General features: G+C 38.3%; 5 protein-coding genes across 16 annotated transcripts in view; 2 read left to right on the top strand and 3 right to left on the bottom strand.

The window, feature by feature from the left end:
- The window catches only part of arhgef6 (Rac/Cdc42 guanine nucleotide exchange factor (GEF) 6), a 38,898-nt gene extending 27,243 nt beyond the window's left edge, over positions 1 to 11,655 (top strand). The window contains exons 13-22 of one of the 2 annotated variants that reach the window (XM_017474317.3): positions 3,375 to 3,461; positions 3,606 to 3,687; positions 3,803 to 3,918; positions 4,028 to 4,213; positions 4,736 to 4,756; positions 7,271 to 7,364; positions 7,530 to 7,616; positions 7,700 to 7,799; positions 8,103 to 8,157; positions 8,247 to 11,655. In XM_017474317.3, coding sequence (XP_017329806.1) covers positions 3,375 to 3,461; positions 3,606 to 3,687; positions 3,803 to 3,918; positions 4,028 to 4,213; positions 4,736 to 4,756; positions 7,271 to 7,364; positions 7,530 to 7,616; positions 7,700 to 7,799; positions 8,103 to 8,157; positions 8,247 to 8,369 — 951 coding nt within the window. In that variant the 3' untranslated portion in view covers positions 8,370 to 11,655. The remainder of the gene's footprint in view (positions 1 to 3,374; positions 3,462 to 3,605; positions 3,688 to 3,802; positions 3,919 to 4,027; positions 4,214 to 4,735; positions 4,757 to 7,270; positions 7,365 to 7,529; positions 7,617 to 7,699; positions 7,800 to 8,102; positions 8,158 to 8,246) is intronic. The other variant, XM_017474318.3, reaches the window with a different exon arrangement.
- Positions 11,656 to 12,846: 1,191 nt separating this feature from the next.
- Positions 12,847 to 15,794, bottom strand: cd40lg (CD40 ligand). Its single transcript, XM_017473417.3, has 5 exons — positions 15,510 to 15,794; positions 14,353 to 14,487; positions 14,214 to 14,235; positions 14,037 to 14,114; positions 12,847 to 13,944 (listed from the first exon to the last, which is right to left on the bottom strand). Exons 1-5 carry the CDS (start codon positions 15,696 to 15,698, stop codon positions 13,580 to 13,582), a joined length of 789 nt encoding a protein of 262 aa, XP_017328906.1. The 5' UTR covers positions 15,699 to 15,794; the 3' UTR covers positions 12,847 to 13,579.
- A 6,101-nt stretch (positions 15,795 to 21,895) lies between these two features.
- Positions 21,896 to 24,830, bottom strand: vgll1 (vestigial like family member 1). 2 transcript variants are annotated; one of them, XM_017473328.3, is made up of 4 exons: positions 24,597 to 24,830; positions 23,986 to 24,177; positions 23,483 to 23,818; positions 21,896 to 22,891 (listed from the first exon to the last, which is right to left on the bottom strand). In XM_017473328.3, exons 2-4 carry the CDS (start codon positions 24,173 to 24,175, stop codon positions 22,851 to 22,853), a joined length of 567 nt encoding a protein of 188 aa, XP_017328817.1. In that variant the 5' UTR covers positions 24,176 to 24,177; positions 24,597 to 24,830; the 3' UTR covers positions 21,896 to 22,850. The 2 variants fall into 2 exon arrangements, with proteins under 2 accessions (XP_017328817.1, XP_017328816.1); XM_017473327.3 differs by having other exon boundaries at positions 23,483 to 23,875; positions 24,597 to 24,826.
- Positions 24,831 to 29,221: 4,391 nt separating this feature from the next.
- adgrg4a (adhesion G protein-coupled receptor G4a) lies at positions 29,222 to 42,451 on the bottom strand. The gene is made up of 26 exons (XM_053682361.1): positions 42,343 to 42,451; positions 42,128 to 42,235; positions 41,148 to 41,777; positions 40,759 to 40,856; positions 40,577 to 40,635; positions 40,247 to 40,280; positions 40,116 to 40,147; positions 39,862 to 40,013; positions 39,718 to 39,756; positions 37,929 to 38,014; positions 37,753 to 37,820; positions 37,291 to 37,439; positions 36,124 to 36,250; positions 35,246 to 35,355; positions 33,692 to 33,896; positions 33,293 to 33,458; positions 33,044 to 33,190; positions 32,522 to 32,641; positions 32,340 to 32,385; positions 32,132 to 32,235; positions 31,906 to 32,027; positions 31,553 to 31,821; positions 30,292 to 30,388; positions 29,922 to 30,199; positions 29,461 to 29,562; positions 29,222 to 29,340 (listed from the first exon to the last, which is right to left on the bottom strand). The coding sequence occupies exons 2-26, from the start codon at positions 42,201 to 42,203 to the stop codon at positions 29,222 to 29,224; spliced, it is 3,435 nt and encodes a 1,144-aa protein (XP_053538336.1). The 5' UTR covers positions 42,204 to 42,235; positions 42,343 to 42,451.
- Positions 42,452 to 50,210: 7,759 nt separating this feature from the next.
- Positions 50,211 to 71,125, top strand: part of map7d3 (MAP7 domain containing 3) — a 41,653-nt gene continuing 20,738 nt past the window's right edge. For 4 of the 10 annotated variants that reach the window (XM_017474714.3, XM_017474713.3, XM_017474711.3 and 1 more), the window contains exons 1-9: positions 50,212 to 50,329; positions 62,906 to 63,004; positions 64,858 to 64,938; positions 65,106 to 65,269; positions 65,937 to 66,045; positions 66,951 to 67,046; positions 67,704 to 67,808; positions 68,749 to 68,844; positions 69,968 to 70,063. In XM_017474714.3, the coding sequence (XP_017330203.1) occupies positions 50,236 to 50,329; positions 62,906 to 63,004; positions 64,858 to 64,938; positions 65,106 to 65,269; positions 65,937 to 66,045; positions 66,951 to 67,046; positions 67,704 to 67,808; positions 68,749 to 68,844; positions 69,968 to 70,063 (940 nt within the window). In that variant the 5' untranslated portion in view covers positions 50,212 to 50,235. Of the gene's footprint in view, positions 50,330 to 62,905; positions 63,005 to 64,857; positions 64,939 to 65,105; positions 65,270 to 65,936; positions 66,046 to 66,950; positions 67,047 to 67,703; positions 67,809 to 68,748; positions 68,845 to 69,967; positions 70,064 to 71,125 lie in introns of all 10 variants that reach the window. The other 6 variants (XM_017474717.3, XM_017474715.3, XM_017474710.3 and 3 more) reach the window with 5 other exon arrangements.

Here is a 71,125-nt window from a genome sequence, read left to right as displayed (position 1 = left end):
GGTCATCAGAGGGCCCTCTGAAGGTGTTGAGGTGTCAAAAATCACAAAGATACATGTTACCTCTGTCAAAGTTTGCACGTTGTTGTGATGCCACATTCAAATGTCAAGCTACTGTGTCAACAAATTCCCACACTGAATAATTTGCTTCATACTTGGAGAACAAGCAGTTTTAAAATAAAGATAAACGTACAAAAATGAGCCATGATCCTTGTGTACTTCCAGTCCATACCAAAAGTATGTTCGAACGGCAAGGCCAATTCTTTTGTTCTTGCTATACACTGAAGTCATTTGGTTTGAGATTAAAGATGAATATAAGACAGTAGATCAGAATTTCAACTTTAATTTCCTGGTATTTACATATATATGTGTTTAACGACCAACAACACCTTTAATTTGAACCCACCCAGTTTCAAGTGATCAAAATTATTAGAACATATTTTTGGCTGACGGGTGTTTCTAGTTGCTCAGGTGTGCCCTGTTAGATTATAGCTATGGATGTCTACTTTTGGTTTGAGGCCTGGGTTTTGCCTGTGAAGACTGTATTTTTTTGTTAAAAAGGATATACCAACATAAAGACCAGAGAGCTGTCTGTGGGAGAAAAACAAGCAATTTTTATGCTAAGCAAAGAGGGAAAATCTATCAGGGCCATTGCACAAGCACATTCCACCATTTTGAGCTGATTGGTCAACAGTGGAGGTTGTGCCATTTCTTTGTGCTTGCATGGCTGCTTCTGGAACAGGCTCACTTAATCTTTATTGATGATTTAACTTGTGCTGGTAGCAGCAGAGTGAAATCAGAGAAACATTCTGTACAGAGAAATGCATCCAATCTAATTGTGAGGAACTTCATCATGCCGCAAGACAATGACCCCAAAAACAATAACAACGTTTTAGACTGGACAAGTCAATCGCCAGACCTTAACCCAACTGAGCATGCATTTCATCTCCTGAAGAGGAGACTGAAGGGAGAACACCCCCCCCAAAAAAAACAAAAAAACAAAAACGAGCAACTGAAAAAAGCTGCAGTAAAAGTAGAGAAAGCATTGCAAAAGAAAAATGCGATATGCAACCAAGTAGTTGAAATTACTTTGACTATCTGTTCAAATGGACGCACGGTGGCTTAGTGGTTAGCACGTTCGCCTCACACCTCCAGGGTTATGGGTTCGATGGCCGCTGTGACCCTGTGTGTACGAAGTTTGCATGTTCTCCCCCAGAGGAAACCGCGGGGGTTTCCTCTGGTGCTCCGGCTTCCTCCCCAAGTCCAAAGACGTGCATGGTAGGCTGATTGGCATGTCCAAAGTATCTGTAGTGTATGAATGTGAATGTGATTGTGCCCTGCGATGGATTGGCACCCTGTCCAGGATGTACCCCGCCTTGCGCCCGATGCTCGCTGGGATAGGCTCCAGGTTTCCCCGTGACCCTGAAGAAAGGATAAAGCGGTATAGAAGATGGATGGATGGATCTTTTCCAATACTTTCACTCACCTAAAAATTGGGTGGTCTGCCATCAAAGGTGTTCTACGAAATATAGATGTAAATGTAGATGTAAATATCAGGAACTGAAAGCTGAAATCATCTCATCTTCGTCTTATCTCAAACCAAAGTGTCTATATAAAAGTGTATAGCAAAAACAAAAGAATTGGCCTTGCCATTCCAGTAGTCTCTTAGAGACTGTATCTACTGTATATTTCACAACCTGCTCTCAGACTAATGATGAAGAATGTAAGCAGTAAGCAGAGAATTCAGCAGTCACTTCAAAAACAGCGAACTGCAGGTACAGTCATCTCTGTTCTTAAACCCCATGCAAGACTCCTCTGCTAAAAAAAAATTAGTTGTGCGTCTAAATGCATTAAGACAAATCAGAACTCTTTTGGAACTATATACTCAGAGAAAACAACCTTTTGGCAGTAATTCAGCTCATTATGTTTGGAGAAAGAACAGTTTCACATCTGTTTCCAAGAATACCATACCCACAGTGAAGTACAGAGGTTGGAGCAACATGTCATGGGGCTGCTTTTCTGTAAATGGTACTGGGACATTACACATCGTTGAAGTCAACATGAATGGAGTGATGTACTCCGGCATAGAGAGGGGAATTTAATCTCATCTGCTAAGAAATCTGGGGAAAAGATGGACTTTTCAACAAGACAGACCGTTAATCTAATCATACAGCCAAAATAACTCAAGAAGGCCATGCATGATGAAGCCAATCTCCTGATTTGAATCCCCATAAAATGTAGGGAAGGTTTCAAAGTTGCCTGTCTATCAGAGGGACCCTCATATCCTTAGGGAATTGAAGAAGTTTTGGCTAGAAGCATGAGCCAAATGTGAACCACAATGCTGCAATAAAGCTAATTACTTCTTATGATAGACTTCTCAAAGCTGCAATTTGCCAACAACATATTTGCAATCTATATATCTATGAAGAAACTTATTTAAAACGTTTATTTCTATCCAATCAGTTATAAACAGCGAGATGCATTTGTTTGCTGTATATTTTTATTCTGTATCTCAAATACTTAAGGATACGACAGATACGATCAATTTCTGGAAGGGAAAACAGACTGAGTGATAAACATTATGAAGTTACCTTAATTAAAAAAATTAGTGGTGATACTGATGATGAATAGATTTGTTTGGTATTTTGTGAGAGCTATTTCAACATTTCTCATTACCTTGAAAAGCACGAATAGACTATTCCCCAGCAGAAGATTATTCACGGTCAGTGGAGTTTTATGTGTTTTATAGGCACAAGATAGGCCACACACCTGATAAACACACCACTGCTCAACAGAAGATAAAACCTTCATCTGCAGCAACAAATAAAGGCTTATCAATTTGAAATGCATAACAGAGTTCACTTCTATTTGCCACCTACGTTTATTGGAATGGAAAAAAAAACTTTTAGGGGTGACCGTTCTTATATAAAATCTCTGTGTTATTTCGATGGTGATATGATTAGCATAAATGAAAAAAAAAAAAACCAACACTCTATATAAAGCATGGAAACTCAAGCTCAACATCTACAATAGGTTAAGATTGTATCATGCAGAGGCTGTAAAAAAAAAAAAAAAAAAGGAGGAGGAAGATGCACTTTCTTTCTGAAATTTTATTGAAATGTAATCCCTCACTCTTGTCTTTGCTTAGCTGAAATAGGTCTTGGTTTGCTAAACGTGAGGTATGATGTTTATTAATCACACGCACACTAAGCGCCAACTCCATCTATCATTTTAAATCCATGTCTAGACACAGTAGCTATTTTTGATTAAATAGAGGGCATCACTTCCCTATGTTGGGATTTCTTATTCACATTATGTATCAATGTTAATTAGCATTATTTATTTATTTATGAATGTACATGTGTTTGTTTTTCCAGGACAAAGAGGAGCGCTACTTCATGCTGTTTCCTAATGTGCTAATTATGTTGTCTGCCAGCCCACGAATGAGTGGCTTTATCTATCAGGTACATTTACTAACTCCAGCATAAACTGTAAACATCTACTCATTTTGAAGGTCGGATAATACGCAACTCTAATTTTGATGAAGATCAGCTATTTATAATCAACCTGCTCTTGTTTGTTTTAAATATAGTAATTTCTTTTATCAGGGACGGCTGCAGCTTTCAGGATGCACAGTGACCAAACATTTGGATGATGCGGAGACCAGTCATTATGCGTTTGAGATTGGAGGTTTGTTTCAGCCCATCAGAATGGGTTTGTTTTGTTATTGTTGTTTTGTGTTCTATAACAGTATGAAAGGATGCTTTGAGTTTGCGGTAACGGATCATGCTTGGTCGTTTTGCAGGAGGTATGGTCGAGCGCATGACAGTTTTCTGCAATAGTTCCCAGGAGCTGCAGGAATGGTTAGAGCACCTGCATGCTTTTACCAAAGGTGGAAGTCCTGTTGGAACCATCCTGAAGGTATGAACCTTCAGGCACGCTCTGCCACATTTGCAATAAACAGAGGCAGCACTGTTTGTGTTTTTTGGGTGACTGTTATGTTGAAGCTTGTGTTGCTTCTATCTTGCAGAATGTAGAAGGCAAGCCCATGAGTATCGTGGGTACACCGTCTCATCTGAGCCACATGCAGGGCTTTGGCACATCCACGGGCACCAGGTGCCCTCTGGAGCCACCTAAAATTACCAAGCCGTGGTCTCTGAGCTGCCTGAGACCTGCTCCCCCACTTAAACCATCTGCCGCCCTGGGCTACAAAGAGGTGAGAGGTTTTATATAAATCCACCTTTGGTGGTGGTTGGAAAACAGTGAGTCAGAAGAATAGTGGTTGAGTGGGTGCGTAATGTACGTCTGTGACACAGCTGAGTGGTCCTGAGAGGAAGCATGTTCAGCCCCCTACCCAAGCAGTTATAGATCTGAGTGTCAAGAGCTCTTAACTCTCTAATATCAATGTCTTGTGGAGACTGCAGCCAAACAACCACTACCCTACCCCTACCATACTTTTTACCACAGGTTCCATGTGTGGTCTGCTGCACCAAAAACATAAAGCTGAGCAGGCCACATTTCTCAAAGCTATTTGACACTTGTTGAAGCCGGCGTAGTTTTGCAAGACCTGGTACAGTACTTGACAGATCCCGAAGCCTGGCCTTTCTGTTTTAGAGAAATGCACACACACAGAATGTGTATAGAAATGTTCACCCCTCACTGTTCTCTTCATCTTGTTCTTTTGGACTCTTCCATTTTTTTCTCATACTCTTTCTCTCTTCATTTCCTGCTTCTTTAGAGGATGTCTTATATCATGAAGGTAAGAGTAGACCAGTTAATTTGTGTGTCTTGTGTGCCTGGCTAGCTCTGGTGTTGCAGCACAATGTAGTCATGCTTTATTGTTTTGTTTTTTCTTATTCTCTGTCTCTTTCTCTCTCTCGTTCCTATAAACCACTCATTTCCTGTTTGTTCATTTGTCCTCCCGCATCCTTTGACTGATCAGTGTCCTGTGTGCAACATATTGTAGAGTGCTATTTCTTTACGCATTCTTCAAAATAATCATGTTTTTGTTTCCAGCCCCTTTTGCCTAGAAGGAACAAACAGGAAACTGTGTGTTTTCTTAGATTCATACAAAACAAATTAGATAACAGATAAGAGATGATTAATCAAAATGGGTATTCCGAGTGATGTGGCTCCCTGAAAGTGAAAACACGCAGAATTACACATTCTCTAGTGTATTGTTTAATGAGAGCGCTGAGTCTCTGCTTGCTTTAACTTTAGTTGTAATTTTGCCATTTGCTTATCTTTGTTGAGGTAATATTGAATAATTAAAGTGCTGCTCAGTGCTTTTAAAATTGACTTCATTTTTCACTTTGAACAAAGACGGGTACAAGCCATGCTTCCATCCAGTTGAATGATCTATTATCACACAATCTTCGTTCGAAACCATGTGATGTCCATAAAAACACACTAGTGAGTTGGACTTGCATCAAAAATTTACTTGTATTGCATTACATTGGCAATTAATAACAATTTATCGAGCATGTCTGTGACATTTTTAAAGAAAAGCACGTTGGTGGAAACATCGCTGTCAACCAGTTTGTTTTGAGTTGTAAAAAAAAACTAACTGCCCTTGCTTGTAGAGTGGCCTGCATATTCAGCACTGTTTGTCACCTGTAATGCTTTAAAAACCTGGTTCCAGGTTCCCAACTGGTGAGACAGAAAAGCATTCATCCTGTCTGAATCCCACCAATGCCAGAGCCATCTGTGTCAGGAAGTTCAAGAGAGCAAAATTGGCCGTGCTCTTTGTATGGGAGAGCTGGTATACTCTCCAGTATATCCATTTTCAGCGACACTAGCCAATCATGGACATCTATGAGCTAATCAGTGTAGAAAGTGTGGATCGCGCTTTTCCATAAATATGTTACATTGCCCCATGAGGAGCAATTCAAAAGATGCTGCTTTCATGTGTCTTGGAGGAAGCACGAAATAGCCTTCACCCTGCCTAGTTGGGAGAACCTGTTTCCTTTACCCCAATTTAACCATCTGTTTGAAAGGACACTGCTTTTTGGGTATTCATTAAATTTTTTTTTAGCAAAATATATGTGGATACCTGGCCAATCACACCCATATGTGCTTGTTGAACATCCCATTGTTGATTTAGTCCCTTTTTGCAGTTATGATATCCCCTCCACTCTTCAGGGAAGGCTTTCTGCTAGATTTTGGAACATGGCTGTGGGGATTTGTCCATTCAGTGACAAGAGCATTAGTAAGGTCAGGCACGGAATTGGGCGCCCGGTGCACAATCAGCGTTCCGGTTCATCCCATAGGTGTGATGATCAGTGGGGTTAAGGTCAGGGCTCTGTGAAGGCCACTCAGGACCCACATTTGGGAGTGATGGTCAGGTGTCCACATACTTTTGGCTATATTGTGTAGATATTGGCAAATATTTTTCAATTATTATACCAATCATTATGGTTATTTATTGCAAACTTGATGTCCTGATTGATGTTTCTCAGAAAGAGAATCCAGTGCGATGCTTGATTCTGATTGGTCAACTGAGGAAGGCATTCTTTTTATCATAGTATGCCTGTCGTAGCATTGTGCCAAAATTTGTCCTTACTCAACGTAGCTTGTTAACATTTACCAACAAAAGTTCCAGTTACTCTACTTCACTCTGCCCCTCACTCTACTATAAAAAATACATAATACATACCATACAAAATACATAGATTCCATTTATAGTAATTTTTTAAATACTAAACTGGCCACTGTAACTATAAGCTACAAGTCCTACCATTAGCTAGCTAAGTGGTGACATCTTTCGTTTATTCATTCCTTCATCCCCGCCCCCCCTCTTCAGTAACCAATTTATTCTGGTTAGTGGTTGAGGTGGATTCATGTTTTTATGTTTGCTGTTTATTGCATGACTACTTCTTACATATTACTAATGCAATACTATATAAGCCAGTCTACTACACTCTCATACAAGTGTCTACATGGTTATGTAGTTCCATGTAGAAGTCAGAAACTTGCAACAGTAGTTTAATATGTTTAAAACAATAGTGTCAAATTGATGATGAGGATAAGTAGTCGTGTAATAAGCATAATAAAGTTGAGACAAAAAAATTGTACATTTTACAGGTGTCCCATCTATCAATTTAACAATTAAATTAAATTTAAAACATTAGCAAAGCAAAATCATTGGTTAAGTCTACACAATCTTATTGTTTTTAATAGCAACTTGAAGCCCCCCCCAATTAAACATTTCATGTAAATCATATGCTGTTAATTTGTGTTCTTTTGCTTCCTCATGGCCACCTTGTCTCTCCAGGATTCCAGCAAAAGCCCTAAGCCCATCAAGAAGTTCCTGAACAAGAGAAAGACAGAGAGAAAAGCCTCAGATGATGAAAATTTGCTCAGAAAAAGTAGGTTCAGTGGGATGCTGGTGAATAAAGCTTTAGTTAATAAAGAAACAAAAATGAGGTTGGGGAGAAAGAGTCTCTCTTTGTGGTATTGATTAGGCCATCAGTTTCTATTGTAGCCCTGAACGTTTAAGTCTCAGATATGGGTTGTGGTGCTGAAATTAACAGGTACCGTAGCTTTGGAAGAAGATGCCCAAATTCTGAAAGTGATTGAAGCTTATTGCACTGGAGCCAGCCTACACCAGACCACAACAGGTATTTTCTTTGCTGTGATGTTAGCATTTCTGGAAATGGTTCAGATTCTACCACTTTCACACACTGTGCTCATGCCTCCACAGCTGTACGTAAGGACGGTGTCCCTCCAATTCTGCTACCAGAGGAGGAGAAGATCATTGTTGAAGAGATGAAGAGCAACGGCCAAACAATCACTGAGGAGAAGTATGTTAAACTGGAATAAATGGAGGCATTGTGCTAAAATGATCTTTATCATCCTGTCAGCCATGTGGGTTACCATCATTTAAAGTTATTAAATAAGCAAAACAGGGTGGTGTGTTGTTTCACTCCTCTGTTCTATTCTATATAATCATGTGTTTTTATTGTGTTTTCAGTAGATTTGTTTAATTGGAAAATGGTTTTATCGAAGCAATGTGTAGGCGAGACAGAATGCAGTCATGAATCAGTTGAGGGTTAAAGGGCTCAAGGGCTCAACAGTGGACTTACTGTTCGTTCTTTCTCCTCCAGAAGCCTTGTTGATGCTGTTTACGCATTAAAAGACGAAGTCCATGAGTTGAAGAAGGTAACATTTCATTACTGCTCATCCATTATGTTTCTTGGCTCTTAATGCGGCTTCTGTGAGGTCTGAAGAGGCGTGTGTTTTGACTTCAGGAGAACAGATGGATGAAGCAGTGTCTGGAAGAGGAGCAGAAATCCCGCAAAGAGCTTGAGCGTTTGGTCAGGAAGCTGGCTAAACAGAAGAACGACTATACGTGGGAAGACGGAGGCCACTAAGTAACATTTCTAAATGTTCTCCCCTTCCACATGTATGAGAGTGTGTGTGTGTGTGTGTGTGTGTATGAAAGAGAGTGGGTGGATGAGTTGCTAGTTTTGGGTTTACACCAAATGTTGCAGTGAGAAAGTCTTCCTGCCTTGTAAACTTTTTTTTTTTTTTTCTTTCTTTTCTTTTTTTTTTTTTTTTCTTTTTTTTTTTTTTTAGAATAACTTTCTTTGTGGATGTCTTGCTATGAGATCATTTGTGCTTGACTGTTGTCTGTACTGGGTTTCAGAAAAGGTTCATGCAGAGTGTGTTTACTTCCTGCAAACAGGGCAAAAAATGGTGTTAGACTTTAGCAGCGCGACAACGTAGTTGTGAAAGTCTGCATCTGTGACTTTAGCCATATGGCTCACAAAACCAGATTTTATCTCCCTGTCCACCCTCTAACATTAAGCGTAGGACTATATAAGTGATGCAGTACAATATAAGAAGTGTAATAACTATACATCAGATGTGCAAATGTAGCCATTATTTCCATGCATTTGGAAAAAGGAAAAGATTCAGTGTTCAGACTTGATGGGGAAAATAAGATTCAATCTTCAACCAGAAAACGTGTGTGTGTGTGTGTGTGTGTGTGTGTGTGTGTGTGTGTGTGTGTGTGTGTGTGTGTGTGTGTGTGTGTGTGTGTGTGTGTGTGTGTGTGTGTGTGTGTGTGTGCGCGTGCTGATGAAGCCTCCATTCAACAAGCATGAAAGTGAGCTCAAAGGCCATATGTCTTTATATGTGAAACTACCTTCATGGTACACTGGCAGACAGTTTCAATAGTGGACTTCTTTGTGTGTTTTTATTTCTAATTCTCTATGTTCATCTGATTGATAAAGGAAGCATTCATGCTTGATATTAGGAATGTGAATTATGGAATATGTTGCACATGAATGACATGAGATGCTCCGGTTGTCCTCTCGAAATGATTAGTCTGTTTGCTTGTTGTTGTTTTTTTATTATTATGATGATGTAGCTTTTTGAATAGTTTGAAAAGGAGCTGGTGTGTTATTACTGGCCATCAAAAATATTTCCTTAAACTATATCTGTTACAATCTACAATATATGTGTGTACAGTATTTCTATAGCATTCTTTACACAAGATCTTTTTTTGTTTGTTTCTGTTTGTTTGTTTGTTTGTTTGTTTTTTTGTTGTTTTTTTGGGTCGTTCTTGCTCAAAGCTGTTCATAGCAAAAGATGCAGCTATTCCTAGAAATACAATACGATTTCAATACTATTACGGTATAATTTATTACATATGTATATCATATATACTTTAAAACAGTATATAATAGCTAGTATAGCCAAAAATAACCATGTAAGCTTTCCTATTTAGAAATAATACAATAATTGATGATTACCTCCCTATTCTGAGGTCGTTTAAAATATATTTATTTTTGAATGCAGTAGTCCTGTATTGAAAACATGGTATTTGGGCGTCTCTAAGCACTCCTATAACCTTACACCTCATTTAACCATCTGGTCTTACACAAAGATTGTAGGAATTTTTATTAGTAAGGACGATTTCATTGTATTCCGTATGAATTAAGTTGTATGAAAAGCTTGTTACTGTTAATCTCACCGCCCCTGACCCTAACCTTAATTGCTTGTAGCTTTTTTTTTTCTTCTTAATTATTATTTTTTTGTGCGTGTTTGAATTCTTGCCACTGCAGTCCTGACACCATGCTGGATTTGCTAAGAAATTAGCAGTATATTCATAGCCGCAATAATTTTTTATAAGTATGCGCTCTTTATTAAAGGCAGTTGCACTGCATGATTATTATATTAGGGCACCATGAATGTGAATTTGTAGATGGATAACCAAATTTAGGCATAAGGTCATAAGAAAAACGAACCGTTTATAGCTGTGATCTCTGATAATAATCATTTTTGTAACATGTTTAAATGCTAAACCGGTACACCCTGTTGGATGCATATTATATGCTCTGCTGCATTGCCTGATCTTTCTTGTACGGTTATAACACGAACAGATTGGTGACAATTAAAAGGGAAAAAAAAAACAGCAGTGTATTAATTAATAAGGTGTTGGTTCTTCAGCTTCGCTGCCCAATGGTACAGATTTAATAAGTTTCTGGACCTGTACTGGAAAGATGAGCACCATTCTTCCAGAACATATTCCCTCCATCAGTGATTTGATGATGGTGGCAGAGAGCACTGTGAAAACACACGACTCCAGAATTGCACAATGGACTTTGAATTCATTTGAAGTCATACTTCCCTCTAATGGCAAACCACGATCCCTTGCATCAGAGCCGTGGTTTTTTTTTCCCTTTCATTTGTCATACGTCTGTGCCATTACCTTGAAAACGAAACTATTTGATTATTTGATTAAAATTAGACCCTATGGGCAATATTATCATAATAAATAGGTGTATATTTAAGCATAACGAAGTGGTGACACGGTACGTGTAGATGTTAAAAAGCCATAAAAACAGGAATAGATGTGTTTGCGCAGTCCTGCAAAAAAAAAAAAGCAACCTAGTATTCAATGCAATAAGACTGAAGACTGGTTTACTGTTAACTGTTATGCATTGAGGAGCCTCAATTTGCACTGAGGTATGTTCTCCAACTGGTTGACAGGATTTACTCCTACAACCTATATGATCCTGTTTCTATAGTGCTGTGATGATGTAAAAAAAAAAAAAAAAAAACCTTTTTTATTATTTTATTCTTCCAGAGAGAGAGAGAGTTACTGGTACTACTCAGTAATTTGTCTAAGCTGTGCTCGTCATTGTGTGTGTTTTGCATAGCTGTAAGTATTATTTAAAAATTTCCATAGTTGCAATTAATATTATTGATTATAACAATTTAAATACCCGTCCAGCTGTTGAGATTTATGTTATTGCTGATGTGCGTATTATCCATAATTGATGTGCTGCTTCATACTTTGAAGGACTGATTGTTCTGAGTGGTGGTCTGTTTGTTTCCATTTTCCTGGTACTAGACTATCACATGATATTTGTTATACTTAATATTGTATGCTGTCTCTGATGTCATGATTGGGGCTGGGATTGGATAAAACTGCCTGAAATCTGTATCACTTGCAGGAGATTTTCCTTGGATGTTCATCTACAGTAGTCACTTATTTTTCTTTAAGCACAACCATGTGGATTTCTATGCAAATATCATTGTAACATATATATTTTTTCTTTCTTTTTTGTGCTTCTGTTCCCTTTTTCCCCCCTTTTTTGCCTTCATTTTTAAAGGAACTGTTTTAATAAAAACATCAGATAAATAACATTTCCAGTCCTTTTGTAACTGTTTAAGAACTTCGGATCCTTGGAAATGAACTGGAAAGTTCATGTCACTCATTTAACATTCCAGTTTACATAAGTATAACCTTTAACTCCGTTCATGCAGATTTTGACTAAAAGGAAAAGGTAAAATGAACAGAGAACGTGTGAGAGAATGGAATGAGTGTGGCTGATTGAATTCTTCCTGTAACAGTAGAAAAACGTGTCCCGGAGCTTGTTGTACATTGTGTCACTCACTCTTTCCATGGTGGGAAATGAAGTGCAGTAAAATACACAGTATTAGTTGCTTCTTTGTGGTATTCTGCTCATGTGCCGATTGGAAACTTGCATAATTATAAGAGTTTGGTGGGTGTTTGGCAGCCGGTGATATTAGAGTTCTAAATATATATATATATATATATATTATAATATAATATAATATTTCTCAAATACATCATGTCAGCTTCTCCATTTTAGAATGGATGAGACACTGATTTATTTCACTTCTTAATCTGTGGAAAGCTTTTTCAAACATTGAAGTGAAACAGGCATCGGTGGAGAAATTGTCTTTAAATGATAAGGTCAGATCAGTGCTCGTGCTCTCTGGAAAGTATAGGGGGAGGGGGAGCCTAGCATTTCTGTGGTTACACAGAAAAAAAGAGAGTAAAAAAAAAAAGTCGTTGTCATGTCTAATGCTTCGAAATTTAGATTTTATGTAGGTAGGCATTAGGCATGATTGCTGATCAAACACTAGTAGGGACTGTTTGGACTCAAATATATATATATATATATATATATATATATATATATATATATATATATAATATAATATAATATAATATAATTATATGCGTTCTTCTCACATATTTCTCACATATTACCATAACATTTTTTAAAAAGCCTATTTGGCTTTGAATAAATATATATATATATATATATATATATATATATATATATATATATATATATATATATATATATATATATATATATATATATATATATATATATATATATATATATATAAAATGTGTGTGTATGTATATACGTGTGTGTGTGTATGTGTATATATATATATGTGTGTATATATATATATATATATATATATAATATGCGTTCTTCTCACACATTTCTCACATTTTACCATAATATTTTTTTTTTTAAAGCCTGCAAATCAGAATAGAAACAAAATTATGCATTTGATTTAGAAAATTGTATTTTAATACAAAAATATAAATACATATTTGGACAGAAGGAACTTCCATTTAAAAATCCTACTTGCCATCTGTGGTTTATTAAGTTTTAATGTGACACCGCTCATTTTAGAAATACATTGTAATCTTTTCTGCCATATAACAAGACCATATACCAATTTAGATTGAAACACAGGTTTTTTCTGGCCTAACCAGAATGGTTTCTATTATATGTAGTGTCACGTTCTGACCAAGAACAGCTTAATCGTGATGATTTCAAATGACACAGAAGGTATTAAATAAGAGTAGTCTTTCAGGCTGGATTTCCCCTTTCATAAATATAGGTATGACAGCAGATAACAGAGAACATCAATAAATTATTTTGGTAGTAATACATTGAGAATATTCAACAAAGGTTACGTTTACAACACTTCTTTGAACCACACGTTTATAATTTCTGACAAATTACACATTTGATAATGTGGCACACATTATCCTTTTTTCCTGTGAATCCAGTTAATGTTCCACTTCCTTATAATGGTGTGTCAGAGTTTCCTCTTAAATTTAAGGAACAAGCTCTTCTTTTTAGTTGAAGTTCCAGCCTTCTTTTTCGAATAGTTTCAAATACTCAAATTTCATATGGTTATCCATGTACATCTGTAAAAATGGAGTCAGTTATAGCTCATATCCATTTTGTTTTGTGCTAGTAGATCCTCTTAGTTTTCAGTTAGTCTGCACTCAGTCTTGTAGCCTGAACAATCCAAACGTGGTAGAGTCAGAGTGCACCAAGTGCCTGTCGGTTACATTAAGAAACAGCGTCTGATCCTTCTCAAGTCTGAACACCCCTGTCTGCGAGGAAGTGCACAAATCAGGTATCGCACTGTTCCGAGGCAAGCTGCAGTAGGACTCGAGCAGTTTGCTATTTTTGGTCCATATGGTTTGCTTGAGTGGTGCTTTTTCATGCGCTTTGGAAAAGGTGACTTGAGATTGGATCAAATAATATCCAGGGTAGCGAATTGTCAGGACTCCTGATGTACTGAGGCTGATCTTTTCCTTCACAGAGAAGTTTAGGTCCCACAACAGGGTATTGGACTGGTCCCTCACTGAGGAAAAAGCCATAACGGGATAGATTAAAAAAAAAAAAAAAAAATTTTACATCACAAGGACAGGATCTAAAATGAGTGAATATCCTTACCTTCAGTTTGTGAATTTGAACCTAGCACCATCCTTGCTTGAGGTATAGTGGAGGATCCTGTTTCAGTCAACAAAGCCACTATAAGAAGGGAACAAGGTAATGGTCAGCTCAGACCCATCTAAAACAAGATGTTCACATGTTTCTGCATTCTGAAGCAAGACATAAAAATGTACCAACCTCTTCCTTCAGTTTGAGAGACCTAGAAAAGGGATCGAAACATAGATATTATTGAGAGTGAGCCCCATTATTGCGAAAGAAAAATACTGTAAAGGTTTAACAATGTCCTAACTGAAGGTCCAAAAAGAATCTTGCATACCTTTTTTATGACAGTCTTGTAGTTCTCAACGATCTTGCTGCAGTACTGTAGGTCTTCAGAGTTTAGGTTGTTTTCAGCACACTGCTGTAGTTGTTTTAGTGTGCTTATCTCGTTATCGTTGAGTCTGTCCTGCAGCTGCCATTAACACAGGAAAAGCCTCTTGTGAACATGCATGTATGCATTCAGTATTCACTCAAAACCACACTTCTCACAACCTATTGTTGCATATAAAAACGTGTATGTGAAAATAATTATTCGTATCGGTGTTTTGAATTGAGGCGTTTCGATTTTGTTCGCTATGGTGAGTTAAATGTGGAAAAAGTTGTTGATTTTTCAAAGTTTAATTATGACTATTATCCCTACCATGATTTGTGATCATTATATCCTTTGTGCACTTACGGAAAAACATACAAATTTGATCTAATTCAAAAATGAAATGAAAATTTCCAATCATATAAATGTATCTTATTCATAGCCGAATCAGAATATGGGGAGGGCGTACTTTATGATGTCTTCTCAGAATTCATATTCTAGTAAATGCGTGAGTTATCAAAAATCTTTCATCACTTAAGCAGCAGAGAAAGCTTTTTTTTTCCTAGAAATTCAAGATGTCTATAGTTTGAGACATTTCATAACAATGTCTTAATGATTAGATCATTGTTAAGGGGTTTGTTCCTTTGAAGTCGATCACGCTTGTTTGCTCATCAAACCACATGACTCAAGAAACCATGAAACAATATTTTTTTTTCTATGACAATTTCACATAAAATATGTTCTTTAACAGTGTATAACCTGTATGATGAATACCCCATACTGATAAATATATATAACGTGAATCAAAATTGAATCTAAAATGTATCATCGTTGTTGGCTTTCCTCTATGACACAATGGTGGGGAAAAAAAAGGCTTATTGAATTTTATTTTATCAGCATATCCTTATAAAACTTCTCTATATATCTCCAAGAAGTCAAACAACATCACAAAGAAATAGAATTTAAATATTTAAATTGAAAAGCATTGTAATATGAAGTATTTAAGGAAAAAATATATATATAACATATCTAAGACTGTACTCGAAAACACACGTTTTTTTCAGACTAGCAGACATTTTCCTGTGTGATATAAACCCATAATCATTAAGTTTATGAATGCATACCCTGTTGATTGCATGGAACAGGTAGAGAAACCCTCCAAACGTCTGTATCATTAGCAGCAGCAGCAGCACCGACAAGAACTTGACTAATGGTGTGTTTGATGGGAGCGCTGGTCCTCCTCTGTGGCCTTGCCTTGGAGGTACCGGTGGAGGATTGAAGCTGCTGTGAAAGGTGTTTATCATAGTAGACATATTTGCAGGCAGCAGGATCCGCGATGTGAACACCAGATCCACCCATACAGGTCTGAAGAATGTCCTCCACCAACACAACACTTCATCTGAATGCAACTTCCTGGAAGCTCTGAACTTGTCTGATAGGCAAGCAGACTGTGTGAATGTGTGTGTGTGTATTTTCAGACACAGATCCCCTTTTTTGTTAATCAAACTTTGGTTTGTGGAAGTGGGTTGTTTTTTTATGTGTTTGTTTTGTTTTTTGTTTAGTTTAGTTTTTTTTCTTTTCTTTTTTTTTCCTGCCCATCAATTTTTACAATGACAGCATTTACTGTGAAGATTTTTAGCAACTTCATGTATCCCTTAACTCCCTCTCAACCGAAACAACAAAAATATATGGGATTGTATATTTACCATGGAGATTGGACAAAATAGAATCAACCAAAACAAAAATAATTCTTTATGTATCGTTACCCTAGTATTGCTGAAAATATACTGCAATGACATGCGGCTGAAAGCCTGACACAGACAGCTACTCTCAGGAAGCCAGGCCTCATACGAACACGTGGACTGCTCTGGTGATACTCTGCATATACACTCTAAATGGATATTTTTAAAAAGGCCCATGGCTATATATATATATATATATATATATATATATATATATATATATATATATATATATATATATATATATATATATATATATATATGTCAACAAGTGCCGAATCAGTAATGGCCCAGAATGTTCCGTTCACACAAAATTCGTTCATCAAAATCCTCACTTGATTTCCACCACCTGGAAAACTGTGTGTTTCTGCAGCTGAATTCGCAAACGCTTTCATACTTTCATGTTTCTTCTTGGTCCACATCTCCATGCTGAATATTTTAGCTCGTTTATATTCTTAGGTTTGTACGTGTGGACTTCAGAGCACAGGTTTTCAATAGGGTTTAAATAGAGAGACTGAGATGGTCATTGCAACACTGCAACAAAAAAAAGTCATCTTAGCGAATGAAAATATCTTGAATATATATTGCAAATGTATCTAGTATTACGCATTACAAGATAACAATAAACCAAATAAAGATCATTAAACCTATTTCTAGACATTATGTTGTCATTTCAAGCTTGTAGTTTTCTTATTCTACTGGCAGATAGAAATAAATGCTTGAAATGAGCAAAATTATCTGCCAATAAAACAAAACTATTTGAGTACAAATGGCTTAAAATTGGTTGAATAATTTCAAATTACATTTGGTTTCCTGTGATGTTAATAAGAAGAAGATAAGAATACTAGATACTAAATACTAGAGCTGTCTTTTTGTTCAGTGAACACACTTAATTTTGACTTCTTTCAACATATCTGTGTTGATTTGGAAGTATGTATGACTCGTCATCTTGGTGAAAGCTCTATTTATGGGCAAGTCTAAAGCATTTGGCATCCAGGTTTTGTGCAGAAATAACCTGGTATTTAATAGAATTCACGATGCTATTAATATTCACACAAGCCCCTAAACCACCAAATCATCAACGTTCCACCTCCATATTTGCAGTAGTTGTCAGCGGTTATGTTTTTCCTTCTCATCTGACCACAAAACGTAATGCCAGTTATAGCGCTAATGATGCTAGGTGAAGTTCATGTGCTGTATTTTCTGAGACGTTCTGAAGAAGGGCTTCTTGCAAACAGCTTCTTGGTGTTTAACAGCTGATTTCAAAACTTGACAACTAAGACTCAACTACACACAATTCTAAAACTGTGGTCTTTGAACTCTTTCTGAAATTTCCTGCTGTTTCAGACACGTGAAACTTTCAGTTATGGCCCTAATTCTGGTGAATGGTATTTTTCATTGCTTATGTATTTTATATATACAAGCCCAATTTCAAAAAAGTTGGAATGCTGTATAAAATGTCAAAATTATTTACATTTCACACAGAGTCCCAACTTTTTTGGAAGTGGGGTTGTATATACAGTACCTAATGGGTGCTGATCGACATTCATTTGTCACTTTTCTGTTGAAAGTTCTTTGGGTTTTCCTATAGTAATGGAAGATAAAGGAATTTTACATGTGGGTAACCTTCTATTTATACCCCAAAGAAACAGGGCATGAATGCAACAATATAGTTCCTTGGGATGTAGAGCTAATGAAAAATAATATGCTTTTCATCCATTTGTGACCTTTTGTTAAAAAATATTTCATATGGGTATCACAAAATTGGTATATTTTTTTGAGAAAATACTAATTAGAAAAAAAAATTACTAACTATTTCTAATGCGATTTTTTTTTTTTGTCCTTTAGTTTGAATGGAAAGGTTGTGTAATATTTATTTCATGCAATCATTTTTGCTGATTTTATGAAGTCACCAATAATAGATGAGGGTAACTACAAAACCAAGATAATCTAGGTGGTATATATAGATCCAGTTTTAGTTGAACACACCATAAGGATGAAGTGGAGATAATATTTTCAGTCTTATCTTGGAAGATCTCATTTAGGCTAATCAAGAGAAATAACATAAAATTTTTTTTTTTTTTTCTTCAAAATGTAATTAAGAATTTTTGTCTTTTAAGTGTCAAAAATGTTTCCACCATTTTTCTGATCACTGATAAGACAGTACACATGGTCTTTCACTAGATGGCAATGTTGTGACAAATAATATAATTAAATAACTAAGATTTGGCAGAAAGATCATACCAGAACTTCTTGTAGTCTCCTCCCTAATATTCGACAACTCCTACAAGAGATTTTAGTGGTGGCCTGGACTCCAGCCCAAGTTCTTGTCCTTTTTAGAGTTCCAGAGTCACATGATTTAGCTGAGGGATTGGTCTGTGCTCAGAATGTGTTACAGAACACTTCAGTCACCATTCTTGTACTGTATACACATAGGTGGAAAGTATCAAACTACATCTACTCTTGTTACAGTGGTTGAGTACATGGTTCACAGTAGCAGCACTTTTTGAGCATATTTTCACACTTAGTCCGTTTCAGTGTTCCAAGTGCTCTAGGATTGATGGCTCAGCGAAATTTTGTGTATATGTGGGCAAACAAATGAACTCAGACCTCTCTAAAGTGACCTGTTTGTGGGTCATTTTGTGGTCCACTTGATTTGTGCATTGTGAAAACAAAGTGGTCTCAGTCCACTTCACATTTTGCTTTATAGATAAAGAACTTAAGGGTTACTGTACATATGCAACTCCAGTTAGTCACCTAACAGAAAAATAACTCAAATGGCTTTGTCAGATAAATTAATACAGCCACTGTAGCACTAGCAATTATGCTATAGACCTTAAGTTGTTAGGCAGCAGTAATAATAGTATTGTGTCAGTGACATGAGTATTAGTATATAGTATGTGTGTAATGTATGTAGTGTATGCAGGTACTTTGTCTACCCCAACCACTCACATCAGCCAGTACTACAGTCAGTAGCTCTTTGACCTGAAGTTGATTTTGATGGTTTAGTAACAAAAATGCTTCTGGTGTTTCACTTCAGATCTGTTTTGCCAGCTCTGATTTTCAGCCAAATGACAGCACCATGTAAAGCAACCATTTTGACTTACACTATTCATCCATCTATCTTCTACTGCTTACTCCTTCTTCAGGGTCACAGGGGAACCTGGAGCCAATCCCAGGGAGCATCGGGCACAAGGCGGGGTACACCCTGGACAGGGTGCCAGTCCATCACAGGGCACAATCACATACACACTCACACACCCATTCATATACAGTTCATACAATCAAACCCCGGACCTTGGAGGTGTGAGGCGAACTTTAACAGGGACAGAGTATGGTTCATTTAAACAGTATATGAAAATACCCTAAATCATAGTACTTAGTACTTAGTACTTACTTACATAGTACTACTTTTACTTTGAATGAAAAAAGTGTTAACTTTGCTACATTTTTTAAATGATCACTATTAATGAGTATAATAATAATCGTCATCATTATCATGCATTTGACCCTGGAAGACTGTAAGCAAATTCAGATACAGTATATGTCAATTTTAAATAAATAAACAAAGCCGTTTCCTGCCAAAAAGCATCTGCAGTAGCAATGTCTGAGACAATGGAGACAGATGAACGTCCATGGGCCAATTTATCAGGTTCTTTCAGTTTTAAGGCTTCAAAAACATCTGATACAAATTATGCAAGCCAAAACCTGTGAAGATATCAGCATTTCACAGCTCAACACCCAACCTGCAGAAACATGTACAGGTATGCTATTAGCTAGTTGAGTGAGTTAGACTAGCTAGCTAGACCTTTTGATGTTTTACAGAATTAAAGCTCTTTATTAAACTTAAGATGTCCCATTGATGTTTAGAAGTGATTACTGCTGGCTCAAATTTAGCCTATTACCCAAAAACACTTCAAATTCAACGTAGAAGCAAATACTCACATCTACCTCTGAACCCAGTTGGAGATAGAAAAAAGACACCAGCCGTGAGTGAGAAGAAGCAAGGGTCCAGATTTATTGGTTCCGTTCCACCACACGAGATCCACACCGATGAGAATTCTCAGAAGTGATCTGACACCCTGAGCTTAAGCGCCAGTATTTATACTGTATTTACTCAGTAGATAACCAATATGTTTCAAAAAGACTATGAAATCAATACCAATAGGGTTAAAAAAGAGCTCATCTACATTACTATTATGTTCTTAAAAAGGGCTTTTCAATTTACAAAGACAAAAAAATTTAGAGTGACCTTGGGGGGGGGGTGTTGGGGTAGCTTGACTCAGCTACCCTTATAAATGGCTCCTCATGGTTTTCTCTTAAAATTAAGGCCTTCCTTGCGAGACAAGAATCTTCACCATCTGAATTATGAGTAAGTTACATTTCTCTGTATTTCTGGTTTATAATTTTTTTTCATTTTTGCTCTATATCTCTATTTTATATATAGTTATACTGCTTGAAAACGGTTTACTGTACTTCCTACTTCATAATATCATTATATTACCCTTCTACTGTCCTACATATCCTACTATTCTGTATTTTATAAAGAGTTTTCTATTATTATAAGATATTACCCTTATGATATCTTAATACTCCTTTTTATTATTCTTATAAAGTTATAATGTTATGTGTGTGTGTGTGTGTGTGTATTATGTCTACATGCCCGCCCTTGACTGTGCGAGAGTGTGTGTGTGTGTGTGTGTGTGTGTGTTAGCACTCCTCAGCTCTTATACTTCTTTTTGACTCTTTGACTAATAAACCATAGTGTAGTACTCTTAAAGATCTTTAAAGTGCAAATCCAATTTGTCAATATCCGCCTAATACCGCTTCTGTGTCTTGGTGCCCATCGTCATTCCTTCTTCTCCCCTTTACTGGATCTGGATCTGGACACTCATTATCAGCTTGCACATCTCACTGCTGATATCATGGTGCTACTTAACTTTCTTCACAGCACCCCCTCTGGAAATGGAACTGCGGGGTCCCCCCCCCTCCGATACAGAATCTACCCCGTGAACGTGTGTATTGACGCCTCTACACAGCCAGAACCCCCCTCCAGCTTTCAGTCTGAGGAAGATGTCATCTTCTCTGATCTGGGCCCCGACCATTCTTCCCTCTTCTCACCTGTCAGTCCGCCCCACTCTCAGTGGTCCTCTCACTTCACCTTCGCTGACTATCCCATGTCCCCAGGACGCACCCCATTTTCTCCCCCCCACCGCTCTCCTCAAGATTACGCACCCACCAGTCCTGTGAATTATCAATAAAATTACATACTACTCATACTAAGTCTCCCTCATGTTTATTTCATGTCATTTTTATCCACAACATTACCTGTTGTGTTAAATATATCTTAAGTGCTACAACAGCTTTTAAGATAGCATGTAAGGAGTATCTTAGATAGCTAACTATGCTAGAAACATGTATGATTAAACATGAGCTAGCTAATGAACATAGAAAGCTACTGAAACCCTGGCGACATTTGACATTTGAAGTCCAAAAATCTATTCCTTATATATGGAACATTTTCTGATTAGTCAACTGTAGACAACATATAAAAACAAGGTAGTTGCAAAAATGTACTTACTCAAGTAGTTTTTCACCAGATGACTTATGTACTCATAGTTACTCATAGTAATTTTCTTGATCACTTCTTTTACACAAGTGAATTATTACTATAGTCACAGTTCTTCTACTCTGTCAATGAGTTTTATGCATTTTCCACCACTTTGTACACGTATATCATTTTATTTTAACGGGATAAAATATTCATGGTCAATACATTGTTGTGTTTATTTGCAAAATTTACAGTGGATCACAAAAAATTCTCAGCAAACATTGTACTTGTTAACTGTAATTTTGACAGAAACCATATACTTATACTCTATACACTTTTAGCCCTAAACCATATATATATTTTATTCCACATACTATTATTTTACACATTATACAGCAGTTGGGCTCCAACTAAATTCATATATGTATACTTTTTACAGTTCATTTTCACCTAGGCTCACAAAGAAGCAAAAAGAAGTTCAGGCAGCTCACACAAGTGAAATGAATCCTTTCAGACGAATATCTCGGGATTCCCCTTTGCAGAACGAAACTTGTTCAATTTTCTTTCATCTTTTCCACTATGTCAATATGATTTACATCACATTAAAAGAGTTGGTTAATTAAGGGGACAACTATAAACATACATCCAGAATGTGAATAAAAAATGTACTTTTTTATTTGTTTGTTTGTTGTTGTTGTTTATAACAGACATCAATTTCCCATATGGTCATTATTTATTTCTAAATTAATTTTGGTGTCTTTCATTCTAGACATGTTTATTTGTTTATTAACACATGGATTAACATGATCTGTGTCCATATGTTGATATTACGCTTGCCAAGAATAAGTAATCGAAAGGCTATTCAAATAAATATCTGGGTATGACCTGGCTTTCACAAACTGTCTGAAAGTCACTTGAAATGCTCTGTCTACAAGCAGAGGAACCACCAACCCCCAGGTAGCTTAAGGGAAGTTCTTTTCAAACTCACTGTGCTGGGCTACGTGATGAGCTGGTTCTTGAACAGGTTTGTCTGCATGTAGTCAGGTACAGTGGCTTCTGAGTAAAACATTTCACAGCTCTGAACAAGTGAAACAGAGATAAGACTTCCGTGTTCTTGAGAATCAGGTTTTTGTCTCATAGGTAAAGATGTCTGAAACTGCAACAGTACTTCTCTAATACCAATATAAATCCTTCTTCTCCATCATTGGTACACCTAAAAAAAAACACGAAACAGGACAAATTACAGACATGAAGCGGTCATTTCAATGCTCAATACAAATCCTTTGTTCTGGTGTTCAAGTAAATCTTTATTATATGGTTTAAAAATAGGTGTTAGTACATTTTGCCCTCTCTGGCATTCTTATTCCTTACACTGTTGCTTCTGTCTTGCTCCTAAGGGATCCAAGTCTATATCTGGATTTCTGTAAAGCTCCTTTGTGATCATCTCTGTTGTTAAACATGCTCTACATTAATAATTCAGTTGAATTATTGTCATAAAATGGGTTTATAGCTCAGTTCCATTCAGTCAGTGGATTTGACTATAGGCAATTGTTCTCGCAAAATGATTAATAATGCAAAAATATGCAGATTTAGGCGTATTATCCTACTAAATCTTGAGGGAAAACCGAGTTCCTATATAAAATATTAACATGCATGATTAGAACTAATTAATAAGGACAGTGGAATTTACTATAAGTACTGTCAAAAATCAGGCCTACTGAAGCTGGAAACATTATAACTATGATAAATGTATTTTTACCGTGAATAGTACAAAACCCAAAAACCTATGTATAAATTCCATTACCAGAGTCAAGGCTGTGATCTGGAGTCATCTGATCTCCAAATCCTGGGTGCCGGGTCCAGCCTGGTATGAGCTCCTGTTTGGAGGAGGATACCATAACGGAGCCCAGTTCTGGCCGGTCACTGTGAAGCAGGTTTAATAGGGAATTATACTGATGATCTGCCACCATCAAACCCTCAGCAGACACAGCAGAGGGATACACCATGGGAGGCAACACCAGACTTGTGCCCTGCCGTGGACCACCGTGCCAAGCGCTGGAGCTATCAGGAGTGTTAAGTGGCAGACGGGGGTTTGTCAGCAGCTCTTCATGGCTGCCAAGCTCAATTTGTCCTGAAGAAGCTGTGGGTTCAAAGCACATATGCGATGACATGTCCCAGTTACATGTACTTGGCTGTTCTGCAACACATCCAAAGAGAAATACTTCACTGTATGCATGTCAGTATGTATCCACTATCATCTTGTGTTTATAAGGTATTAAGATATTTAAAGATAAATGTATGTGTTACCAGATTTGACCGATTTGCGGGGTTTCTTGTTTTTAGTGATGTCTCTCTTTGGTTTGTTGATATTTTCTAAGGCACGTGAGAAATGTGCATCCACCATGCTATTAATATCTCCCTGGAAGTAGGTGAGGAGTAGACTTCCTGATTGCTCCTCTGTTTTCCCAACCACTGGACTCCCTGGTTGGTGCGCCATTACTGAGATTAGAGAGATTATAGTGTTTGTTAATTTACCCAGCTGTATGTGACGTCAAAAGTGAAAACTATGAATAAACACGTTTTATGTTTTCAATCTCCTCTGTAAAAAAAAAAAAAAAAAAAAAACAGCAATTTTTTCCTTTACTTCTCTAAATTGGTTGCAACTGTGTAAGAGATGAAATGGACTTGTACTTGAATGAAAACAGGGAAACCACAGTCAAGTCACTGAATATTCAAAGAAATCACATTTTCTACCAGAAATATAACTTCTTCAAGAAAAATCAGCATAAAATCTGCTTTCATGAATTGCTCCAAATAAAACGGTAGATGATCTACTACTCAAAGACGTTTTGTAATATTTGCAATGAGATTTGTAATGATTGCAGTTCCTGTATTTCTTGCGCTGCTTTCGTACTTACCTGCAATAAGAAGTCTGGTATTTCCACACTGAAAAGTAAACGATTAGCCTGCTCAAAATCTGCAGCTGGATTTCATCTAGACATCTAGAATTAACTGGAAGGAAAAACAGAATCCTTTCCTTTGGTTGAACGGATTGTATTTTTCTTTAGCTATTAGACAGGGGCTTCCACTTAAGTGTTAGTGTCTTTATTTAATGATGCCTGATGCAGGTGTGTTCTTCCTGCAGTTCTCCCAGCATGAGCAGAATGTGCCTGAACTGGTCAAACCACACTGACGTTGAAGGGAAAAACGCGCTTCTTAGAAAACCACAGTGACTTCTGCAAGACTACAACTCATCTTGCTCTCGACACTTCATTTTACCTTTCCAGAATTTTTTTCCACCAGTAAAATGGAATCAAGAGTAGATTCGTGTAGTGTTTGCGTTTTTCTCTCTAATGGAGAGATCTGTCATGGTTTTTAACACATTCAGAAGAAAAAAAACGTTGTGTTGCCAGGTTTTGACTACTAGTGAACTAGGATATATTGTTTACTTCAAGTCATATTCCACCCTGACCCCAGGATTATCACATACACACTCTAATAAAAGCCAGTAGCCTAAATCAGTTGTTCTCAAAGTGGGTTACCATGAATCATAGCCAGGGGGTCTGTGAATATTATTTATTTTATTTTTTTAAATTATTTCTAGGGCATGGAAATTACAACGCACCCCTATCAAAGTTATTATATTTATTACTGAGGTCGTATGCTTATTAGCCTACTTGCCTGGTCATTTGAACAGGGTGGAACCCATTGAATGAGTACTTCAATAACACAGAACCAGGTAGGCCCATAAATAATGTCAACTTGGACCAAATGTGTTCTGAGAGTGGGAAGTTCAGGAATAAAAGCTCTGTGGCTTTACTATATAGACTGAATATCACTGTACACATTGAATGACTGGAACTAATATTTGAATAGTTGTATAGGACTAGATCTAGGAAACCTCAGTGTCTTAATGTCGAGATATAGCGAAAATTATCCTGTTTTCTTGAAGAACACAATTGTTTGTTTTATGATCATGACGCAATAATTATGATATTTCCGTTTAATTTACTTTCGTTTTATTTCTTGCTGCACTCAAGTGGCAATATGTCACCAGTAGGGCTACTTAAATACAGAGTACTGTACAGGGAGGTCATATTTGATGAAGAATTGCATGCTAATTCCCAGATGACCAGTTAAAATTCAGGTACATAAAGGCTTGCATAAATATACAAGCCTTTATCGACAACCACACACTGCTCAAGAAGATCTCCTGATTATCAAGTATCAGGCTAATCTAAGCATAAGTTATGTGACTGAATATAACAGGGCTTCGAAACATCAATTTGTTAGTATGACCGTCTAAATAAGCATTTTTGAAGTCTGAACCTGAAAACATGACACGACAATCTAGCCAATTGTTCTTTCTTTCTGATGCAGACCTACCTATAGCTGATCAAATGGTCTGTGGAATCGAATGACAAGATAGAATAGATATAACAGAGCATCCGGATGAAGGACTGCGGATGAGAGTCAATGAAATCCATGGGTATGTGGAAATCTCCATCTTTCAGGTCTCAAATCGTCACCAATCAATAGTTTCTCTTTACCACTCGCATCACAACCAATATGTGTAATACACAAAATAGTAAGTAAGTAAGTACATTTTATTTATAGAGCACTTTTAAACACAGCAAAGCTGACCAAAGTGCTGAACAGAGTAAGACAAAGTTAAATAGAAAACAGAATAAAACCAAATAGAGACAGACAATGGACAACAGTGCAGAAAATTTGATTAAAACACCTGGGAGAAGAGATACGTGTTTAGCCTCTTGTTAAAAATGATAATTGAGGGTACAAGACAGATGTCTAGTGGCAAGTGATTGTGGTTAAGGCTCTGAGTTAGTGATCAGAAGGTCATGGGTTCAAGCCCCAGCAATACCAAGGTGCTGTACCCTTGAGCAAGGCTTGTAACCCTTTCTGCTCCAGGGGTGCTGTATCATGGCTGACCCTGAGCTCTGACCCCAGCTTCCTGATATGCAAAGAAAAGAATTCTGCTGTAATGTATATGTGATTAATGAAGACTTATTATCATTCTAAATGAAAAAGCTGTATCTCCCTTAGTTTTTAAATGGGATCGAGGGACAGACCAAAGAAACCTAGCAAAATGGCAGTTATTTCAAGGAATAACTGCCATTCAGTTTATTTCAAGGTTTCTTAGTTCCAGAATAGCAGATTCTACCTACTTTTTTGGTATCAGAAATAGTTTGAAAAGCACTATAATCAGGAAATTTGGCCCATGTACTTTCTCTCTTGCCTGTTTATCTAGCAGCAACTGCACATCTGCAGTCAGTATAGTCAGTGGGCTTGGTCTTATACCTTTGTGGGCTGAACCATGTGTTTGGTGCTGGTTGACAGTGAAATCGTAAAGAGGGGAGCCAATATTTTCAGACACACTTTTGGCATTTTCAGCGACTCATGCACAGTTAGTGCTGTGTCACACCCTGATCCATTTGTGTGCTCTGGGCTGGCACAGAGGCACCAACATGGCCTGCATTGTATTTAGCATCTCCTCCTATCTGTTGTTGCAGCCTCTGAAATCCAAGTTTGCATTAATAGTGACATACCAGAAGAGGGCGCCTGAAGGCAACTTGCTGACTCAAATGTTTCAATCATGTTTCAGACAGAAGGAGGTGACAGCCTACTGCCTCCTGGTATTCTGTGCTAAAGGGCTTTCCAGGTACTAGAACCAAATGGCACAGATAGTTTTAAATAGGTACGTCTGCTAGGGGAACTGATCTCAACCCTAGTGCTTCTGCATATTTTGCTGTAGCCAGCATATGCCATTTTATCAGATCACAAGTTCAGTGCATTTTCAAATGTGCATAACAGCTCTCTGATCAATCTTGTACATTATGGCATAGCATAGTCTCACTCTCTCTTGGATACATGGTGAACTGTGTTAGGTATTCGATCCGTTGTGTCAGGTGGAACGTTTATAGCTGTGCCCATCTGTGTTCCTGCTGCAACAATGCAGCAAAGACGTTTACTGTTTTTTATTTTTAGAGGGCTCACTGGCTATATCTACTGTTCACTTTGTTCCTTGTTGTTATACTGCAGCATCTGAGGTAGGTGAATAGTTAGTAATAGTGCATTGATTCATGTGTGTCTCCACTGGGGCGTAAAACGGTCAATATATCTGCCCTGTAAATGCAAAAGGTTGAGAAATTTATGATGTTATGAAATTGGTCAATTAGTTATACTCATAGCCCTGTGTCCACAGCACCAATGTTTCTACTATAGACCACATGTTTGTTTTAACAACACAGTCAAATCTGGTCAAACACAGTCAACTGCACCACTGCTTATAACGTGTGGTGTAGTAAAATCCATAAAACCTTGTACATTTTATCTACTGCTTATCTACTGAACAAATAATTATTTGAGGTACACACTGCTTTACATTTTAGTGTAACCACCAGAAGTTGTAGAATATGACAAATTATCAACAACATGTATTTTCTTGACATTTGCACCCTTTCTTATAGGGTATTAATTAGAGATGCACCGATGTATCGGCCGATAAAGGCAATTTGTCACGCTATGGGCCATCGGCCGATAGTTTAAAAACATCCGATGATCAGGGCCGATTATATCCGGTCAATCAAAAGAGGGAAACACATCGATTTCGTGCTGTGTGTAAAGATGATGCGTCTTGTGTTGAATGATGACAAAACTGCAGTTTGTAAATTCTGTAATCTCTGCACTGCTAAAATTTTACACCGGAAGTGAGCAGCAGTGAAGCGGGAGTTTCAGCGTCAAGTCTAATTTTATTTTTTTGCTGCGCTGCTCACGCTGAATTAAAGCACCAGCACACTGTTGAAAGATTTAAATGAAGATGACTTGACAAAAAAGTATATATTGCACAGAAAAATATATATATTTGTAGAGTAGTGTATTTCATATCCAGTTAATGTTAATATATAAAAAGTTGATATTATATATTATCAGTTTGATGTCAGTGATGAAGTGGAAATGCTTTTGTTTGTGGTGAGTGAATGTGAGACTAACAGGAGGTTTTTTACAATTCAGTCGATGTTAATATGAATTAATAACATTCAATACGTTAATAAATCTTATTTTAATCTTCAGAGTTTAGTTCATGTGTTAATGTTAATTTGTGTAATGTGTTGCCAGTTACTGTGAAACAACTTGCTGAAATGGAGAGAATAAAGTTTTTATTTGTATTTCTTTCAGAATTGTGGAGTTAATTATTATTAATTTAAAAGACAGAACAATCGGTATCGGCCGATATCACTCTGAATAATCGGTTATCGGTATCGGCTGAGAAATTTCATTATCGGTGCATCTCTAGTATATATACACATACTCTAGTATTAATACATGGGAGGCATTTCACAAATAAGTGCAAATAAGACTGCATGTTAAAAGTGCTGGCGAAGATATTGAATTAATAATTAGCAGAAAATTGTACAGAATGAATCACTTGTGAGCTCACTGTCCTCATTTTAGTTAAGTAGACATGTTGGGTCCTATTCGTACCGTGCAACTCCCATTCAGTGAATGCTGCTGTCTTTCATCTTTAATTTTCATCTTTCTGGCTGCTCCTGGAAATCTTCTGTTCACTTGTGGTTTCAGATGGGGTGTGAGCTAGTTTTACACTCTTAGCTCTACCACCCAGCATCACTGAACCACTCCAGTCTGAGGTTAAAAGGTAAAACAAACAAAAAAAAGGGTTTTTCATTTTAATTAGCATGCAACAAACTCCAGGTGTGAAAAATAGTAAAAAAAAAAAAAAGTACAGCTCGCTTAAATTCCAACCTGAGTAGCCACTGAGTTTAAATCTTCCACAACAGAGGTGAATTCTCCATTGCTTACGTACATTCTCTTTCATGAGGCAGTGGAACAGAAATATAAAAAAGCCTGAAACAAATACAAAAATGTCAGGTAGGTCAGTGGGATTGTGATTAAGTGAAAGTCTATCCTGATACGAAAGTCTGCACCGGTGCACAGATGACAGGATTTTTATTAATGTGTTAGTTATAATATTAAGCAAAAGCATACATGTCAAGTCTCATGGTTTTACACAGTTGACTTAATTAAGAATTTGGCCACAAAGCACTAAAGATGTGAGAAATCATACGAAGACAGAACTTTGGAAACTTAGACAAATGAAAAACAAAGTCTTTTTCTTGTGCATCTCATGAAGTACTTCTAATGAAAATGATTGTTTTACTACGGTACACCATCCTTGTTTTTTGTGACTCCTTCTGCTTTCTTACCTTGAAGAGTATTGAGGAGTGAGAAGAGGTAGAGGAAAGGGACTCGCATCGGGCCCCAGGTGAAGAAGGCCAGCATCCAGGTGAGACCCAGCAGAAAGGTGAGGCTGGCCACTACACGCATTTCATGCAGCATTCTGCTGCACCGGCCTTCTTTACTGAGCTGCATGCCTCGTATCTGCACCAGTACCACACCCAACACACTGATGTTGCAGATCAGGATCAGCACCACGAAAGCCACCACCGTCACATAGAATGCCATGTCATTCTGTAACCAGCAGCTGCAAAACATAACAGGAAGATGTATAGAGGTGTTTTATAGAGGCAGGTCTGAGTCAGAATTTCCATGTATATTGATTATTAACACACTTACAAAGATGAGAAATCTTCAGCTGGTGTTTGGGAATGAGTTCTACCGTAGCAGTTTTTATCCACAGCAAGCACTACACTGACAATTATCAGAGGTAAACCTGGAAAGAAGCATTCAAATATTAACAGCACCCAGATATAATCATTTTGTAACCTATCCATTTAGCTTTTAAGCAACACTGACTACGTTTACATGGACAGCAGTAATCTAATTGTTGACCATATTCTGAATAAGATAATATTCTGATTAAGGTGTTTACATGAGTCGCTTTTAGAATACTCCTTTCATGTTCCTGTTTTACATGTTATAGAACGTAGATTGATCTAACGGCACACGTCATTACGTCCCCACGCCACGCCGTCTGACGTTCCCTCCAGAATTTCACGTATCGACATACAGTTCGTCTTCGTTATGGTACCGTATACAGTTTTAGGTGTTTCAATTTTAATTTTATGAAAGCTTCAGGTGCAGTTAATTATTTGTTTATAGCATTAAACATGCAAATAGACGACTGCTTGAAGCCATGGGCTGCATCCGAAACTGTGTACTTACCTGCTATATAGTAGCTGAGATACATGTATCTCACCTTCTATACAGTAGGTAAGTACATGGTTTCTGACTCAGCCGTGCTCTCTTGTTTGCCGTCAAACTATTTGAGCACTGCCGTGTGTATGTGTGTGTGTGTGTGTGTGTGTGTGATGCGGTGAAAACTCCCACACGACGTTAATAGTGTGATTAAGGTGTGTACATGTCTGTAATGCACTTCAATAATGTGACTAAAACAGGAATACTCCACATGTCTTAATTCAATTTGTGTTTACTCCGAGTATGATTTCAGTCGGATTAAGGTGATCAATAATCACTGTTTACATGGTAGATACTTAGTCAGAGTATCGTCTTAATCGGGTTAATATCGGAATATTGTTGTCCATGAAAACGTCTAGTGCCAGAGTTAAGCTGCTTTGTGTCAGCTCTGCCATCACACAAAACCTAGTGGGTCCAATGACATGTGGAAAAGTCAGCCCTGTTCTTCAGTATTATATTCAGTATTGAGGCTTAATAATTATTTGAATCAGAGATTTTAGAGCACTAACAACACAAAACACAGGCTGTGTACTTGGCTATGTTTGCAAGAACCGCTGCATATTTTGTGACATGTCTCAAATACATATAATGTGATTCTAACCTCCACTAAATTCGACTTTGCTTTCATTCGATTCATTTGATAAGGAAACCATACAAGTATATCCTTAAAAAGTCTCACCCCATCCAAGAGTGCAAAATTTAAGGATGTAGGAGGAAACATAGACATTAAAGACTTTCACAAAAGCCAGGTACATGTTGATCGCCTCTAATCCCATCCAAGTAAATGTGGCCAGGAAGAAGTAGTGAAGAATGGCAGCCGTAGCAATACAGAGGCCATAGTTGTTAAATGAAGCAAGCCAAGAATTAATCAGAAAGAGCATGTTGAGACCCAGCAAGGCCCCTGCGAGGTTGATAAGAATCTTAGATGGGTAATCCCGCCGCAGCTTTCTGTAGAATGACAGGAAAGAGAATTATGGAGCTAGAAGTCTATCACTTGATACTAATAATTCAGCAAAGGCTGTGTTAACTCACTCAAAGGCCATATAAGTCAACAAGGTGATGCCTAGAAAGAGGGAGGACAAGCCACAGCCCAGGTATGTAATAATTGTGAGAATCATATCATCTTTGGGGTTTATTGGTGTTTTGGATATATCCTGGAAGACAAGACAGAATAAGAGGCGGGGGTTTTATGGATTTTAAGCAGTTATTCAGTATATTCAATATACTGTATATTACAATATGCACAACGTCTGCTTACCAGCAGCACTCCAAAATGTGTGAGGTGAAAACAGAGGCAAGATGTATGACTGGCGTTGCTATATTTAACCTGGCATCCATTACCATCCCAACCACCTTTTCCGTCTGTCACACAGACAAATACATCATGAAATAAACTGCAGCTTCCCACTGATCCTATGGATAGATAGATCTCATGAATAGATAGAACATTATAAAATGAAACTCACCATTCCTCTCTAAGTTCCAGTAGACACACTGGACCGTGTCATGGTCCTATAAGAAAGGAAGTGTAGATTTGTGACTAAAACCAATTTAAGGACACCACTGGGGAAATATCACATATGACAACTGCAGGAAAAGATCAATGGCACATTACACTTTCAATGAGAGATTAAATGTTGTTACAGACCTCTTTGTGCTGAAGATGAAGGAGAGTGATTACAACTGGGTCCCTCAGGTCAATCACACTAGCATTGGTCACACTGGCAGAAACCACGTAGGAATTCAGCACCAGGCTACTATTATGGTCCTACAGATAGGATTTCAAGGGTGATTCCATATATTTCCTTCCTTTTAAAAAGGTTCTTGTCACTAGGGTCATGCCCTCAAGGGTACATTGTTCATTTAGTATGTAGCTTGTATCTTTAGTATGTAGTACATTTCACCTGTCAGTGTGAATCTGAATCAATGAAACTACTTTTGAAACATTTAAAAGTACATTGTTAGAACTTTAGGACTATTGCTTATACCTTATATGTTTTAAAGGTGTCTCATTGACAAGCAATGTTATAGTTTTTTTGTTGTTGTTGTTATTGTTGTTGTTTTGTTAAAGAATGTAATATAACACATTTCAAGAACATAAATTAATGAGAATAAGAAAGCAAGGACGAACTTGATATTGATATGTGCAAATTGTGGAGGTGGCTGTTACCTGGAATAGAGTTTCTATGCCATAGAAATGAAACTGAACACGACTTCTTTTGCTCTGGGGGAAGAAGGTCTCCAGGGCAACCGGTAAGGATATGGATACCACAGTTCCACTGTCAGACTGCTCAGCAAAGGTCTGGTTAATAAATATCTGCAATGGAGAGGAGAAAATATCTATTCCAGACCATCTTTTCCACTGCTGTTGTTAAATACAAGCGCAGTATTTATTCAAAAGGTTATATAAGGGACTCACCTCAGGAGGAAGGCCTGCCTGAAACGAGGACACTCCAAATGTGAGTCCTTGGAAAAGCAATGGATCTAGATTGATGAGCTGCAATGCCAATGAAGGAACTGTGGTGTTGTGATAGTCTCCAGAGAAATCCATCCTATTTCCTACTTGGTTAGTAATAGAGAGAATTCTGAACCACAGAGAAAAAGAGGACAGAGAAAACAGGACATGTAACATCTAAAGGATTCCGAAACTGTTTACATGTTTGGTTTACTTGGTGTACCCGTGACACTATCCAAATCATTGAACTCATGCTTCATGATGTTCACATGTCACCAGTAAGATTAGGAAGATGCAGCCTCTTCAAAACTTTCAACTAATTTAAAAGCAATTATAAGAGATTACAGATAACTCTATACTTACTTATTCGTGGCTTCAGCAAGAAAAGATGTGAAAACAAAGAGATCTGAAACCACGCTTATAATGTCGTTTGCCAACTGAGTGGTCATGATACAGACACGTGCGACATCAGACAATTTCTGCAACAGAGTGTTCAGCTGAGATGTATTCAAGTCTGTCTGGTTCTGCAGCAAATTCTCAATCATGTCCACAATATCAGCCGAATTGCCTGGAGTAGATGAAATATAGAAGTTTTTCCAGATCAGTTGAGGCAGATGTCCTGAATTTATATATTTCTATAAAGTTGTCCGTTGTTAAAAGCGCTATACAAATAAAACTGAATTGAATTGAGTTGTATAGACTGAAGATGTCTAGCTTAAGAATGAAGAAAGGCTAGATACAGTGCTCTTCAGAATTATTGGCAAAAAATGATTGTATACATTAACCATTACATACAATATTTTACTCTTTCTACTCAAATAGTCTGTGAAACTATTTATCCTTGTTCTCACAACAAATGATTCTCATTACAGCCACTTTTTGGAAAATACCCATCAAGATATATTTGCTAAAGGCATTTGCTAAATCCCTTAAGGAATTGTCAACTTAATAAAACAAATCAAATAAAATGCATAATTTGCTCTCATTCTCCATGAACATCGTTGTTGCCTTTAACCATGCCCTGTTTCAATTGGGTATACATTTATACTGGATATAAATTTAAATTTATCCATTGAGTACTAATATATACTGATCGGAAGGGCATGAGTTCAAACCCCAGCACCGCCAAGCTGCCACTGCTGGGCCCTTGAGCAAGGCCCTTAACCCTCAACTGCTCAGATGTATAAATGAGATAAATGTAAGTCACTCTGGATGAGGGTGTCTGCCAAACAGCATAAAATGTCAAACATAAAAATAAATTTGCAGACATGTAAAATGCCTTTGCGATGCACAACCGTGTTAAAAACCGAAAAACTTTCAAGAAACAGATGATTGTTGTCCTGCACAAATCTGCTCATGCATATAAAATATATAGCCTATAAGCATTTAAGAACAATTAGGGCCGAAAGAGACTGAAGATCACAGGTAGTTGATTTTGTGGTTGTCAAGTTTCAAAATCAACTGGTAACAAAACCTTTCTTAGCAACAGACTGTTACAAGAGAGACGTCTTTCTTTTGTGAGCATCTCACAAAATGCAGTGCCCAAACGTAATTTCAGATGAGACAAAGAACGAAATTTTTGGTCATGCACACTATTAGCATGTTTGGCAACAAATGGTTAATGCATACAAGGAAAAGCACTGTCGGTGCTGTTATTCTAACTATGTTCATGAAGAGCACCAGTAATTTTGGCATATAATCATAGCTTTGTAAATTTAATAATTATGATGCAATTATATACTACTAACATAATATTTCTAATACTATATAATTAAATAACTACGTAAGACACCAGATTATAATTTATTGATGAATTTATGGAATTATAAAACTGGAGAGGCAACAATCTAGATAACAGATATTTTAAATAAAACAAAATAAATAATTAGAATAAATTAACCTATATAATGCACTTACTTGCTGTAACTGTGACACTTTCTAAATCACTGATGTCTGTCAAAACTTTCTCACACTTGGAAAAGTCTGGTGGATCCCAAATTGCTTCTTCAGTGCTGTCATCTAGTTTACTGTGGGGGAAAATTATTTACTTACGTGTTCAGAGAACATGAACTTGAGGGAAGTCAGAGAACTACAGTAATCACAACAGCCCAAAAGCAAATATACCCAAAGCTAACATTGCCATCATCATATATTAAACACAGGCTCCATAAAATAAATTAGCTGTACCTTAGTTATTAAATTTTCATTGTTATCTTCATCTGTCCAAGGATTAATATTTGAATGCATTATCTTCAAAAGCTCATTTCTACTTTGAGGCATATTGCTTCTCATAAGCTTGTTAAAAAAAAACAAAAAAACCCCAGCAATCAATCCAACAAGCATAAGCTTGTGCATTGTATATAGATTGTGTCCTGTGACGCAAATACTTGTGGAAGCAGAATTAACTGTGAAGCTTTTAACACGCTGTGGAAAATCCACTGTGTTATAAAAGTTATATTCCTGCTATCATTAACTAGGAATTTCTAATAACAACTAGTAAAATAATCCTTTGTGTAATATTACATAATGTCACGTTATAGTTGATATTTTTTATATGCATAATAATATACAGTACACTATTTAATAATTATAATATCACGCAGTTTGCTTCATTTGGCAATCAAACACAAGCGATGGAGTTCATTTAAGCATAAAGCTGAAGTCAGTCAAACAATAAATATAATTAATCTTTTAATCTGAAGAAGATGAACTTGGAATAGAGGACCAATTATTTCAGTGCAGGTAGAATTCTAACCAGTAGTGCGACATATGGAGTTAAGATGTAAACTGCTTACCAAAGTCTTACAGCATCATGACGTCCCTTCTCACACTTCATCAAACATTTGTCCTGAGCTGGTGTGGAGGGCCATATATACTGGCCATAAACTGTTAGCGTGGTATCCTCTGGACAAAACCCAGGCTCTGGAAGGAAGGCAGGAAGGAAGGAAGGAAGGAAGGAAGGAAGGAAAAAAGAAAGAGAGAGAGAGAGAGAGAGAGAGAGGGTACATTAAAACAAATATGCAAATAATTTACCAATGTTTTTTCAATCATGTTAAAATCTGGGCTTCATCACTCAAATTAATTTTCACGTCAAAGTCAAATTCTGCCATAAATGTTCCATAAACTAGGGCTATTCAGTTTTATTTCATTAACATAAATTATTGTCTATTATATTGACTAAAACCAATAACATACTCTCTGAAAGCAGAATAAGACTCTTCTAGGAAAGGAAGGGTTAAGAGAAACTATTCTAAGTAACTGTACGGACTATTAGGTGAGGGGGCACGGTGGCTTAGTCACTGATACGTTTGCCTCGCTTGCCTCCAGGGTTGGGGGTTCGAATCCTGCCTCTGCCGTGTGTGCGCAGAGCTTGCATGTTCTCCCTGTGCTTCGGGGGTTTCCTCTGGGTACTCTGATTTCCTCCCCTAGTACAAAGACATGCGTTGTAGGCTGATTGGCACCACTAAGTTGTCCCTAGTCTGTGAATGAGTGTGTGTAATTGTGCACTACGATGGGTTGGCACCCCGTCTAGGTGTCCCCCGCCTTGTACCCCGACCCCCGAGTCCCTCTAGGCTCCCGCATGACCCTGGTAGGATACACGGTACAGAATATGGCTTGACTGATTTCACCTCCCAAAGCCTCAGAAACACTTTGCTTGCAGAGCTGATAAAGGACATTTGTCTGAAACATACTGTTTCTCTGGAATCCCTGTGTGCTATACTTAACTTCTACTACATCCACTCTCTGTAATGAAGATACAGTACACTGCAGTTGGCTAGTTCAGTGTTATTTTTGGAGGTTCACGTGGGCCGAATGAAACAAGGCAGTGTGCCGTGTTTGACCCATAGGCCTTGTGTTTGACACCTGTACTCTAGATGTACAGTATATATTCTTATATGCACATAGAGTGTAGAGTATTTGTTTGCATTTTAGTGTGTGTGTATGTAGTGCGTAAGTCATACCTATGTGTAAGATGCTGATCTCATCATTTGAGACATTAATTGTGATGGAACTATTGGTAAATCCTTTTGTTATGAGGTCAAAAATTATTTTCCTAGTTTCAGTAACATTCACTGAAGGTGGAGCCTTGACCTGGAAGGTGCAGCTATACCTATATACAACAAGCAACACACATAAACATTTCAGGTCATTGACAATTGAACACAGTGATCTACACAATAGTGCAGCTCATTAGGTACGATATCAAAATCAGGTACCTGAAGACTGGCAATGATTTACTCATGCCATAATTTCTGTGGCATCAAAATCACCATGGTAGGAAAGAAGGAAGGAATTAAAGAACACACACCCACACACATATGGGGGTGGGGTGGTGTTACAACATCAATACAGTCATTATAATGAGTTAAAATTATTTATGCAGCCAAATATACAGAAAAGACCATCATTTACATATCACCTACTTAGGAATACTGATTAGCTTGAAATTTAGAACTTCTATTCTGTGGCTTCCTCCTAATGTTTGCTGAAGCTAAGGACAAAAAAGAAAGAGTTTCATTTAGAAGAGATTTCCATTTAATATGATTATTATTTATGGGTGGGGAGGGGGGTGTTGGGAGATGGGGGTATTCCTGCTCACCCAGAGTAGAATGGCCTCAGCTATGTCCTCCACAGAGCCGTTCATAGTAAGGTTCATATGAACTCTATAAAAAGTGCTTATAATACCTGGTGAATAATAATAATAATAATAATAATAATAATAATAATAATAAAAAAACTTGATTATTTTCCAGGTTATTAGTTATTAGGTTAAAATGTAAAACTCAATGGTGACACTTTAGACTGAGGTTCCCGTGACTAACATTATTTGGATAAAGAAAAACCATAAGCTTTTGGCATAAATAAACCAATAACACATCCTGCATATATAATGAGTATTTGAGTCATTACTGAATTTATGTTGTTTATTTGTTTCATTATTTAATAAAGACATCAAGCATCAGTGTTAATTACATTGTTAACATTATATTGTGTTAATACTGTCATGTCACTCAAAAACACCCATGATCCTCAGCCAATTAATGAACTACAGACCAAGCAACCCAATTCATCACATGATCGGTATCCTCTCTCAGAGTACTTATGGGAATTTCAGCTCTTTTCCCTGAGGTAGATCATTTGGTTCAGCTCACCAACATGAGATAACTCTTTTGGCTCCCCATTGACCATTTAATCTTGTTTGATATATCTAACGGTTCCATGCTTAACTATAGCTGAATTGGTTTCATTAAATAACAAAAACAACGAGAAAAAAAAAACCATTACTGTGCAATGCAATTTATGAACTCTATTTAATGACTGTAAAATCAACAAAGCACTACAGATATGCATTACCGAATACAGTAAGCATGGCCTCATTGACGTTTCTGTTCCTGATGTGCTTCATTTGAAAAAAAAAAAATCGATTTATCTAACAAAGTAAACAAGCATCAGTGTAACTGCTGTCAAACTTCCTCATACACACAGCTGAAAGTCAAACACGTCACACCATTCACACCAACGAAAAGCTCAGATTTTAAAAAGAGCTTTCTATGGACGCACTGAATTTACATTATACTACATGAGTAACAATATGTTTTTTTCAGCGTTCACCTAGAAGAGCTGATTTGAGAACACACATCACATAGTCCTCTTCAGTGCAAAGTCCCTCCTAGTACCAATCCCCAGTCTTCTATTCTGATTGATTGTCTGGTTTTGACTCTTGATTCTGCATTGTTCACGAGTTCGTCCTAACTTACTGTATTCTGTTTGCTGATAGGCTGACTCTACCTGCTTTTTACTCTAAGTTTGCTTCAGTCTTTTGGATTGTGTGCTTTGATTTATTAAATAAACCTGTGCAGGTTTCCTAGTTTGTTACTTTTTTTTAATGCTGTAAATAATATTAATTAGGAATGCTTAATGTAATCATGATATTCATTGTTATTGTCTTTGTATTGTCTTGCACTGTTATACATGTCTTTCTTGCCATTTGCACAGCTTGGGAATTCGCAATTACGAATTTCACTTCAAGAATTATACAGTGCAAAGCTGTTTGCATGTGGAAAATAAAGACTTGAACTTGAACTAAAGCATTATCAATCCATTTGGAGCTCCAAAGGAAATTTGTAACCTTAGTATTATAAGGTTTTATCTACCATTCAATCTTAACCTTATAATACTAAGGTCATGAATGATCAGATTGTGTATATTCTGCTCCTAGTGTCTATAGTTATGTTAACTTGATCCCTAAGGGGCCATCTAACAAATCTAACATCTATCAATCAATCTTAATTGTCTTGGATACAACAGCATATAGCATTTTTCAGCACTTTTGTATAATTATTTGCTATAAGGAAAATTGGATGGGCATTAAAAGGGGTTACACTAACTTGTTTCTGTAGAGTTCATGGAGTCATCAAAAATGGTCACTGAAACAGGATGAGCAAGAAGTGATATTCATGCAAGCACAAAAAACTCTTCTCTATTGTGTAGATGAGAAACAGATTGATACACACTCATATTCACACACTTACCTTGTGGAAAGATGCCTAAAGAGGCCAGATCTGTCTGTAAGATGATGCGATCACTGTGGTTGTATGTGGGTATTAACAGTGTCCATAGCAGAGCCTGAGTCTCATCTACAGCAGCTGCAGGACTCACTGTCACATACACCAAGCTGCTGAACCTTAACGATTAACAGAGAAAAAAAACATATGAGGAATGATAAAATACAATATGTTACTGATTAAGCTGTGCATATGTGTATTAACAGATGTATTCACTTTACCATTCTGTTTTAGGTAACACATTTCTTCCCTCCTGCACAGGTGTACAATGTTTCATTAACAGAGTATATGCTTAACATCTCAAATCTTTGTAATAGTATGTACCATTATCTGTCCATTAGTTTGACCTTACCTTAATTTCAATGTCGTTCTGTTCGGTGAGTTGACTGTATTTTTCATGTGTTTGATTTTAAACAGAAAGGATTTCAGAGTCAGGTAGATATAAGCAATACATGCTTGCATTATAGATTTGTTAGCTAAAGCATGACAAATCAATTCAGCTGTGTGCATGTGAATCATAACATTCGGAATAAATGAAAACAAAGTATTGATAAATCAGCTTTAGGTCAAAACAGATGACCTTAAAGTGCAACACAATTCCACATGTATATCCTAAACATAAAAAGAATACCTTAGAGTAAAACATAACATAACGAATCATAGAAAATTCGCCTGAAATTACCTGAGATGTGATATGAACACATAATTCAGAGAAATGTTCAGAGGGAAAATGCTCTTCAGCTGAATTATGGCAAAAGGAAAAAGACAGGTTTCATGAAATTCATTCAGTATGTTTTAGGGTTTAATATGCTGCTATGGGATGAAATTTATGTTGATCTTTTTTCTTTTTTTTTTGGTTCTTACCCACTGCTCTGTGATTCCCTTGATCTCACTGACATTTAGATTATAATTAATCTTTTGTGTAATGGATATCTTCATATTTATCCTATACTTTGGACATTCTGAAATGAGAGAAAGATGTATAACTTTATAACCAAACACAGATGCCACACCTTTAATAAATATTCACAAGTTTACTATCACTAAATATATATCCACTGTGATATTGCAGTGTTATGATCTTCTACAGGGTTTTTCTAAACCTGAATTAATTGCACTGCACTCTTACTTTTCTAAAAGATTTGTAAAGCAATAGTTATGAAGTCCTTGCCATGCACTGAATCAAGTGTAGGAAAATCACAAAAGTGTGTAAAGCAGAACCTCTGGTGTAAATATCTGTAGGTTTATCTTACCACACTTCAGCTTGTGGTCAGTTGTGGGTGGACAGCTGTGATACTCCCAGTTATTCATGGACCAGGTTGCAACGTTTCCACTAATACACTTCAAATCAATAAGTTGTTGGGGAGTCAGCACAATTCCCCACATTCGGAACAGCGTCATTTCCCCAATGAAATTTGTTCCTGTCTCAAAATCCATAACTCCACCAATAATTCTGTGAGATACCCCCAAAGTCAGAGTACCATTCGGAGCCAGGCTACTGGGCATTAAGTAATCTACCTTGGAATTTAAGTAAACTGTGCCATTAATAATCATCTGGAATTCTCGATTGCGATTTGACCATGTCAGGCAAACCGTGTGCCAGCTCTGAAATGGCAGGTCTTTTGCAATTATCCATTCCTCGCCAAAAAGCCAGGCCGTCAAATTGCCCCTTATTCCAGCCAAGCCAAGCTCAATTTTGTGTCCTCCCGGCTTATTGTACACAAAAGCAGTCCAGCTTGCAGTGCGAATCCATGCCCTGAGGTCAACACACACACTCAGTTCCTCTAAAGATGGCATAGAAAAGGTTTTGCTCAGCTGCCAGTGGCATGACCCGAAACCTTGGAAGTCCACCTTCTTTCCCCAGAGGCTGGGATTGGCAGAAACTGAAAAATCGATACATTTGCAATTTGTGGGCCATTAGGATTTGCTTGAGATTCAAGAAATGTTATGGTACGGTATGGTAATGAAAAGCTTTTTAATAAGGAATGTAAAATTAGACAAAGATTAACTTTAGTTTCATAAATAATGCTGTTATTGACCAACATCTCAATAAAAAAGCCAGCAAAAGGTCTTTAAATATATATATATATATATATATATATATATATATATATATATATATATATATATATATATATATAAAATTTAAACACCTCTCAGTGTATTTTTGAGGAACACGTAACTGAAAGATTGTATAGAGACTGTGCTACAATTAATTGTTGAACAACTTTACCTGAACACAAGACATAGCTCCCAATACATGTCAATACACAAGCAATAAAAGGCAGGCATTTCTTCCTTTTGCCCATGATTGTAGTCTTATGAAACAGGATATTTCTTCCTACACATGTTGAACAAACAGATATATACAGTAACAATATATTTTTTTTACTTCACACACTTCTTAATCTAATACTTTTTACATAATTGGATCATATTATTACTTACTGGATTATGGCATCTCTGTATGACATGGAAAATGTCAAAATGTAACAATAAACCATCCAATGCAAGGTAGAGATCCTTGTACATTTAAGTCAGACCATGTGTTCTGAGCTCTGGCATGAAACCAACGTAAGTTATTGTGCTGGACCTTTACAGCCACTCCTGCTCTCTTCAGCAGTTAATCATTAAACACAGAGAAAGCAATAAACCTAATAATGTGTATCAATAAATTGATATAAGCTGCCATAAAAAATCTGTAAAAGTTGCAGCTACAAGTACACTGTTAAGTTACAGTAGATATGACAGTAACCTAAGCCATGTGTTTTGTGAAATGATGGAAGATGATTATGAAGCAAAATTCAAATGCTTACAGAAAGAATGCTTACACTTAAGTCTTTTATAGAAACATTGCGTTATGCCATTGACATAACTCATATGTCTAAGACAAGGCACACCTTACCAAAGGTTATGCTGAAAGATAAGCAAGAAAGAACTGGAGAATGAACTGTATCACTCATATATGTACTACAATACAGTGGTACAAAAATTACATTGTGTATGCATTAAAAAATTCTTTTGGCTGACTCTCACACCATCCATCCATCCATCTTCTACCGCTTACTCCTTCTTCAGGGTCGCGGGGGAACCTGGAGCCAATCCCAGGGAGCATCGGGCACAAGGTGGGGTACACCCTGGACAGGGTGCCAGTCCATCGCAGGGCACAATCACATACACACTCACACACCACTTGGTTGGGTCAAATTCATACACTACGGACACTTTAGACACGCCAATCCATGCATGTCTTTAGACTGGGGGAGGAAACCGGAGTACCCGGAGGAAACCCCTGCAGCACGGCGAGAACATGCAAGCTCCGCACACACATGGCCCCGGCGGGAATCGAACCCCGGACCCTGGAGGTGCGAGGCGAACGTGCTAATACGTGGGTTATGCTTTACTTGATTATGGCACACTAGGTAAAGACAGGTTGTTATCAGCTAGATGGATATAAAATTAAATGGTGGTAAAACAAACAAGGCCACAGAATTTGTGCATCTAAGTACAACATGGATGTTCCGCAAACAATTCACAGCCTGTGTCTTCCTGTTTGGCTATTAGAGCGAGTTGGATGGGGTTCTTCTCAAACAAATCTAATTAAAAAAAATTGTACAGCCTTGACCCAACCAAGCGTGCATAAATAAACCTTCAAACTGCCAGATCATCTCTGTGTGTGGTTGTAAATAGTAATTGGTAGTTGATAACCATGGTTTTCAATGTGTGGTCTGGGAACACTATGGCTCTGTGAAGCATAGCTAGGGGGTCTGTATTTTTTATTTTTTATTTTGTTACAGTGGGGGGAAATGATACCCCACCATGATCAAAGTTGTTATATTTGTTATGCTGTTCTTATAGTTACAGTCCCCTCTGAAAGTATTGGAACAGCAAGGCCAATTGATTTATCTTTGATATACATTGAAGACTTTTGGGTTTCAGATCAAAAGATATGAGTAGATAGATCAGATTTTTAGCTTTCATGTCCTCATATTAACATGTAGATGTGTTAAACAACTTAAAACATGGCACCTTTGAGTGAACCCACCCAAAAATATCGGAACATGTGAGTGACAGGTGTTTCTTGTTGCCCAGGTGTGCCCTGTTAGATTGATTCGTTAAACAATTAATAGCTTTAAATGTCTACTCTTGGTTAAAGTATAGGGTTTCACCTGTGAAGACTGTACTTGTTGTTAAAAGGATAAAACAACATGAAGACCAGAGTGCTGTCTATGGGACAAAAGCAAGCCATTTTGATGCTGAGTTAAGAGGGAAAGATCGGTCAGAGCCATTGCATAAGCATTGGGTATACCCAATACAACAATTTGGGATGTTGTGAAATAAAATTAAACTACTGCATTGGTGTACTAATAGCCAAACATTGAACAAGCCATCCAAGGAAACCAACAGCAGTGGTTGACCGAAATATTGTGAGAACTGTGAGGAAAAGCCCAAAAACAACAATCAACAACCGACAACAACCAACAGGACAGGGGTAGAGGGATCACAATCCAGTGTTTGAAGAAGACTTTGAGAGCAGAAATATAGAGGCAATATTTGCAAGATTTGCAAAGAAATATAGAGATGAGCCACACCATTAACCGCTACCAAAGTGATGGAAAGTCCAAAGTGTGGAGAAAGAAAGGATCTGCTCCTGATACAAAACATATAAGCTCATTGATCAAGCACGGTGGAGGTAATGTCATGGCTTGGGCTTGCATGGCTACTTCTGGAACAGGCTCAGTAAACTTTATTGATGATGTAACTCTGATGGTAGTAGCAGAATGAACTCAGAAGTCTAGGGGAACATTCTTTCTGCCAATTTACAGAAAAATGCATCCATATTAATCAGGAGAAACTTTATCATGCAGCAATACAATGATCCAACACAACAAAGGACTTTATCAGGGATGAAACATGGAAGATTTTTGACTGGCCAAGTTAATCACCAGACCTTAACCCAGTTGAGTATGCATTTCATCTCCTGAAGGGGAGACTGAAGGGAGAAACCCCCCAAAACAAACAACAACTAAAAGAGGCTGCAGGAAAGCCTGGAAAAGCAACACAAAAGAAACCCACAATTTGGTAATGTCAGTGAGTCGCAGGTTTGATGCAGTTATTGCAAAATCAGTGTTTCATGAAGGATTAAATCCCACACTGGAAACTGAACTGGCATGCAAAGACGACTCATTAACTTTGTTCAATCTTGGCGATTAAAATCAATAATCAAATGTGCAATCAGCCCAGTTCACTCAAGCATTTTTCCAATACTGCCTCATCTCCTATTACATCATCAATGGAATTTGATGAGCCCATGCAAATTGGACATATGAGGGTGCCCGAGGAGGAATGCCAGCACAGATGAGATGAGGGGTTATGCTTTTATTGTGGCCAACCTGGACATCACTGTAGCACCTGCCCAAATAAAACCAGAGCCTTTACTGGATCTTCTCAAAGGGTGAACAACACATTCAATTCCATTTCCAAGCAGAATTTAACTCCTCTTTTGACCATTTTAACTGAAGATTGATAATTTTAACGATCATGTGTTACAGCACTAGTGGATTCAGGAGCTGCATTAAATGTTATTCATCAGCAGATAGTTACCAAATTCAATATCCCTACTACGCCATGTAATCATCCCATCCACTGCAGTAGATATTGCACCCATAGGCATGGGACAGATAACCCATCAAACCATCCTTATCCAGATCCAAGTAGGACTTTTCCATGTTGAAACAATAACACTCTATGTCATCACATCTCCTCACCATCCCAATATAGTAGGATACCCATGGCTATCACGCCATAATCCATTGATCTCCTGGAAAAAAGGGGAATTGCTACATTGGTCTCCATTTTGTCAAGATCATTGTCTAACCACAGAGCAAATAGTACGATGTCTGACCAGGAGTGTAGAAAGTCCCCTTTCTAACATCCACACTCACATTCCCAAGGAATATTCTGAATTCATGTAGGAATTTACCAAAGAAAAATCCACCCAATTGCCACTGCACAGAATTTGGAACTGTGCCATAGACTTGCTACCCAAGGAGGAAAGGCTTACCCTCTTTCTGTCCCTGAAACACAGGCTATGATTATTACATAGATGAAGCTTTAGCATCAGGATTCATCTGTCCCTCTACGTCACCAGCCACCACCAGATTTTTCTTTGTGAAATAAAAGGTAGAGGACTCTGGCCATTTATAGACTACAGTGAGTTGAACGCCATCACAGTTAAATACCACTATCTCCTGCCATTAGTCCCATCTGCCTTAGAACAACTTAGAGAAGACAGTATTTTTATGAAGCAGGATCTCAGAAATGCCTACAACTTGGTCCATATCAGGGAAGGGGATAAGTGGAAATCTGCTTTTATAACCACTAGGGGGCATTATGAGTATTTGGTCATGCCCTATGGGCTTGCAAATTCGCCTTCAGTTTTTCAAAATTCATTAAATTTTCAGAGACCTTCTCAACAGTTGTGTAATTGCTTACAATTATACAACTGTTGAGAAGGTCTCTGAATCTGTTTTCCTTCCTACCAGGATTCTTCCTACCAGGATTCTGTTTTCCTTCCTACCAGGATTCTACTTACATTCCTATTATAGTCATGAACAGCACCAGTGGAACACCTTCCTGCCATGGACTGAGTATGCTCAGAACCCCCTTACACACTCATCCACAGGACTAACCCCGTTTCAATGTGTTCTGGGTTATCAACCACCTCTGTTCCCTTGGTCTGGAGAACCATCAGAGGTGCCATCGATGGATTAGGAGGAGTGAGACGGTGTAGGACAATGCGCATGTCCAGCTTCAGTGAGCCATCAGGAGACAGAAGATTCAAGCAGACCATCGGAGGCGTCCCCACCCTAATTACTAGCCTGGCCAGATGGTATGGCTCTCTACGAGGGACCTACATCTCAGGCTGCCTAGCAGGAAGCTCACTCCAAGGTACGTCAGTCCCTTTAAGATACTAAGGCAAATCAACCCAGTGACCTATAGACTACAGCTTCCTGCTGATTCTCACATCTCTCCTTCCTTCCATGTATCCCTTCTGAAACCCTCATACCCCTGCACCGGAGCCTGTAACCACTGAATCAACGCCACCTCTGCCATTGGAAATCGATGGATCCCCTTCCTATCTCATCTGAGCGATTTTCACACTATCCGTTGTTACCCAGATGAGGATGGGATTCCTTCTAAATTCTGGTTCCTCTCAAAGTTTCTTCCTCATATCATCTTAGGGAGTTTTTCCTTGCCACCGTCGCCACCAGCTCGCTCAATTGGGATTAATCAACACATTTAAAATCTGTATCCTGTGTCTATATATTTCTGTAAAGCTTTGAGACAATGTCCATTGTAAAACGTGCTATACAAATAAAATTGAATTTAAGGGAATTGAATTGAGATTCTAGATTCCCGTAGGAGGGGTAATCAGTTACATTACCTTGTGGACTGGGAGGGCTACGGTCCTGAGGAGAGATCCTGGGTAGCAGCCTCAGACATTCCTGATCCATTGCTCATCAGAGACTTCCACCGTGATCATCCAGACCTACCATCACCTAGACCAAGGGGACAACCCTGGAGGAGAACATCTGGAGGTCTTACTAGAGGGGGGGAATCTGTAACACCTCAGTCCATGAACAGTTCCTCCCTCCATCAGATGGAGCTGTCAGCTGAGTTTTAGTGGCACTTCCTGTTTGTAGCTTTATAAGCCATGTGCTTCATACAACACATTGCAAAGTATTGCCAGTGATATCTGCATTACCAAGCCATTTCCAGTGCCATTGCTTTTCTTGTGCATCTACATTTTTGCCTGTTTATTGGAATTTTCCACTTTTGTCTATTTATTGGATTTGTTTGCTATTTGTCTGCCTCTATGTGTTTGGAACCTTGCCTGGACTGTGATTATGACTTGGATTGATGACCTGACACCTTGGATTGTTTTGATTGTCTTCTACAATAAAGATCTTCTGCAAACTGGATTCTAGCACGCCTCCAGCTATGAATTCCTTACAACATGATTATTTCTCCCTTGGTATATGTTTACAAAGGTTTATTTAAAAAACAAGTGGTGGAAAGAGTAATGAACAAGACAAGGTAAAGCTAAAAAATCTAAAAACAGAAGCCTAGAAATCTAGAAACAGAAATCTAGAATCAGAACAACAGCAACTTGTTACTGATCTACCAGTAGCAGCAGCCATACTTCTCTAGCAGGTCTTTCAAGTCATTGTTGTCCACACATCCTACAGAGTAACCAGAAAAGGTTCTGAACATGCCTGTATTTTGTTTATTCATGATGAAAGTAAAGATCTGGTGTATCTGTTTGTAGAACCAATGGTGAAAGCAAAAAAACCTTTTCAGAATATAAATAGTCTAATACACTACTATTAGATCAAATGTTGATGTATTGATCCATGACACAGCACTCACATTTCTAGGTCAAATTTACTATTCACAATGATTCATGTGTGATAACCATGTCTTTCATACATTTTTTATGAGGAGGCATAAACATTACTTATTCCATAGTTACAGTGCTGTGAAAAAGTACTTGCCCCCACCCTGATTTGTTCTATTTTTGTGTATATCTCCTACTAAATTGTTTCAGAAATTAAAACAAAATCTAAGAAAAAAACAAAGGCGACCTGAGTAAACACAAAATACAGTTTTTAAATGATACTTATTCATCGAATTTCCCAAATCTATGAAACTGCATTCATAATGGGGTTCAGCTAGACTAGACACAACCAGGCCTGATTACTGCAAACCATGTTCAATCAAATCAACACTTAAATAGAACTTTTTCAGCAGCATGAACTTGGTTAAAAGGTCTTACCCAGTAATACACTGTGCCAAAATTGAAAGAAATTCCAAAAATGATGAACAAAAGGTGACTGAAATTCATCAGTCTGGGAAGGGTTACAAAGCTATTTCAAAGGCTCTAGGACTCCAAATGACCACAGTGAGAGCCATTATCTCCAAATGGAAAAACTCGGCACAGTAGTAAACTTTCCCAGAAGTGGCAGACCTTCCAAAATTCCTCCAAGAGCACAGCAATTACTCATCCAGCAAGTCACAAAAGAGCCAAGGACAACATCAAAGGACCTACAGGCCTCTTTTGCATCAATAAAGGTCGCTGTTCATAAATCCACTATCAGAAAACCACTGGGGGAAAATGGCATCTATGGAAGAATGGTGAGGTGAAAACCACTGCTGACCCAGAAGAACATTAAGGCTAGTCTGAATTTTGCCAAAACACACTGAAACCTTTTGGGAGAATGTTCTGTATATTGATGAATGTGGAAAGTGGAACTGTTTGGAAGACAGGGGGCCTGTTACATCTGGCGTAAATCAAACACAGAATTCCACAAAAAGAACATCATACCTACAGTCAAGCATGGTGGTGGAAGTGTGATGGTGTGGGGATGCTTTGCTGCTTCAGGGCCTGGGCAACTTGCAGTAATTGAAGGAAACGAATTCTGTTCTCTACCAGAAAATCCTGTATTGTGTGTTTACTCAGGTTGCCTTTGTTTTGTGATGTATTTCGTTTGAAGGCCTAAAACTGTTTAGTATGAGATATACACAAAAACAGAAGAAATCACAGCACTGTATATCACTTTACTCCTGGTTCAGTAGACAATCTGGATGTCCATGTGCATCTGCCGTTTTTAGACTAGCGTTTACATGTGATATTTATTAAAGAAGCTTCTTTAATAAATATCTGAACACAATGTCTGAGCCTAAGATTGGATGAAACTCTAGACTAATTTCTCCCAACAGTCCAGAGCCAGTTGAATGATGACATGACCTTCCATCCGAGACATTAGCACTCACTTCCGTGTTAAGTAACAAGGATGTCACTACATTATTCAGTGTAACTGAGACCAGACTGAAAAATAAATGAGTAGACATGCAGGCTAAGACTCAGGAGATAGTGGAACAGCCGAAGTAGCGTTAAGCAACTATAACGATGCACTACTGTGCCAAGAGCAAGGAGTGTTTTCTTTAAAGGAGTGGCTCACCACTATTTAGCTTCCCTCAAATTCCAAATCTCCTCACGTGCACTCTTAGAATACATGTATGAACAAACCTTGTTTTTATAGTGTCTCTGCATTAGACTGCACATGTTATGAATGGACATTTACAACTATTTCATTCTTATAACTTGTACCCAATAATCCAGGGTTTAATTTTGTTTTTGTTTTTTTCTTCTTCCTCTTAATGAATTAAGTTTTAATGAGGCATATACTAGTACTATGTTTCAGCACGGCGGTAGATGGCGCTGTAGTGCTCTGTTGTGGTCTGTGCGCGTGCCCGCTTAACGCGCGCTGTGAGCTAATGAATGTAGCAGAGGAGGGGAAAAAGAGAAGGAAAACTTCGGTAAAAATGGCGGAAGGCACAACGTCTCTAAAAGGATTGCGAGCACAAATGGGTAGGAATTCACCAATTACATCTGTTTTCGCAGCGTTTGCCGTGTGATAGTGTACAAATCAGGCTTTTGTAACAAGTTTGAAGTGTTTTGAAGCAGTTGAAATGATTTCTGCTGAAAGTCAGGCACTTTCATACACCCAAGCTGCAGTTTACCGGGTTTTAGCAAAATGTTTACCGGGCTTCAGCAGTGTTTACCGGTGACTCTTCAATTCACTTTACCGAAGAAAAGTTGAACCGAGCCTACAAATGTGGTGTTTTTTCTTCTTGCTCGACTATTTAGTTTGTGGCTAATAATGGACATCGCTAGCTAACTGTGCAGCTAATTAGTTTTTATTTTAATGGCTCCTGGTTGTATTTACCGGGATTAAAAATGCGTTGCAAAGTGACGTTAGCGTTAGTGACCCGTGATCTATGGCTTTAGCTGACACAGATCCGTGTCTCTGTTTAGCTCGCTTGTCTGGCGCCTCTGAGACACGTAGCTAAGGATGCTCCTGTCATCTTGTGACTGTCTAGCTGACTAGCTAAATTACCTCCAGGGGCAAATAACAACTCAATAACCTAGCGAATAGCGGCAGATAAATATATTGTGTTCGCGTTTCCAAATAGTCAATACAGGTAAACTAGTCGCTGCTGTTGTTATTATTGTTGTTGTTGTTGTTTTAAGGGCTCGTTTGTGATTTTTGGTAAGTTCGCTAACTAGCTTAGCTTATCTGTAGCAGCTCTACATACTTCACCGGCGAGCTAATTTGCCGTTAAGCGTCCTTACACTCGTAGTGTTAATCTCTCTGTGACTGGCTTTGTTTCTGTCTAATATGTCAGATTAGATCTTTTAGCATCTGATTGATTTGATTTTGTAGGGTTGTCACGATACCAACGATTTGTCTTCGATAGCTTTAGCAGGTGTAGTGTGGTGATGCTGGAAACAATTCTTTGGCACGAAAATAACACGTAAAGAAATTCAGTTCAAATGAACATTGTTAAAGTTAAGACTGTTGAGATAAATGACAATTTCCTTATTTTTTATTTATTTATTTATTTATTTATTTATAATTATGAATAGGAAGCTGTTCAGTAGGGATGGCCGATATGGACTTAAAACTATATCACTATATTCTCTGGTATTTTATTGAGAGAACGATATCAGTGACGATATAAATATAGTACCGTGCACCATTGTTTTTGGCTACGAGTGATAGCTGTGATGTGATCTCTCTTAATGTCTAGTGTTCCTGGCCCTGGCCACAAATCTTCTTCCTTGTTCCCTAGCTGGCAACAGGATGTGGTTGCCTCTAGGGTTGCACGGTATACCGGTACTACCATAGTATCGTGGTAAAAGCTTCATCATACTGCTTCTAAATTCAGTTATTTATTCCTAATGTTAAGGACAATTTCCATTTGAATGATTTCACTGCTCTAGGACAGAGGTTCTCAACATTTTGTAACTAAAGCCCCCCCCAAGCCTCCCCTACCATGTGGCATGCCACCCCCAGATATATATATATATATATATATATATATATATATATATATATATATATATATATATATAAACATAATCTAAATGACTTTTCATAGCTTTTATGATTTTTTTTTTTTTTTTTATGATTTGTATAAAACTATATAACTGTCAAATAAATGTTTCTGAACACTATAACTTCTTTGAACAAGATTACTAGGTTATAATAACTTGGACTATTTTACATGTAAAACATGTTGCATTACATTCGTCCTGCGTTCTAAAAACATTCACGTAAGATTGATGTAAATTGGGAGGAAGGGCACATCTCGTTATCCATGACATTTTTAAATCTCCGGCTCTCAGACTCTCACTGAACAGAGCAGACACTGAGAGAGGTGAGCGTGCAGCGGGAAAGCAAGACCTCGCGCTTACGTGACAGTACTGCCGACCTTTGGAAAGTCACTAAGGTTTGTCCAAAAAGTTGCTGGATTTGTCGCTAGGGGCTTTTTTTTTTTTCTTTCTCAAAAAAGTTGCTGAAGGGGTCTGAAAAGTCACTAAATTGGCAGCACTGGTCTGCACTGACAGCTAGATAAATGGCTGGCTAAACTCCGCCTCTCCTCAGGAAAAAGAAAATGCAAAGGGAGAGGGAACGTGGGGGTTTTCAGTTATGCACATTCTATTTGAAAAGCAATAAAATACACCAAGTACCCAAATGATGCCCTGTCTGTCTTTTTTTCTTGAAAACAATTTGTGCCCCCTTCTGATCTCTCCACCCCCTGTTGAGAACCACTGATCTAGGGAACAACAGATGAAATATGTGGCACATTGAATTAGTTGCTTGCCAACTGTATGATTGTTCTTGAGGGGTTCCCATCCTCATCCTGGTAAATGATAATGGTCTACACTTATATAGCTTTTATCCAAAGTGCTTTACACTGTGTCCCATTCTCTCACACACACACACACACACACACACACACACACACACACACACACACACACACACACACCCCCCCCAATGGTAGCAGAGCTGCCATGCAAGGCGCTAACTTGCCATCGGGAGCAACTTGGGGTTTAGTGTCTTTCCCCAGGATATGTGGAGCCATGTGGGCCGGGAATTGAACTGCCAACCCTACGATTAGTGGACAACCCACTCTACCACCTGAGCCACAACCATGGTTTCATTGAATGTTTCGAGTAGCACTGACCAGTCAAGGATTGTCATGCATTGTACGATATACCACCCCAAATTGCACATACCCCAAGCCCCCCCCCCACGGTATTGGGTAAAGAGCTGACGGAAACACTCTAGCATTAAGCAACACCAATTCATAAGGTTCCAGTGATTTGCATGTGATACATTGTATCACACTCCTTCAGAATTAGGCTATTTAAACATGAAGCATGTTTTCTAAATCAATGAGCCCGCTGATGTCGGCACAGTGCATGTTTTTTCCCCATCCGAATCAAATTCACTGCAAGGAAAGTATCAAATTTTACCGATTCAAACTGTTTACCACGGTGTGGTGTTGAAAGGCCATAAAACTTTGTGCAGCTGTAATGAACAGCACGGGACCAGACTTTACTGCTGTTTGTAACAAGAGGCTCGAGGTTGTAAAATTGTTCCTATGGTACACCGTGTATCTTCTTAATTACATCAAAGTAACAACTGAATAAATCTCTTTAAATGCCTGCAGAAATACGCAACCTTAGACAGGAAACTTAAGAATGTAAAAAGTCGATATAAGGTTTGGGAATCGGCAATCACCTTGTGCTGCGTTTTGGGATCTAACTCCCATCTTGGTTCTAGTTTTGCCAAGGTGTTCTGAGCCTCAGTGGAAACCATAGGTGCATCCTAAATCGCATGCTTGCGCATTATTCGACGGCATTTTTTATTTAGTGTAAGTAGTTTGTTCAAACTGAAAACTCCAACTAGAAGCATTAGAGCACTTCAAGTATTCAGATGATGCACTTATTGCTGAATTCTGAACAATGTGGGAAGAATGAGCAGTAGACGAAGAAATGCCTGCAGTTAACAGTAAGGCCAATTGTGAACTAGTGTGTCCTGACACAGAGAGCTGGCCCACTCCACCAGCAAGAACCACAGTTGACAGCAAGTCCATTCTGCATTGGCAAAGAGGTCCACGTGTGTCCTGCCAAACTGGACACCAGTTCTGTGTGCAGACACATGCCTGTAAGTGATGTCTCTACAGTGTGTCTGCTGAACCGTTGTGCCATCTCAGGAAATGAGTCTCTTTCAGAGAAGCTAACAGTTAGTACGTTTACGTGGACAACAATAATCCAATATTAACCCGATTAAGACAATACTCTGATTAATAAGCTACCATGTAAACAGCGATTATTGATTGCCTTAATCCGACTAAAGTCATACTCGAAGTAAACACAAATTAATACATGTGGAGTATTCCTGTTTTAGTCACATTATTGAAGTGCATTACAGACATGCGCACAACTTAATCACACTTTTAACGTTGTGTGGGAGTTTTCACTACATTTTGTCACAGGACACACACACACACACACACACAGCAGTGCTCAATTGTCTGACGGCAAAAAAGAGCACAGCTGCATCCGAAACCGTGTACTTGCCTACTGTATAGAAGGTGAAATACATGTATCTCGGCTACTATAAAGTAGGTAAGTACGCGGTTTGGGACGCAGCCCACGGCTTCAAGCAGTTGTCTATTTGCACATATAGCATGACAAATAATTAACTACACTCGAAGCTTTCATAGATTTAAAACGAAACACCCAAAACTGTATACGGTTCCATAACGAAGACGAACTGTATGTCGATACGTGAAATTCTGGCGTGGCGTGGGGATGCGATGCCGCTAATCCATCTATTTTCTATAACATGTAAAACAGGTACATGAAAGGAGTATCCTAAAAGCGACTAATGTAAACACCTCAATCACAATATTGTCTTATTCAGAATAAGGTCAATAATTACATTACTGTTGTCCATGTAAACCTAGTCAGTGAAGTAAGGAGCTTTTCTGTTAGGCAGTATATGACCTCGTGGTACCCTGGTGATTGATGTCTGTAACTGTAGGCAGTGTTTCAGAACCGGTAAGGTGAAACTGAGGGCGAGATATACTTCCCAAAACGATAATCTACTCACCACACTCATGAACACATGATGGGAGTCTATGGCCAGTTTTGGAGAAAAGGTTACATGTAGCTCCTACTGTAGTCACAAGGGAACGATGGCCATATGACCTAAGGTATTTATATCAAATACATCATTTTGTGATTGTTGAAAGTATCAGCATGCATGTGTGCATATATACACTCTCTCTCTCTCGCTCTCTCACTCTCTCACACACAAAAACCAAGAAAAATGCATTCCAAGTTGAAGTAACACATAACAGCCTTATATGGGCTGAGACAAGCTTTTATCTTATGATTTGAGGTTTATGAAATTGACTCTCTCCTTTGTTTAAAGCAGAATGTGCGTTTTTTTTATATATAATTTAACCTCAAGCCGGTCAGTACGTAGACATCGAATGTTTAGCGTAATACAGTATTGCATGCTCTTATAAGTTTAATTTTAAGAGGGTACTTTATTTCCCCTGTTCGAAAACGTTATTAGAGAGAATGGCTGTTCGTGTAGTGGAGGCGACACACATTTACCCTTAGGTACAGGAAGATTTTGGCACAATGCCGATGTCCTGCTTTTCCTGCCGGGGTTTTTTGGTTTGTCACAGAGGTTTGTGACGCATGATGTTACACGACCCAACATTTATGTGCAACTGCAGTGTTTTCGCACATTTCACACACAGACTAGTAGCAATTTATCAAAGTGAAACGGAAAAAGAATTGTCTGTGTAAAATATGACCGATAACTGTTGTTTCTGCAGCATACGCTGGAAAAATTTTATTATATCAATCGAAAAAAAGAAGCTATTCCTGGTCGAAGGATTTGTGGTCATTCAGGGATACATCACATTTGTTCTCTCTGAGCCTCTACATGGACATCCTGGATAATATGGTGTTGTGTACACTGTCGATTACATCAGCGTTTCTCCGTATGAGGTCTGGGGAACCCTCCCTGAAGTGTAGCCAGGTTTCAGTCCAAACCTGAATAACTCAAAAGCAAGTCGGTCTATAAATTGGACCATAATTTGGACCATAATGTGTTTTGTCAGTGAAAGGTTCAGCAATAATGCCTCCAATAAAGAGCCACGATGTTACTGTACACATTTACATAATAAGCCTAGTATTTGTATAGTTTGTGTTATGTCCATAAAACCGTACCAAGGGATCTGTGGAGTTTATTTTGTAGTTAAAATGATCACTGGCTGCAAAAATAAGCATGATGCCCATAATGGCAGTACAAAAGAGGAAGACCCAGTATAATGGTGTGTCAAAGTTGTTGTTGTTTTTTTTTTTTTTTTTTTTTTTTTCTTTTTCTTTTTCTTTCTTTCTTTTTTCTTGTTACCTGTAATCTGCAATGAGATCAGTGTATGGGACGGAGAGAGGGCAAGAGGGGGAATCACAGCCATATGCTGTGTGAAGGCCTGCATTATTGGCATCTGCAATAAAGCACTTTCTGTTGTCCTAGCTCCTGCACCAACACACACACACACAGATTGACTGACTACGTGTGGTAACAGGAGCCCACTGACTGACTATGAGCCGACTCTCACCGCCTGGTGTTCCTCTCAGTTTGGAGGAATACAGAGGCCTGTAGTGTTTTACAAGACTGTTCCTAGTGTTTTCTCTGACTGAGTGAATTTGGTTTGTTGCTGCACCCAGTGTGGGTGCAGCTTTTCATTCCAATCAAGCGGAAATCACACCTGATTCCACCTGTTTAATCAGTTGATCTTGGCTTTCATAGACTCAGGTGTGGCTTCTGCTTGGTTGGAGTGAAAACCTGCACCCACACCGGCCCTTTGCGGATAAGATTGGACACCCCTAATATATGTAATTAAAATGTAACTGTGACATTTGATATACTCCTACCAACTTTATTAATAGGCACAGTTTCAAAGTGGATCAAATGACTGCTTTGCCCAAAGATGTCATTTGACTTTCCTTTACATTTTTTCAAATACGTATTTGGAATCAACTTGCCGATTTTTAAATATGTCTGTCGTTCCTTTCAGTTTTAATGGCCTCCTACACATGAGAATCATTGGGTCAAGAAGCTGTGTTCAGTCGGTCATATGTAAGGTTTTAGTTTTGCGCGGTCTTTTTCAGTGATGTTCGTTGGTAAATCAGACCTTTTATCTGTACTCCTGTCCGACGCACGTGAATCGAAGAGGACTTCGGCTGAATGCACGTTGTGACGACGTCACACGACAGGCCTTGTCCGAAATATGCGGAAACTCTGCGGCAATTGTGAAAAAATTTTTTGATTTTGATCACTCTTCCTGCGACCTCAAAATAATACTGTTTAAATAATACTTGTTACATTGGTTAACATGTATTTTTGTCACTTAGTTCCTCTTGTAGAAGCTGTTTTGATGCTTTGTGTTGTTGCTGCTCAGTGTGTTATATTTGCCTTAGTAAGATGGGCTCGATCACTTTGCTAGTGTTCATTGTTTGGCAGCTGTGTATTTGCATGCTGCATGTTGTGTAGCCCGCAGCGGCCGAAGGTGACTCAGTGTCCTTTTGCATACTGAGCAGATTCAGCTGCTTTGTGGCTCAGAAGTGCTCTTGAAATGGCTCGTTTCTCCTCAGCCTGGACACACCGGTAGCAGGCTGCTTGCTAAAATCATAAAGCTATTACATGCATCTCCTAAGGCACATGATTTAAGGAAGTGGCTGGTATAAGGCTGGCTTGTGCTAACATCAAAAATAAAACTCCACTGTTAAGGGAGTGAAAAGATGTTTGTTTGGGGTTTTTTGTCATTTCTTAATATTAATGATTAATTAAAATGTTAATTAAAAGCATAATGTAAGCACAACTGTACAGTTATGGAAAGTGTGCTTTTTGTAGCTGAAATACTGTAATAACCTCAAAAATCATTTAATATCCATACATCATTAATTGGCCTGTTTGTTCAGTAAGACTCTGCCCCCAGCTCAGAACTTCATGCTGCGTTAATTGAAGAATTAATGAGCTAATAATGATCCACACATGCACCTCAGATTGACGTTTATGAATTAGCACCAAACTCTGTTCGTTTTTATTTATTTATTTGTTTTTAAAGAACAATCCTCGTTTGTGTAGAAGAGGGATTCATAATGTTATTAGTGAGTTGTTGTTTTTTTTTTGTTACTTATACTTCTTTCTCTACATACTATATTTGCAATAATCATTGATGATTTTGATTATTTAGTCACCATCTTAATTAAAAAAAAAGATTAATCACCATTTAATTACTATTTTGTAATATTTTTTTCAACGATTAATTTTTTTTTTCCAGGTTATTAAAATGTTAAGCTCAGTTTTGCACAAGCTCTGAGCAGACACGAGTTTGGTCATACAGACGTGCTTAATGTGAAACTGTTGTGGGAATTTTCATACACTCGATTCAGGATCAGGTTTGACCTTGTTCAACTTCGGCCAATAAAAATCTGACATTTTTGTCGTTATCGGTGGTTTCTTGGTTTCATCGATTTGAGCAACCATAAACGATGCAAAACATAGGCATTTTGAGGTTGTGATAGTGCTTCCTATGTAGAAAATCACTTCCTGGCCTCCATCTGCATTTTGTACAAAGATCCCAGCTTCTGCCTGAAAATGTAGATATGCTTATTTGTAAAAAAAAAAAAAAAAAAAAAGAATTGTAAAATTTTTTTTTACAAACCTGTAAGTAACCTAAACGAACCCAAAAGCAGTTTAAGTTTTTCATTTTGTTCAAAATATTGTGAAGCGTATCGAATCGTGAACCCAGCATCGTGAAGCGTATCGCATCGTGAACCCAGCATCGTGAAGCGTATCGCATCGTGAACCCAGCATCGTGAAGCGTATCGCATCGTGAAGCGTATCGCATCGTGAAGCGTATCGCATCGTGAAGCGTATCGCATCGTGAACCCAGCATCGTGAAGCGTATCGCATCGTGAAGCGTATCGAATCGTGAACCCAGCATCGTGAAGCGTATCGCATCGTGAAGCGTATCGAATCGTGAACCCAGCATCGTGAAGCGTATCGCATCGTGAAGCGTATCGAATCGTGAACCCAGCATCGTGAAGCGTATCGCATCGTGAACCCAGCATCGTGAAGCGTATCGCATCGTGAAGCGTATCGAATCGTGAACCCAGCATCGTGAAGCGTATCGCATCGTGAAGCGTATCGAATCGTGAACCCAGCATCGTGAAGCGTATCGCATCATGAAGCGTATCGCATCGTGAAGCGTATCGCATCGTGAAGCGTATCGCGAAGCGTATCGCATCGTGAACCCAGCATCGTGAAGCGTATCGAATCGTGAACCCAACATCGTGAAAGCGTATCGCATCGTGAACCCAGCATCGTGAAGCGTATCGAATCGTGAACCCAGCATCGTGAAAGCGTATCGCATCGTGAACCCAGCATCGTGAAAGCGTATCGAATCGTGAAGCGTATCGAATCGTGAACCCAGCATCGTGAAAGCGTATCGAATCGTGAACCCAGCATCGTGAAAGCGTATCGCATCGTGAAGCGTATCGAATCGTGAAGCGTATCGAATCGTGAGCTGAGTGTGTAGTTACACCCCGACCTTCCAATACGTCTATTTTTAGCTCATTTTCATCTCCTTGAAATCAGTATCTGCTGAGCTCTTTTTCAAATACTCCCTCACTCTTTGATCAGATTTATTGTAAGGTGTACTTCACAGCGTATCGCTAGAACAGAGTGTTGTGCTGTCGTGATTGCATTCAGTCTGATGAATGAATACACTCTTCTGACTTGATTGTCCAGTTATATGTACATTAGGGATATCTAAATCTGTCAGTAAGTACAGCAATTTGGGCCAAATGGTCACTTGCCGAAATGTTTTCACTTACTGCATTATTCTTTTCTTTTCTTTTTGTATTGTATTATTACTAGTTTAAAAGCAAGTTCCTCAGCGATTGCTTGGGAATTGATTTATTGTAATGTAGTATAGTGTGTTTTCCTTTACTGTATCATATAGAGTAAAATGGCTTTAAAGGCTCATTTATGTAGATGCGCTTTCGTTCATGACTGTTTCCACAGCTGTTAACCTCACTTTGTTTTATTGTTGCCGGACTTCCGGTACAGTCATTTCCCCTTTGAAATGTTTTGCTGTGTAGGATTTTATGCTAACTCAGCCTGCGACTCGGCACTAAAAGTGAGAAACGTGTCACAAACTAGACGTTCTTGACAATGTTCTTATGGTTAGTGTTCGATTGGTGAGACTGGTGTTTTTGTTTTTATTGTGCATCATACGCTGGTATTTTTTAATTTAGTGGTAAATCATTGTTTAATTAAAACACTTATCCTACACATGTTCCAGAGGTTTCCCTTTTCATTTAAGATGCATTGGACAGATGTTTGGATTTTACTTAAAGGCCACAATTTTTTCCCCTCCCCCCATGTGTCAGTATTGTGCTCTGTAACCACCTTTTAGTTTAAAATGTATTCTGTTCTCTCGACTGCTCTAGTGTTGTCAAATTAAAATTTAAGATAAAAAATGCACATTCCAACGCAAAAGCTGTGCATGTTCGAATTTACGATGTGTAGCGAGCACTAGCATCGATTTTAATTAATACATACTGCTGAAAAAAAACGACACGCAGGATGTTAACAACGCACTAACAACGTTTTCAGAAGAAGAAACCTCTAGAAAGATTAGTTCTAGTGTTTCAAATAATCCAGTCATAATCAATGATGTTGGGAATTGAGCCGCTTAAGCTGCGTGAGCTGAAGCTGAGCAGTGAATGAACAGCGGTAAACTGAAGCGCTTTACTAGCGGGTTAATGAACTGGAACCCGAACACATCCTATACACACACACACACACGAGATTTAATCAGACATTTACACAACACAAACCTAACATTGCAACCTGCTTCTGCACAAAATGACACGAACGCACAAGTGAACTTGAGCTTAAGTACGGCGCTAGGTAGAACGATAAGTCACGTTGTGATTATGCCGTTTGCATGGAGAATAACGTAACGATGAATAAAGCAGTGGTTCTCAACCTGAGGGGGATGTGGAGAGATCAGAAGGGGGGCGCACATTTTTTCAAGGGGAAAAAAAGACACAGACAGGGCATCATTTGGGTACTCGGTGTATTTTATTGCTTTTCAAATAGAATGTTCATAAATGAAAACCTCTCTCTCTGCATTTTCTTTTTGTTGGGGAGAGGCGGCGTTTAGCCTTCCGTTTACCTAGCTGTCGTTGCAGACCAGTGTTGCCAACTTCACGACATTTCAGACCCTGTTAGCGACTTTTAGCGACAAAAAAAGCACCTAAGGACAAATCTAGCAACTTTTTGGACAAACCTTAGCAACTTTACAAATTTCGGCAATACTGTCCTGCAAGTACGAGGTCTTGCTTTCCCGCTGCACTCGCACCTCTCTCCACCTCTGCTCTGTTCAGTGAGAGTCTAAGAGCTGGAGATTTAACAATGTCACGGATAACGAGACGTGCCCTTCCTCCCAATTTACATCAATCTTGTGTGAATGTTTTTAGACGCAAGACAAATGTAATGCATGTTTTACATGTAAAATAGTCCACGTTATTACAGCCTAGTTCTATTCTTCAAAGTAGTTATAGAGTTCAGAAACATTTTATATCATTCATGTTCCATACCTGTCTGTTATAGTTTTATAAGAGTTATGAAAAGTGATTTGAAAAAGTACAAAAAAAAAAAGCAAAAAAAATCGATCTATCTATCAAAACAGATTAAAAATAGATAGATAGATTTTATATACAATAGATAATTATTATACCTGGCCTCCTCCAATAGGAGGGGGGGCATTCCTCATGATACGGGAGGCTTATGGGGGCTTTAGTAACAAAAAGTTGAGAACCTCTGAACTAAAGCATAAAGAATTAAAATATTGTATTACACTATCTGAATATTCTTAAGAATTAAAAGTTCATTTCTGTTTGAAAGGGTGTACTTGCATTATTCTGCTATTATATTGTCATTATCTCAGGGGCATAAAATAGTCTTAAAATGACTATCGTTTAGCGCAATTATTTCTGGGATGATGTATCATCCAGCAAAAGTAGTTTTCATGACAGGCCTAAGTGTGTGTCTAGTGAAAACTTGTCAACGTTATTAATGTCAACAGTGTCAAAAATTTCTCAGTTCACTTTTTTGGTCTAAACGTCTTTCATCAACATGTTGGTCTATTTTCACTTTGATTAATGGTTTCATACATGAGCCACAATGCCATTCGATTACCTGCTGATGGTGCCATGAATGAGAAATATTCCTTGCTTAATCTCTAGGGCCCTGAAATGTTCAACTCCTAACTCGGTGCAACTGAACAGATATCTGCATTGCTTTCGCTCGTGTCGTCACTACTTCCACATTGGATTTCTCATGACTATGATGTCGAATGTTGCTGAAAAATGTTGTACAGGACAAGAGCTCTTGCACTTTTGTTTTTAGGTGCTTACAGCAAAATTGGACTGTTTCCACATGTATTTGAGATCAGTTTTATGAAATGGCACCGTGGCTGTGCGAGAACAGACCAACACAACAGCATCTGTCAACAAATTAACATAAACAAATTGTTTTCCAGGGTGGACCTTTCTTTTTTTCTTCTTCTTCTTCTTGTTTCTTTCCCTTGTCTTGCTTAAACCTACCTCTCTTACACGCACACATTCATGCTTCAAGCTTAAAAAGAACTGTTGATCATGTCATCTTCTCTGTATCTTTCCTTTCTTCCTTTACTCACAAAGCTTTACTGTGTTGCCCCATTACCGAGGCTACATATTTAGTCATGGAAATAGGCCGGTTGTTTTCTTTTCATGTTCTATACACGTATTGTTCATACTCTTCTTCCCGATTCTTAATCTGACTACACTGGCTGTCACACTATTTGCTCCTGTGGTTAATTCCACAACCAGAGAATTCCTCTTGCTGTTATGTTGCATAGAAGCAGTTATGCTTTGGACAAGCTTGGCTTATTTCTTATGATCTGTTCTTTATTGTTCTGTATATTGTGTCTCTTATATCACATGCAGCTGCAGCAGCACAGGCACTGGCTGAAGAGCGGCGGAGCCTGGCAGGGAGCAGCCCAGCACCGATTGCAACCAGCGCTGCCAAGAGCCAGTCTAAACCAGGTACCAGGCTAAACAATACAGATAATGTACCATGTGTTTCCGTTTCTCTTGCCAGGGCGATTTACATACGGCTTATGTAAAAACATTTTTTTAAAGCAGTGCAATACATGCAAATATACAAACACAATAATATATAATTTTATATATATATATATATATACATAGTATCTCACAAAAGTGAGTAAACCCCTCGCATTTTTGTAAATATTTGATTATATCTTTTAATGTGAGAACACTGAAGAAATGACACTTTGCTACAATGTAAAGTAGTGAGTGTACTGCTTGTGTAACACTGTAAATTTGCTGTGGGGCATCCTCAAACGGAAGGTGGAGGAGCACAAGGTCTCTAACATCCACCAGCTCCGTGATGTCGTCATGGAGGAGTGGAAGAGGACTCCAGTGGCAACCTGTGAAGCTCTGGTGAACTCCATGCCCAAGAGGGTTAAGGCAGTGCTGGAAAATAATGGTGGCCACACAAAATATTGACACTTTGGGCCCAATTTGGACGTTTTCACTTAGGGGTGTACTCACTTTTGTTGCCAGAGGTTTACACATTAATGTCTGTGTGTTGAGTTATTTTGAGGGGACAGCAAATTTACACTGTTATACAAGCTGTACACTCACTACTTTACATTGTAGCAAAGTGTCATTTCTTCAGTGTTGTCACATAAGATATAATCAAATATTTACAAAAATGTGAGGCATGTACTTACTTTTGTGAGATACTGTGTGTGTGTGTGTGTGTGTGTGTGTGTGTGTGTGTGTGTGTGTCTATGTACTGGATGAGTGGTTGTTGGTGAGGCGGCGGGTCCAAAAGTCTAAGGCCACATAAAAAATGTAGGCAAATGTGTGATATTTATTGACCATGTTAACTGCTTTGTACAAAAGGTCAGATTTTCCTCATGCCTAATCTCTTCTATGGAATCATGTGTTCAGACGACACGCTGAAGGATTTGATCTAAAATGGATCATAAGGTTTTGCACAAACTTTTGGAGTCCGTGTCTGCTCAAGTGCACACTGTCATTAAAGCAAAAATGGAATGTACCAAATACTAACTCTGAAATTCATGTCAATATTTAAAAGATTCTACTTTTCACTCAAGCTGTTGAAATGAAAATTCTTGTATTATAAAAAAAATAAATGAGTCGTATCGCATCGTCGCAGATTCAGCGGTCTGGTCAAATATCCACTCAAAAATCATACCGTGGCAGGTGTATCGAAACGTCGCCATATGAATTGAAATCAAATCATGTGGAAGCCTGAGGTTAACACAGCTTGGAATGTATGAGCGGTGGGCGATATGGCAAAACCCGACACAATACGTCTCGGTACTTTTTGTAGGCATTTTCATGATTTCAGACATGTATTGAAAATGCTGAGGTTTTCCCAATAGACACCAACAAAACACTAGACCCAGCTTATTTATAAAAAAAAAAAAAAAAAAAGGTTTTCAATTAAACTGAACATGTTTATTGAGGAAAAGGAGTCAAAATAAAATGGTGCAAAATTAATGATACCATTAAAATCCGTTACTAGATTCTGTTCGGAAAAAAGATTGTTGCTTATGAAACCACTGACCATATTCATCAGTGTTTCACAATGTTTATATATTGTATCTAAAGTGTTATTGGTGTCATTAGTATCAATTTGCTGACAGACCACATACCCAGTGTGTAAATGCTGCATGCGGTTATCTGAGCTCTTAATTGACTCTAAAATATCAGCCATATGCGCGAGCATGTGATCTGGATTATCGGTCTTACACAGGCGCTATCCGCCGAGTAGCTCTCTGTAATTAGAATGAAGTACTGCATGACTTCTGGGGCACAAAGTATATTTGCATTCCCTGTAGTGATCGACGGAGCAGCACTTAGAATCGATGACAAACTCCGAGTAGCCAAAGAAAGGCGAGAAGAGCAAGAGAAGCAGCAAGGTGAGACGGGCGTTTCGTTTCGTTTTGGCTTTGTCACACGTGCAGTCCTTTTTTCTGTTACATGTCTTAAAAGCACATTGTGTTAACAAATGCACATTGTGTGTGTGTGTGTGTGTGTGTGTGTGTGTGTGTGTGTGTGTGTGTGTGTGTGTGTGTGATCAATTCAGCAGTGCGTGGGTCTCAGATTCTAGAGCGGGAGCGTAAGGCCAAGCTTCAGGTTGAGAGACAGATGGAGGAGAGACAAAGAAAGCTGGAGGAGCAGCGCAGGAAAGAGGAGCAGAGAAGAGCTGCTGTGGAGGAGAAGAGGAAACAGAAGCAGGAGGAGGAGAAGGTGTGCTCATTCCTTCCCTTTCTAGCTTTCATGATATTTATTATTAAATATTTAATCAGATTGAATGGGGCCATCCAGTGGACTGTGTACAGGGACTAAGGGGACAGAGGAAGGGTGATTCTGCATGTAGAGAGCAGAGCATAGTGCAACAGTCGAAAGATATTTGGCACTGGGTAAGCTCCACTGTAGTCATAAACTTACCCTCTTATACAGTATATATATGCTATATACCGTCTGTGGCCTGTAGTTACAGAGCGACAGTGCATTACATTAGTATGAGGAACCAGATTAAACACAAACTAAAAACTAGTTTTTAGTAATTTTTTCTGTGAAAACAGTAAACAAACAGTAAACAAACGAACATTTTCGTTTGTTTACTGTTTGTTTACTGTTTTCACAGAAAAAAATTCCTAAGTATATATTTTTATAGAAGAAACTCTTCGCTAGGTGCTTTTAGTGTCACTTGAGAGAATTCCAGGGAAAAGTGCTTCTCCACTGAGTAGTACGGCTTGCTGCCGCTCGGCTCATGGGTGAAAAGGGTGACCAGACTCAGCCCTGTTATTAAGTATGGCAAAACTTGCTTGGTGGTGCTAATAGCCCTTGGTCCATGTTCAGACTGAGATCCTTGGTATTATATGCTTATACAGTGTAATGTTTTGCTGTTTAGGAGCACTATGAGGCAGTGATGCGGCGCACTATGGAGCGCAGTCAGAGACTGGAGCAGAGGCAGAAGAGATGGTCCTGGAGTGGCATGCCTGACTCTGATAACAGAAATGGTATGAGCACTAAAGCAGAATTTTTTTTTTTTTTTTTCCAGATTTCTTCCATTTTTCTTCTTCTTACAGCCACAAAATGATTCATATATGCCCTAGATTATAGACTGTAGACCAGGGGTGCTCATTATGTTGATTGCAGTCATGCGCTTCTGATGTTATACAGCTACCATAACAACCAATAGCAAGTACAGCTCTTAAAGCATATTACAGATGCAAATTCAAAATGGCGGTTGAAGCGGAAGCAAACGGAGCACTAAAAAAAAAAAACTCAGAATGGGAGGAAGATTTATTTTCTTTGCAATACCAAGTTCAAAATGTGTGTGTAATTTGTCAAAAACAAATCTCTCAAAATAATTGATCAAACTCCAAATTGCGTATTTTACATGGTAGATCTTACCATAATAATAATATGAAAAACTAGATCTCTTGTCATCGAAGTGTGAGCACCCCTGCTCTAGATACATGATGTCCATGACACAAATATAATAAAATAATATTCTGCAAGTTTTCTGCAAATGTCTGATTACAGATGTCTGGTGTCCAGTCCAGACTAATATTACAATGTCTTGCATTGTAATATTAGTCTGCATACCCTCTGAAAGATCATATGACAAACTATGCGAACTGTCACTGCTGGTGCAGGCAATGAAACTCTTCAGCAAGTCAATATTAGTTTAAATGTTACATCTAGAACACTGGAACTGCCTGTGTGTTTGTTTGGGGTTTTTTTTCTTTCTTTCTTTTCTTTTCTTTCCATGTTGGTTTACATTGGCATGTGTAAGGTTGCTGGAGAACAGGTAACTCCCCAATGATCTCAGCTGTGTTTTTCCAACTCTCCGTTCTTGCGGAGAGAGTGTACAGTATGCTCTCCCTTAGCAATGTGTCTATCCATGCCCCTCCCACAGGTGAGAGTGACAGTGGCCCCACCTCCTCCCCCGTCACTGTAGTAATCTCCCCAGCCTCTCCGGTCTCCAAGCCTCCCAGAAGCCACACACCACAAGGTGGTCAATGCTTGCTTGCTTGCCCCTAGTGGCATAGCTTGGCACAAACTTCCTCTATACCCTCTCTCTCCTTCTCCCTCATGCATCCACCACTGACTCGTTCTTTATGCCTGAATTCACGACGAGGAAGTTCACAAGTGGTGCTTCCTTTTATCTCTCACTCTTTTTTTTTTTTTTTTTTTCCCCGCCTCCAAAAACTTTATTGTATTCACTGAAATGGGGCATTCACAGTGTCACTTTTTTTTTTATATACTCGCACAAAAAAAAAAAAAAACAGCCTTGTATCTTTTAAGGTTTAGGAGCTCATTGACAACTAACTGCCTGCTAGATTAGAATGCTTCACTTTGGCATGTAGATTTCATGCTATTAAAATCTCTGCAACTTTCTGATTCCATTATTATGCTTCTTTTTTTTTGCCTATGAGAGTGTTCATGATCTGATAAAATACTCTAAGATGTACATAACGTAGTCATTGTTAATACAAAAATCCTAATTAGTCTGAGATGAGAAGGGTCTTAAAGGTGTTTTAGCCTGTAGTAAACATTCTCATGTTTTTCGAATCCACCCTAACTTAGACCTTTCACACCTGTACGATCCTGTGTTGTCTTTACTCCCCTAATTTTGCCACCCTGGTCTGTCTGTATGTCGGCCCTATAGACAAGCGTTCTTCCTCTACTACAAACCTCAAACAGCCCACAGACTCTTCTATCAGCAAGCGCCTCTCCTCTTCCTCCGCCGCCCTCCTCAACTCTCCTGACAAAAGTAAGTTTTCCCATCGCTCATGTTCCTCACACACCTCACCGACCCCCCTGTCTCTGTGTTTACCTCCTCTCTCCCCCTTCATGCAGGATGTCTGCAGTTTTCAGTGTTATTCAGGTTCAACAAGACATGGCTGGTAACTGTTTGCAAGTGCCGTTCTTGCATGTCTCTAAATCAGAACTTGTCCACTGATTTATCTGCACTGTTCATGTGATCTGACTGGAAAAACAATCACTAGCGAAGGGCATTTATAAGTCTTGTGATTCACATTGGCTCTCTTGATGATTTTGACCTCGTATGGGTTGTATGAATAACTTTGTCAAGTAATTTGAATAGGATATCAATGCTAGTTTTTAGTTTCACTGTGACAGAAAGGCTGCACTAATGATACCTGTGGTAGTGCTGTCCCCCCCCCCCCCCCCCCCCCCAGCTTTGTTTCCTCTAGAAGGATCATTCAGTAGTGACTCAGCTGATTTCACCGCTAACGCTATTTGTGTTGGATTCATCTTGATTTCCTTCCTTTAAGAACACTAAACACTTTCTAACATGGGATGGCTACCAGAATGTGGTTCCTGAAATCATGCGTCATTAGTGAAATCATGTAATGAAATCATCATGTGTATTTATTTGTCAGTATTTGTGCTTCATTGAACTGGGTGGAAAAAAGCTCACAGCTCCGTTCAAGAATATTCTGCTCCAACGAGTGTCTTATTATACACAAACTCATTCAGCTGTAAATGGCAATCTAAATTATTTTATGTTTTTACCAGGCTAATAAAAATGTATGAATGCTTACACAAATTAAGACAGTGAAAAAATATGCTCTCAGTAGGGAATAAACAAAATATGGGCTCTTGGATAAACCTTCAAAGCTGAGACATCATAAAGCAATCGCTCCTATTATTAAGTCTCTGTTCTAGGTTGTGAGATCTTTGTCTTCTAGGTGCAAAGCGGAGGAGTTCATCTTTGAACCGGTTGCCTAGCAATTTCCCTCGGGTTGCTAAGGAAGCGCATAAGCAGCCTCAGGTGGAACAGACAGGTGCAGATTTTCCCCTCTTCCCTTCCTGTACGCAGCTTTGCAGAAGCTAACTAAGAGTCAGAAGGATATCTAGAGATTTGCATAAACTTAATCTGGCCTTCAATAAATACATAAATATAAATAGATAAATAACAGTCACTAAATAATCCATGGTAGTATACATGGTTTCATTTATATAGCCCTGCCACAGAGAACAGCTGTATTAAATACATAAAAAAGGCATAAAAATAGTACAGAACAAAGCCTGACGGTGATGCACATGATGCCTACTACATCTTCTGTGCTTTGCTGCTGATTGATTAGTTGTGAAATAGGGGTGGATAGGTCAATAGCCTGAACAAGCTGATTTCTTATTCAGGCTATTATTCTTTTTTTTTCTTTCTTTATAATTGCCCAGTAAACACGTCACCAGTCACTGTGCTACAAAGTCGACCAGATTTTTGTTTTACTTTCTGAAACAATGTAGTATGAGAAATACACAAAAACAGAAGAAATCAGGAAGGGAGCAAATACTTTTTCATGGCACTGTACGTGTGAACGTACCTTTAGTCTGTATTAATACAATTACCTTAACTAGTTGACCATGAAGGTATTACATTGTCAGTTTATTGCTCATTTAGCCTAGTCACATTAGATTTCCAGACAACCAGAACATGGGACTGGACAGCACACTGGAGCTGTTATTTGCCTGGTGAGGTAGCTAATGTATGTGTCCACCCATGTTAAAGGTGTGGCTTTTTTTAATCTTATTTATTTATTTTTATTATTATAAATGGTCACATTATTGTCTTACAGGGCTTAGTGTGCAGCATTAACCACAAATCCTTCTGCATTACAAAGCAAATGACTGAACAGTACTAGAAAGGCTTCTATCATTAAACAGAAAAAAATACAGTTGATTAAAAGATGACTGAATGCAGCATCTTGCTGTATTCTGTTTGTCTTCTTCAAACTTTCTTTATGGTAATGACTGTTTAACAAAAAAAAAAAAAACAGATTTGTAAATTCCTAACTTCAGTTTAACATTATTGAATGCTTCTTTAGATAAAACCTAAGCGAAATGCGATTCAAATGCTCGGAAGAACTAGGCTCTATTCCTGACTAGGCTGATGATTGTCTCTAGGCCCTGTCCTGAAGAAACGGAGCTCCTCCCTTTCCCGTGTGGGGAATAGAGCTCCACCCACTGGCAAACCAGAGAAACCTGCACCCTTTGGATCAGGTGCTTTGTCTTATCATGAACGTTTTATGCTTCTGTGTGCATCTCCTTAATAACAAATGCGCAAATGCTGTATTGAGCTGCCTGCCCTGCTCACGTGACAGCCTTCTATTGCAACACCGCACGAATTTATACTAACCATATTATTACCTACTATTGATGTTTATACTACCCAGGTTCAGCTAAATGACATCGTTATAATTCTCCGAGTGAGACAGAGTGTTAAAGAAATGTCTCTTGATGTTCGTTTGAAGCCTGTGTTAACACTCGCTCGTTATCTTTCTTCCTGTATCACTTCTTGTACCAGCAAATAACTTTTCTCTTTATACACATTTTTCCACAATGCTGTTTTACCAGGCTTATGGATGCTGCAGTTTTGTGCTTCCCATTGTTTGCTGTGCAAGCTGAGGTCATAACTGCTCTTGGCATTTCTCTCCTTGAGCTGTTGCCCGAGAATGGCATCTTTGTCTACTAACATAATGTTTATGTATGAACACAGCATTGTTTTCTTCTCCAGAATATGTATATGTATATATATGTGTGTGTGTGTGTGTGTGTGTGTGTGTGTGTGTGAGAGAGAGAGTGTGTGACAGTGAGAGAACCCTTGAAATCCTCTCAAAGAGCCTCTATCCTACACCCACACTCAGCTGCTCACTAATGACCTGCATCCCTTTTAATAAAACCAGAGTACAGTTCAGAACACCTCAGCCAGACAGAACTACATTGTGCCAGAGAAGGTGGGGGGGAAAACCCAGACCGTTCATTTCAGCTTAACTGTTTATTTTCTGTGTCCTCTAAGATAATAAAACTCTGCAAGACTTCCTCAAGCTGCAGTATGTTCTTGTCATTCACTAACAGGGGAGCTATACAGTAAAGACCAGACTTGAGTTCAATCCTTTATAGCTCAGGATACATAGATCAGGATTGATGCATCTGCCAAATGAATAAATGTAAACGTTAGGCTTATTCTGTTTAGCATTTGATTGTCTACGTGTTATCCTGTATAATCAAGAAAGCTAACCTAAAGCTTAATGCATTTCCCTGATGTCTTGCTCTTAAAGAGCT

The sequence above is a fragment of the Ictalurus punctatus genome, chromosome 8, assembly GCF_001660625.3.
Source record: "Ictalurus punctatus breed USDA103 chromosome 8, Coco_2.0, whole genome shotgun sequence".
NCBI classification, from domain to species: Eukaryota; Metazoa; Chordata; class Actinopteri; order Siluriformes; family Ictaluridae; genus Ictalurus; species Ictalurus punctatus.
The sequence above is the reverse complement of the archived record's forward strand: the minus strand, read 5'-3'. Positions and strand labels throughout refer to the sequence as shown.

What these genes read in the sequence shown, in the direction of transcription:
- vgll1 (XM_017473327.3), bottom strand. Translation starts at nt 24,175, where the DNA reads ATGGCGCACCAACCAGGGAGTCCAGTGGTTGGGAAAACAGAGGAGCAA. An exon ending in CCGCAAATCGGTCAAATCTG is followed by an intron (nt 23,876 to 23,985) that starts GTAACACATACA and finishes GATGTGTTGCAG; the next exon opens with AACAGCCAAGTACATGTAAC. An exon ending in AGATCACAGCCTTGACTCTG is followed by an intron (nt 22,892 to 23,482) that starts GTAATGGAATTT and finishes GTTTTTTTTTAG; the next exon opens with GTGTACCAATGATGGAGAAG.
- adgrg4a (XM_053682361.1), bottom strand. Translation starts at nt 42,203, where the DNA reads ATGGGCAAAAGGAAGAAATGCCTGCCTTTTATTGCTTGTGTATTGACA. An exon ending in CATGATGCTGTAAGACTTTG is followed by an intron (nt 35,356 to 36,123) that starts GTAAGCAGTTTA and finishes TTTCCCCCACAG; the next exon opens with TAAACTAGATGACAGCACTG. An exon ending in TAAACTCAGTGGCTACTCAG is followed by an intron (nt 29,341 to 29,460) that starts GTTGGAATTTAA and finishes TTTTAACCTCAG; the next exon opens with ACTGGAGTGGTTCAGTGATG.
- cd40lg (XM_017473417.3), bottom strand. Translation starts at nt 15,698, where the DNA reads ATGTCTACTATGATAAACACCTTTCACAGCAGCTTCAATCCTCCACCG. An exon ending in ACAAGACTGTCATAAAAAAG is followed by an intron (nt 14,236 to 14,352) that starts GTATGCAAGATT and finishes TCCCTTTTCTAG; the next exon opens with GTCTCTCAAACTGAAGGAAG. An exon ending in CTCTCAAACTGAAGGAAGAG is followed by an intron (nt 14,115 to 14,213) that starts GTTGGTACATTT and finishes CCCTTCTTATAG; the next exon opens with TGGCTTTGTTGACTGAAACA.